The following is a 72,089-nucleotide window of genomic DNA, read 5'->3' as shown; positions in this document are numbered from 1 at the left end:
TTAGTAACGAACCGACCTGTCCTAGTACTAGAAATGCCTTTTAAAAACATGTTTGTATTTCTGATGGAAGTATCAGGCAAAAGTAAGGCTAACGAGATAACAGTGAGGGCTCACTGCTACAGATCTATGAAGAAAACAGATACACCACACCAGCTGAGAGTAGGACTGGTTAAAATGACACGAGTTCTGTTCAGTGTCACGTTCAAAGTTCTGCTGAACAAGTTCAAAAGTTAGTTCAACACAAGTTCAATCTTTTATCCTTGCTCTTACTTCACGTAAGCTGTGATAGCCATAGGCATTGGTTTTCAAAGCTTACAATGGTAGCCAAATGCAGAGTAGCTGAGTGGGAATCATTAGCAGTCTGTTTTGCCTATAGTAAACAAATGGGAGTTTATTTTACAGTTCGAGCTATTGTTATCTACTTCTATGACTCAAAAGCAGAATATAGTCCACCTCAGCTATTCTTCAAACTGCATTTTCTCAAATCTGTCAATCTGTGTTTCAAATCTTTTATCTTCTTTATTAACATATGGCTTCAACACTTATACCATATTAACATATTCTGATAACACTCTTCAAGAAGCAGTTGAAGTAAAACCTGCACTGTTCTGTTGTTGGTGGTGGAAACAACAAAATAATATAAATATAAGTAGGCCTGTTTCACTCCTATGTGTAAGCATTTCATCTGGAGTGAAAATGAAGTTTAAATCTAAAATATATTTTATAGTTTATAGTTGCTCAGTGAACTAGTAGATTGAACCATGCACAACACTGTAGAATAGAAAGACAGTATAGCCAAGTGTTTTAAGAGTGATGCAAAACAGTACAAACGTTACATGAGACAATAGACAAGTGACATTCACCACTAACAACATGATGGGACAGAAATTGCGCCTATTGACATTGCTGAAGTCTTCTTTTCAAGATATTACATTTTGCCTCTTGTGTATTTCAGATGACATTACGTGATTCAATGCCAGTTGTGCTCATTAACAGCAACTGCTCTTGTGTTGCTGGTTGCGGAATCTGCAACCACTTGGTTGCATTGCTTTTCCAGACTGCTCATTATTCTGAATCTGGCATGTCTGTCGTGCCTCCTGTCCTTTCATGCACACAGACAGAACAGAAGTGGCATAAACCACCAACAATGGTTTGTCTTATTTCATTATTTAATGTTAGTTAATGTATCACAGTCACTTTACTAACACCATCTTTTAAATTAATAGGGGGTGAAGCCTGGACCCGTGGATGCCATGGTTGTCCTAAAGCCAAAACCAGGTGCTACTACAGCCAGTGGAGTTAGGTATGTAGTACCAAATTTAATAGGCAGATTACAGTGTGTGGTAAAAAAATAAATGCTTTTGATCATCTGATAAGACCCTGTTCTCTTCAAAATTTAATTTAGCCTCGTTGTACTTCAGATGACATGTGATATGTGATTCACAATCAGTTGTGCTGGTGAACAGATTACAATGTGTAAAAATAAATGTTATTCACTCTTCTTTTAGTACACTTTTCAAGGGCTACAGCGGTGAGCTCCCACACCGGGCCACCCTCAATCCTGGACCAGTCTACGCTGGAATGAAAGCAGATTCTCTTCCACTCATCTGCACAATGAACATCTCTGCATTCTGCAGAAAGCCTGGCAGAAAGGATAATCCGAGGGACACGACAAACAGCACACATGAAGAGGGGACTTGAAATGGAAACGGGGGCCTTAAAGGACTATGCAGTTCTGAAAAACTTGAACTTGACCCACTTGAGCGTCCATCATTTGGGCTTGTTGAAATTAAGTGCCCAAATGCACAAAGCTATGTAGACTGCAAATTCCTCAAAGTGGCACAAGGCCTACACAGATTGAAGGAGAGCCATTGTTATTATTGGCAAATCCAGGGCCAGTTATTGATTACTGGTATGCAGTGGTGTGATTTAGTTATCTGTGCCCATGATGATATTTTTGTGCAGCGAGTTTACAGAGATAGCAGTGTATTAGAAGAGGTGAAAAGGAGGTGTCACATGTTTTTCTTTAACACTTACATGCCAAAATACCTCTCTATGCCCAAGCAATAGAAAATCATAATGAACTCATGAACAATTAAAACAATTTCAAATTATTCTGTCAATTGTATTACTATTGTATTCATTTCATTTTTACAAATACAGTAAAAGTTAAGAAATACATAATGTTGTATTGTGTTGTCAATTTTACATATAAAAGTGAAAGCATTTTATACTATTTATCATATTGCACTGTACCTTAACATTGCAGCCAATATTTACAGACTAGCATGACCTAAAGCAGGGGTCGGCAAGCTTTTTGACTCGGAGCCACAAAAGCAAAATAATTGGAAATTTATTTCAGTGACGATGACATGTCACTCAAGCGAACCGAAACTAAATACTGGACATTTGTGAAATTCCACCCGAACATTTTTTAAGTCTCAAAAATAATATACGTTAATTAAATACTCATTAATTCTATTCAAAAGCTTAGCTGCATGCGGCTCTGGAGCCGCGGCTTGCCGACCCCTGACCTTAAAGGGATAATTTTAAGGTTGGAGAAAATATAAAATAATAATAAATCACCATCATTCACATTACATCATCTGTCTAATTCTGGATTGAGATTAGCCATTGTTTGCCCAGGCTTTTACCAAGGGGCCATTTTGATAATTCACCAAAAGACAGGCAACAGTAAAAAATTTGGTTTATGCTCCCTGTGATTGAAAGGGGGATCACTGTGCTGAATATTTTATGTTCTTTGACTCTGCGAATCACACGCTCAACATGGACTCTCAGTCTTGCAATGGACTGTGACGTTCTGATCTCTGACCTAGACAGTTGAGCTCTCTTTGACAGAAACGTGGGTATGTGGACTTTGCATGGAACGCAGTCTTCAACAAGGAAACCCTTGTCCACCATGATGGCCATAGATGGGTCAAGGAGGGCCACAATGCCAGACTGCTTTAAGATCTCTTTATCACTGATAGCACCTTGATAAAGAGAAGACACAAAGGTCACTGCGCCATGAGGGGCTATCCCAATCAACCCTTTGAATGTACAGTGTGATTTATAAGTGGAAAACACTTCACTCTGGAGGAGAAGGGAATTTGGAGTTTGACATCTCAGTTCTGTGCAATCTAAAATTATTTGAGTGTCAGCATAGTCCTGAAACACATCTGGGAGGTGAGTTTTCACAGTGTCCACATCTAACCAAATAGAAACAGCTCCCAATACAGTATAAAGGAAGTTGGCCCAGGTGTTAATAATACGACTAACAGTTGACCGATGTATTCTAAATCTGTGGGCCAAATCCTTTTGCATCAGTCCCAATGACAGGTAGTTCATGAAGAGAAAAAACTCATCAATTGGTTGAAGAACCTGGGGAAAAAATACATTATCCTATTGTCATATTACATTATGACTATCAAAACTTCTTTTGATGTAAAGATTAATTTGAAAATGATGACATAACATGCTTTGTATGGACAAGACGAAAACATTTACCGTTGCACTGGCAGAGTGAGGGACCTGATCAGTCTTCTCAACAGTCTGTGCTCTTGTAACCCGTATGATGTGGGTGGCTGGCTCTATTTGCTTCCAAAAGCCCATGAGGTGGGCATGGCTTGCAAATCTGTGGAATATAAAAGTTATATATAAAGTTATATAATGGCTAATTCATTCACAATGTATTTCAGACACCAGAGAAGGCCCATCCGTGTACTGTGTCCTGCCATATTTTTTATTTACCTGGTAAAGAATCGTATGTCATCATCAGAGGCAGAAAACCGCTCCAAACAGAACTTGCTGCTGACAGTTAAGTCTTCGATTTGTTTTCGGAGCCTTGGTATCTCCTCGCGTAGCTCTTCATTTTCATTGAGGGAGAGATCAAGAGCAGCAGGCTCATTACTGACGCAGTAGTCATGTTCATGACACGGTAAGGGGTCATCATCATCATGGTCAGTCTGCATCTCTGTTAGATCAGTGTTGGGTGGACGCTCTGTTCTTTCCCATACTCCAGGTCGTGGAGTTGGAATAGTATAGTTATTCCATTGAAATAGCACAGGAAAAGCTCCAGGTCGCAGTCGTCGTCGTCCAGTAGGATTGGGAGGTTCGAGCAGCGATAAAATATCGCAAACACACACGGGAAGTACTCGTGATAATAAAATGATCTCTCCTGATCTTAACCACCCATTGTTTCTGCAGTTCTGAGTCCTTTGGAAAGGTGTGGAAGCTCAGGTAGGAATTACACCTTGTCGATGCTGTGCACAATGGTACACAGCAGTGGTGGTTGGACCTGCTGTCTGTACGTTGTTGAAACGATACTTTTTTTTGTTTAACTGTCATGTTTAGGACACGTAAACGGACAGGAGATGAAGGAAACTTCCAAGTAAATAACGGTAAATATGCTCGTTACAAGACTGGTGAGGTGAATAGCTAGCACAGTGTACGCTTTCAATGGCTACCGGATGTCAACAACCATCCTAAACTTTTAGCAGAAATTACGTCACTTAACAGCGTGCACATATGCCATTGTCCCCTGATTGTCCTCATGTATTATTGTTTGTGTGTATTTGTAACTTTCCATATTCCCCAGTAATTGTTCTAGGTAAAGACACTCTTGAACAGTAGAAGCAAGTGCCATATACTCTGCTTCGCATGTGAAAAGTGCAACAGTAGGTTGCTTCTTCGTCTTCCATGAAATAAGTGCGCTGTATCTCACTTAGGCTCACACAGTATCCTGTTGTACTGCGGCGATCACTGGTATCAGCCGCCCAGTCTGCATCGCTGTAGGCTTGTATACCAAGATTCTCAGTGTTGTTTCTCCTAAAGGTTAAACCTTTGTTTGATGTACCTTTAAGGTATCGCAGGACATGTTTCACAGTGACCCATTGCTCCTGTGTAGGCTCAGCTAGGTACTGTGACAGCCTGCTCACCACAAAACTCAGTCAGGCCTAGTGCAGGTTGTCAGGTATATCAGACTGCCCACGGCCTCTCTGTACATTCTGATGTCTGTCATTTTAACTGCATCATCACTGTATTCAAGCTTTTGCTCACAAGGAGTTTCTCTTACCCTACATTCTGACATGTTAAAACGCTGTAGAGTTTTGTTCATGTACTTTTCTTGTGACATCTTAATACACCCACCAGAAAAATCAAAATGTATACCAAGAAAATGCTTGAGTTGCCCCAAATCCTTCATCTTGAATTGCTGTGCAAGCATCCCTTTCACTCTTTTCAATTAATTTCCATCCCTTGCAGCGATGATTAGATCATAGAACCATACAATTATGATCACTTTCCCTTCTTTTGACTCTTGAGAATATACACAATGGTCAGCTTGGTTTTGTGTGAATCCATTTTCTGTTAAACAATTATGTAAAACCCTATTCCAATTTCGTCCAGACTGTTTGAGTCCATAAAGTGATTTCTCCAGCTTATATACTGTAAGAACGCCGTTTTCACATCCATCTGGTGGACCAGTAAATTTTCCTGTACTGCCTTTTGTAACACAACTCTTATTACTCATTAGGTCTGCTGTTGGTGAAAACGTTTCCCCATAGTCTACTCCCATTTTCTGGCTGTAGCCCTTAGCGGTAAATCGAGCCTTGTATTGGTCATTTCCATCTACACCAGACTTGATTGCGTAAACCCACCTACCCCCCACGGGTTTCTTGCCCACTGCTAGTGTTGTCGGGGTGAAGGTTTTGTTCTCATTTAGAGATTGGATTTCTTCATCCATTGCTTTTCTCCATTCTTTTGAATTGTCTGATTGCATTGCTTCATCATAAGTCTGTGGAATGCCACACACTGCTCTACAGCAGTAGTCTACTGTGATATGCATTCCATCACTATCCTCGTCTTCAGTTACGTAGTCACCTAGGTAATTTGGTGCCCTTCTATCTCTAGTTGGATTTTTTGTGCTCGAATGGCTGTTTCCTAATCTCCTTGCTGCTTATAGCCACTAACCGTTAGATGGCGCGATTTAAACAAAAACAGGAGCACAAATGTAGCAAGGCTGCCCCCTTGTGGCGCAAAAGAGAATTAAAATGTTCACCAACTGGGATTAAACAAACTAACAAATCCCGCTGCAAGTGTGCGGGACAGAACAAATACATTATTGCTTATGTCATGTTTATCAAAATGTGTTGTACGTATTGTCTGTTGAATTGTCTTACTCTCCAAAACATTTAGACCCAACGCCTGGGTCATTAGATGCAAAAGTGCTGAACATGTCGTCATAATCTCTAAGGCATCATTTTACTTCTTTTTTTTTTGTCGTTACATTTTGGTAATTTTTTCCTAACTTGATTAAATTATTCGCAGGTGAACATTCAGATACAGTAAAAAAGGGAATTTGTGAAGGTTTAGATCAACCAATGGTCTCAACTACAGGTCAGAGGTGCGTCTCATGAACCCTAACTGTAATTGGCAAACATTATTGCAGAGGCTAAACACTGCAGTATCACAAAGTCTCATAATGGAAACACAAGGCCATGTGCAGGGTGAACAGCCAAGAAGAGGAGTAAGACTGTGTGGTGTAAGGCTGAGGGGACAAAACAGTGAAATAAGGGCAACAATTGTGGACCATGTTGTACATGTAAGTCATGGTTTTACAATGGCTGAAGCTGGTCACTGGGTGCAGCTGAATATTGGAAGAACAACTGTGTCTGTGTTCAATTGTTCAAACATTTCATAGAGAAAATGTATGTAAATTCAGAAATGTGTATATTCTCTGGAGGCTGTATGTGCTCAGGTTGTTTTGAATGTGTAGAATAAGTTTCTTCTAATTTTGCAGTTTTTCCAGTCAGCTGTCTGTCTTTTCTGAATTTCAATCAGATTTGTTTTTGTCAACAAATTGCAGTGCAAACAATACAGTCAAACAATATTGCTGTACAAAATTGATTCCAGCCCAATTTCTTTCTATCAGTCTCCCACATGCAGTCATGTGTAACTTTGTGTTCTGTGTAACTTTGTATTTTGTGTGTAAAATGTATTGTTTCATTTGATATACCACAGCATGTGCAGCATTCTTGAAATCAAAAGCTTAGCTAGTTTCCATCAGAATGTACTTACAGTCTGCACTGACTGTGACTTGTGACTGTAACGGGCCGCCCAATGGATGGGTTCCCTTTTGAGTCTTGGTTCTCCCGAGGTTTCTTCCTATTCCCCACCATCATAGGGAGTTTTTCCTCACCACTGTCGCCTTTGGCTTGCTCATTAGGGATATGGACCCATAGTATTGTTAACCATGTAAATCCTGTAAAGCTGCTTTGTGACAACATGTGTTGTGAAAAGCGTTATATAAATAAATTTGACTTTGACTTATAGTTGCACTGACAACATGACTAATTATTTTGACTGCCTTGTTCATAGGCAGTGGCACACAGACTAGATACTCTGATGGCACTGACAAATTGACTGACCTAAATATTTGCTTTTGAAGCAAAAACAAAGAATTTTGAGTGAATTATGTGCTTTGCAACTGTTTTGAAAATCATGATGAAAGAAATGTACCAAATCGACTGAGAAAAACTGTAAATCAAATCTAGCTACCACCAACTCTCTATCTCCACAAATATGGACTTGTGCTAAAGGGCCGCCCAGTGGAGGATGGGTTCGTTCGTTCGTTCGTTCGTTCGTTCGTTCTATCTATCTATCTATCTATCTATCTATCTATCTATCTATCTATCTATCTATCTATCTATCTATCTATCTATCTATCTATCTATCTATCTATCTATCTATCTATCTATCTATCCCTCCATCCCTCCAGAGATGGGTAGAGGTTCACCAATCTGTCAATATTGCATCTAAATATTTTCTAAAAAGAAGTGCAAATATTTTAGCCAAGACTGTATACAGTTTTATATTATTAGTCAAAAACGTTCTAATCACTTACTTTAAGTCAATACAATGAATAAGATATTAACTGATTTTAAATAAGAACCCTGATTACAAAATGCAAAACAATGTACATTTGCTAGGACATATGAAGGTGCAGTTGGTGCAGTGAGATTGCTGTTTATCCATTTATATTCTTATTGTGCTTTATTTCAGACCAACATGCTGTCACTAAGTGGAGGCCACACAATAAAGAGAACGATATGGTGGATCTCCAGCAAGGTCTTCACCCCAAACCTGGCAAAAAGCCTTAACTGGTGTGGCAGGGGACACAAGCGAGGATTAAAACAGACAGCCTGTGGACAGCTTGTTATTGGTGAGTATATTGGAACGACTTACATGTTACATTTTTAGCTTTAACATGAAGCGCATAGCATTTACGGACTCTTATAGGTCATGTGGTTTTTAAAGTTTTACGGCAAAATGACCGGTAAATAACAACACCTTTGTATATTTTGGAAAATACTACTCCTCCTCCAATTACTTACTATGCTTGTAACCTAATACCTTAAGCCTAGCCTAATAACAGATACATTAGATGATTTATTTCTTACATGCAGTTTAATTAATGTATTCAGGGTAATATAGCTGATAAATGTGTAGCCCTTATGCCTCTTTAACAAGAATAGTAATAATATTTTGACACAGCTGCCGCAGTGAAGAACCCAGCGCTACCCGCTCCCATGAAAGCAGAGGCTGAAAAATGCCTAAAAGACTACCTCCACCTGGCACCAGCAAGACGCTCATCTTTAATTTGTTAATTACACGTTTGTTGCATATTGTTGATTTTCTGTTAAATAAACATGTTAAATGAAAATCCCTTTCACTTAATTTTGTTTTGTGGTAATAATAATAATATTAATTAATTACATAAAATAATATAGCATAATTTTCCAGTGTATATTTCTGTTTGAGTCTTTAGGCTTCTTAGTGGCTAATACGATCTCGCTGCTTGTGTATTTCATAGCTTTAACTTAGGGAGGAAGAAGAATATAAAATCTAGCTTTAAATGTAATTCAATCTGGTTTGATTTTAAATGCCACATTCAGGTACGTTCAGATGCTGCATTTTAGCTATACTGTACATATAAGTCTGGAATGCAGCGTATGAACGTCATTTTGGCATCCAAGCCTGCCGTTTAAAAGACGTACTACAGATGAATAAACGCCGTATTAAATAGTCTAGGAGAGATCTCATAAGCGTCTCCGAGACGCAGGCGCGATCATGACGCAGCCAGGTAGGTCTGTAATGCAGCTGCTGGAGGTCTTTCACGATCCACCACAGACTATCAGAGACGTGTTGGCGATGAGCACGCGCTCTATTAAATACGTATTCCAGACGAACTGTGTTACATCCAGCAGAGTCTCTGAGATGTACATGTGCTATCAGTTTATCCTTCTATACAACCCCCTTCACCAAGCGTTCGGCTGAAGAATTAAAAGCATAAAGGAGTTTGTAGTGGACAGACCCAATTTTAGGGTTCGTACGACTGCTTGAAATACTTGGAAATACTTTCATTTTAATGTTGCTTTTTCAGATTTAAAAAAAAGTGTTGGATATTGGCTAAAGCATTTGAAGATGCTTGAAATGAACTGTGTTTCGTTTCGCAACAAATAGCTATTTGACTGAATGGTTCGCTTATATAACGTTACAAATACATAAGAAATGTATCAACCTCTTGTAATTCCAGCGGTAAACTCGAGAGTGCATTAAGACGTTAAGATTGTGTGCTTTGAAAATAAACTACCATTAAATAAAATATTGCTAGTTTGTTAGGTAAGGTAGAGCTACTGGATTAAATCCTACCCAAACGAGCATATATCTTAACTACATATTAATACGCCAACGTGATCGTTTGGGGGGGGGGGGGGGGGGTGGATAGGTAATAGCTAGCGAGCGAATTAGAGAAAAAGCAAAACTGTAGCTGGCTACCCAAACACGCACATTTAAAACAGTGCTGTTGTTTTGTGTATTGTTTTGAAATTAATCGACCTTATATTTGATCTTATATGCTAATAAAGCAGCGCTGCGTAGCGCGTTGTGGTGCCTGTTACCACGTCACAATCGTAGAATTCGAATTGAGCTTCCATGGAAACCTCTAGTTTACATTACGCGTTGTCATAGTGATGTGCAAACAGAACATTTACGGTCGACTACGAATGAATTCCGTGTCGTTTTCTTCTGCTTTTTATTCAAAAAGTTTGTTCTGAGGTTAGTTAACCCAGATAACTAAATAAGATATTCAGATTGGTTAAATCTCTACCACCTGGTCCATGGCGTACTTTGACTCCATGGCTACAAGCAGCAGTTTCCTCAGCATGGACGACTACCGTCTAGTGCAGCACGAGGTCCTCTGCTCTGCCTCCAACAGATACGAGGTGCTGGAGTTCCTTGGCCGCGGGACTTTTGGCCAGGTGGCCAAGTGCTGGAAGCGTGGCACCAGTCAATCTGTCGCCATCAAGATCCTGAAAAATCACCCTGCCTATGCCCGCCAGGGCCTGATCGAGGTGGGGAAATTATGGTAGATTTAAAAGAGGTTTTGAGAATCAATGTGTCAGGGCTGGCTCGGCTGCCACTCCCTCTACCACCAGGAGTTGCGGGACGTAATCAGCAATGATCCGTTTCAGCTGTCTGAAGTTTTGTTTATTGTTTTACCATGCTCTCACGGCTTATATTGTTTCTCTTTTCACACGTCAAGTACCTCCCTGTACTCCCGCGTTACACAATTGTAGCCCTGATTGTGATGTTGCTTTGTTCCTGCTCTAATAAGATGTAATAGGCTGATATTGGCTAACACTGCAATTTGTAATTAGGGGCAGTGGCGGCTGGTCAATATGGGGCGCTGGGGCGCCGCCCCCTTAATATTGTTCCGATATTAAAATGAGTTCATTATAAACTGCGATAGTGAGGAAATTATTTAGTGACACTGTGTGTCTAATTGCCATGTTTGAATTTATTAAAAGTGTAAACACATAATTGTATTTAATTGGTTACATTGTGCACACTTCCTGTGTGCGGGGCACCGGTCTAATGAGAGTGCATGGAGAGGCATAAACTTTTGCCAAGCACTGATCTGAGGCTGCAGTTTAATTGGTCGGTTTCAGACACACCCACTCTTGTTGGACACACCCACTCTTGTTGGTAGTGTCAGTCAGCTGCGGTTCGTTAAAGCTGGTTTATACTTTCGCGAGTGATCGTAGGGCGAGACTCCGCCCACCTCGCGCGAACCTCCAACGTAAATCGGTTCATGTTGAATATCAGCAGGCTGGAGCAGCAGCTCATACAAAATGAGAGAAAATTCAGTTTTATCTTTACAAAATAATCTTCTCACAAAGCATTCACTTGAAGAACGTTAGGGCAAAATTCATGTTCAAATAAATAAAGGGCAATAAGACTGCTTTATTTGTTTTTAATTTGTTTACACCCCCCTCAATTATTTGTGCACCAGCCGCCACTGATCAGGGGTCATTTCCCTCTGGAAAAGAGCATCTGCCAAATATAGCAAAAGTAAATGTCTGAAGGGAGCCATGCAGTAACTGGGCTGATGCTATTGAAGTTACGTAGCATATTAGCCCTTGAATGCTGTGCCCACATAACTTAACGCCTGTCCCATCTTCCCCCATCTGCTCAGATGAGCATCCTGAGCCGTCTCAACAAGGAGAACGTAGACGAGTTCAACATTGTTCGCTCGTACGAGTGCTTCCAGCACAGGAACCACTTATGCCTGGTGTTTGAGATGCTGGGGCAGAGCCTGCAGGACTTCGTCAAGCACAGCCCGCTGCCGCTGAAGTGCATCCGGCCCATAGTGCAGCAGTTGGCCATGGCGCTCCTGAAGATGAAGAGTCTGGGCCTGATCCACACCGACCTCAAGCCTGACAACATCATGCTGGTGGACCCCGTCAGGCAGCCGTACCGGGTCAAGGTCATCGACTTCGGCTCCGCCACCCACGTCTCCAAGGCCGTGTGCTCCTCCTACCTGCAGACCAGATACTACCGGTGAGTGGCGCGGCCTAAGGCATATTGGAAACAGATGCATGGTTGTGGGAATCGCTTCCGCTCGAGTGTGCTTGAGAGGTGAACTGCCCGTTGTGGATGGCTATGGTGACACGGCTGCACATTAAGATTGTGATAAGCATTACGATGAACTGCAACGCGTTTGATTGCCATTTGATTTATAAATGATGTATTTTTAACTGGATCATGTAAGTGTTGTCATTTATCCAAACACCAAAGAATATCTTAATATCTTCAGTGCCTGAGAAGTTAAGATGCTCTCAGCACACATAAAAATATTTTTTTGGTTGGTTTTATGCTTCAGGCTTTGGTAATATCAGTACAGGGTACCCGCACTGCTCCATTGTAGTTACACCATGGCAGTGTTGTTCTGTATTTACGTAGTGGAGAACAGCACATCAGTATGTAGTGTCAGTGTGTCAGTGTAGTGTCAGTGTCAGGTTACACTACAGTAGTAGATGGGTAATGCACAGGCCAGTATTGTGCTACCAATTTACCAAAAGAATATTTCAGGTAGTAAAAAAAATACTTCTTAAAGCTTTTACATTTTCACACATTAATTCATCACTCTGTGTTAAAGTGAGTACCTTTGAATCACCACAAACCACAGTATCATGCTAAACGTGATGATGGACGTTTTTGTCTTTTTGGTCCAGATCGCCCGAGATCATCCTGGGTCTCCCGTTCTGCGAGGCCATCGATATGTGGTCCCTGGGCTGTGTCATCGCCGAGCTCTTCCTGGGCTGTCCCCTGTATCCTGGAGCATCTGAATACGATCAGGTCAGCCCACGGGCCTCGGACCCGAACCTCGCCTTTCTCACGCTTCTGTCTTTATTCACGAAGCATCGAAGAACAGTGCTGATTTAGAGTCTGCTTTCCCACCTCCTTTCCAGAACTTCCTCGCTGTGTAATAAAGATGTAAATCTTGTTTGGGAGAAGAGTGGAGTTGCTAACAGTGATGGCCACCTTTATTCTAACTATGCAGCTTGCTAGCTGTTCTGTAATGACTGGCAAAGAAGAGACTATGAATGATTTTTGGGGAACCAACAAAACAATTAACTCAAATGTGTTGAGAGTGTGATCTGTGGGCCCTTTAGGCCTGAGATGTGTTTGCTGGCTATAATTGGTAATCTAATAAGAGCTCTTTACAGTAGTGCTAGGAATACTGTCTTGCAGTGGGAAAAAATCTCAGGTTTGCATGACAGTGGAATTCTAAGATGGGTCCAGGTGAAGCTCCCAGTACAACAGGGTTGACTGGTGCAAGGTGTTTTAGGAAAGCGAAGCCCTTACTGTGTTAGAGGTGCAGACCCATGGTGGCTTTGTGGCTGTAGGGACATGTAGGGTTTGGATAGAGTAGTTGTCTTTGCTAGCTCGTCTTCAGGATCAATATATGAACATAAAATAAAGTCATCCCATCATACCATAAAATCATCCCTCCTGTACGCTGTCGCCGCAGATCCGGTACATCTCCCAGACGCAGGGCCTTCCAGCAGAGAACCTCCTGAGTGCGGGAACCAAGACCAGATGCTTCTTCCACAGGGGCTCTGGCTCCAGCTACCATCTGTGGAGACTCAAGGTCCCCCATCCTTCTTGTGCCATGTGTTCGGTTCATAAGAGATCTGTAATGGCACCTGACAGTACACCTGAACGTTTTTTCTCCTTCTATGTTCCCCAGACGCCTTTAGAGCATGAGGTGGAGATTGGCGTCAAGTCCCAAGAGACCAGGAGATACATTTTCGACCGTCTCGATGACATGAAGCAGGTTATTTGTGCTCTTGTACACCTTATTGCACGCTTAGCATCACTGCTGTGACATGCAAATGAAGAACAAAGCGCACCAGCTGCTGGTGGAGCATGTAGAGCAAGGTCTTGGTTTTGAGTTCAAGGGTTCGAGGGTTCGTGCTGTCATAATAAGAAGTGTATGTAAGTCACAACAGCGCCTGTGAAATGCAGAGGAAGACACGGCAATGTTGCTGCTGAAACAGCGTCTTAGGCACATCGCCGCCCTCTGCTGGCACATAATATGACCTACCCGTTCGTCTCCCATGCAGGTCAACATGCCCATTCTGGAAGGCACAGACGTTCAGGTGGAGAAGGCTGACCGGTGGGAGTTCATCAACCTGCTTAAAAAGATGCTGACGCTGGACGCAGGGAAACGGATCACGCCATTGGAGACTCTCAAACACCCATTCGTCACCATGGCTCACCTCTCTCACTACCCTCACAGTGCACAGTGAGTGTGTACAGGGCCGTGCCTCCGTCTCACACAGTCCAGCCTGTGTTCCAGCTCCGACGCGGGCAGGATGGTTTGCGTGTCGATCATTATGCAGGGCTGGGCGCTCCATAATTTGCTTCTTTCGTGTAAAATGTATTCAGACAAGGAGCTAAGAATTCCAACTGGAAGCACACTAAAGTTGCATGCAAATGGAAGAAAACCCCAAAGAGCTCTTTTTAAGGAACGCCATCTTATTGTAACTTGCTGTAGCACAGTGCTGTGACTCACCTCTTTCTGTCTCACTGACTCTGTGTGTCACTCTCGTTGTCTGTCTCACTCTCTGTCTCTCTCACTTTGCAGTGTAAAGTCTTGCTTCCAGAACATGGAGATCTGTAAGCGGAGGTGCACGGGCTTCGACGGCAGCAGAGGCCTGTTCGGCAGTGGGGGCGTGGCTGGGGGCGGGGCTGGGGGCGGGGGCCAGCACCAACTCCAACCTTCCAGTCACCTTCAGCAGCCAGCCCGACCAACACAGCTAGGTGGGCCTGCCAGCACAAGCTTGTCGTGTGTTGCACCAGTATCCCCAAACCTACAGCTCACATTAAACACTGCAGGTGTTCAGATAAGAAATTACTCACCGGAAATGTGCTTTTCAGCTATGTTTGAAGGGTCTTGCCATTAAGTACATGTGACCTGTTTGTTGGTTGTGTGTGTGTCCTCTGCCACGCACCCATCTCAGCCCATCGTCATCTCGGACACACTCCACCCCGCTGTCAGAATAATCACCATCTCCAGCGACACCGAGGGCAAGGACAATGCCAAGATCCTGCCCACCAGGTGCCCTCCCCACGAACTCCTTTGCTCCGCCTCCTGTGCCTCTGAGCTCTGTGTTTGCTCTGTGTTGAAACGGTCACCCTTCTGTTTGCTCACTTTGTGGATTTAAACACTCCTCCCTAGCTGCGGCGTGAACAAGCGGGTGGACGTCAACAGCTGTGTGACCGTGGGGGACTCGGACACCTGCAGCCCGCTCAGCCCCAGGCGCCTGCCCACCTTTGTGGAAAACGCCGCCACCCTGCCCAAGTCGCTGGCCATGGTCATCCCACCGGGTGAGTCCCACGCGCTCTGCCTCTCCCTCCCCTCCGGCTCTGTCGACAGGTCGCAGTCGTTGATCACTGTCTCGCATCTCCTTATAGAATCGAGCGCCGCGGCCTCCGGGATGGTCCAAAAAGACCTCGGTTGTGCCTTCTGCCAGAGCAGCCCTGCCCGGCGCCGAGAGACACAGAGCCGCGTCCTCCAAGTTTCAGCCTCTCTGAGCCAGGTAGAGCGTCTGTAGAGCAGTTTGCCTTCTCACGCTGCAGCTGCCGTCACACTTCACACTGCCCCATAGAAAATCTTATCTTCGCCCTGTTGTCTTATCCACATGCTGCAACCAGGTGTAGTCCAGAGAGTAGTTCAGCTGGGAGTATTGATATCTCACTGCCATTTTGTGTCTTGGCTCCTCCTACAGGTCCAGGATCTGTTGTGATCTCATGACAGTTCAGGAGGCAGATCCCCCTGGCACCAGTCCACCAGTCAGGAGGATCAACTCACTCCCTGCTCTTTCTTCAATTTGCACTCCTGTTACATTTGCACATTATATTTCTAATTCATTGCATACGTTCACTTTAATCGTAATTACACCAGATTCCTCATACATTCACTTTGCACATACAGTATGTTTACTTACTGCTGCATACGCCACTTACTTGAATGTAAATTTCAGAGACCTCTATTTATTTTATTATATATATAAACAACTCAGCTATATTTTTTATCTTTACTATTGTACTTACCGTTACTATTGTACTATTCCTTTTTTTACTGTTTTAGTTAATGTTAATTTTAAGTAAATGTTTACCGCTGCACTATGGAGTCTGAGAGTAACGTAATTTCAATCCTGTGTATGTCCCGCACGTATCACAGATTTGACAATAAAGTAGACTTTGACTTTGAACTACCCCTCAGCAGGCTCTTCTTACCTGAAAAAAATGACTTTATTACAGAATTTCAATACTGCAGTGTCTGGGCTTTTTTGCTTGTTTGTTAGTCCATTTTTGTTTGTTTTAGCCTATTTTAGTATTTTGTTTTTAAATTATGTTTATTTCAGATGCATCATCTGTTTTATATATTTATTTTTATTTAACATTTATTCAACCAGGAGGAATCTCACTGAGTTACAATAACTCTTCTCCCAGGGAGTCCTGGCCAATATTTGCAGAACAAAACAATTATACACAATGACATACAATACTTCTATACACAACACAATTTCAGAGAGGGTAAGAAGCCTAGGTTTAAGACAGCTTGACGCTCATTCCAAACATAAGGCGCATACAATGAAAAAGCCATTTTCCCCAACTCAATCAATCAATCAATCAAATTTTATTTATATAGCACTTTTTACAACAGTTGTTGTCACAAAGCAGCTTTACAAGTGCCGAGTCCTAGCCCCCAGTGAGCAAGCCAAAGGCGACAGTGGCAAGGAAAAACTCCCTAGTTTTTTGCATGAGGAAGAAACCTTGAGAGGAACCAAGACTCAGGGGGGGAACCCATCCTCCTCTGGCCGACACCGCTCACCATGACCAACTCTGTTCTTTCTAATGGGCTATCTAAGAGCAACTTATTTTGTGATTTTGTATTATATAAATAAGATAAATTAGATTGAAATGGAAGTAGATTAGAAATATATAAAGGTATTTTCTCCATTAGGGCCTTTGCAATAAAAAATCAATACATGATACTTCCTACTAATAATTCTATCCACTGAATTTCTGTGACATTACATGTACACCGTATACGTCCTGTGTGTGGGGCGCCGAACTAATTCGTGTCTATTAAACTTTTGGCAAACACGTGACTTGGAGAAGCAGTGAGTGATTTAACAGTGTGTGATAATGCAGACACGAAATAAAAACGACTATTGTATTCTTCATCACAGCTGTGGCGTTATGGTGAAATATCTGATCGGTTAGAGCAGTTCTTAACCAATTAGATTGTGTGGCAGGAACTAACTCTTTTATAGATGTGTTAGCAATGTATTAATTTGGAGAGATTGCTGATAATGCTAGCTTGCTGCTAACGTTAGCAAGCATTTTATTGCTCAAAAATAACTTTATTATAGAATCTCTGTTCATGTCACGTTATAGCCTATGTCTTGTCATTCACTTGATCTTTTGTATGAAGCACACTGTTTTGCTTTTGACTGAAAGCAGTAATGGTTTAAAATGTTATTTGATGCCAAATGATAATAAACAAGTTCATATCTATGAAACCAGTTTTGTCAGTGAAGTTCATTTACAATAATTATAACAATTAAGTATTAATAATAAAAAATCTCACAAGTAAAAGTATTAAAAACTTGATGTATTAACTGTAAGCAGTTCTTTCTTAATAGTTTAAGTTATTTGTAATTGTGTAGTTAAATTAACAAGTAAAAGCAACTGAGTAATTTTAAATTGAGTAATTTCAACTTTTAATTAGTTCACTCTATTTAAATCATATAAGTATGAATTGTATCCATACAACTCAATACCTCTGTTTTTTAATGTAGATTGGACTTATTAGGGTTAACAGTGTGTGATAATGCAGACACGAAATAAAGACGACTATTGTATTCTTCATCACAGCTGTGGCGTTATGGTGAAATATCTGATCGGTTAGAGCAGTTCTTAACCAATTAGATTGTGTGGCAGGAACGAACTGTTTTATACATGTGTTAGCAATGTATTAATTTGGATAGATTGCTGATAATGCTAGCTTGCTGCTAACGTTAGCATTCAGTAAATGTGTTGCTGTGTTTAGAGTTTTAAAAATGTATCTCAAGTATTGGGAAACGCATGTTAGCAGTCGTAAAAAAACTAAAGGATTTCTTAGAATTTAGCAGAAATTTTAGTTAGAAATACACTCACTACCAGCAGGATGTAAAGTTGGTGTTTATTTTAGCTTGTTTGAAGTAAATAAATGAAAATGCTTCCTCTCTCTCTCTCTCTCTCTCTCTAATTTTATGTTGCGCAAGGCAAGCATTTTATTGCTCAAAAATAACTTTATTGCTTAAAAGCACTGATTTGAGGAATCTCTGTTCATGTCACGTTATAGCCTATGTCTTGTCATTCACTTGATCTTTTGTATGAAGCACACTGTTTTGCTTTTGACTGAAAGCAGTAATGGTTTAAAATGTTATTTGATGCCAAATGATAATAAACAAGTTCATATCTATGAAACCAGTGTTGTCAGTGAAGTTCATTTACAATAATTATAACAATTAAGTATTAATAATAAAAAATCTCATAAGTATCTCTTAAGTTATTTGTAACTGTGTAGTGATTAATACTGTAGCAGGAACCACATACCAAAATTATAGCAATAGCAAAAATGCCTTTATTAAAACTCACATTCTAACATCAGAGAGACCCAACAAGTGTTTGTACATGCCGTCTTTATATACGATTTCTCCACGCCCCAAACTCACAGATCTGCTTCTATGCCTTACATGGTATTGTTGTTCGAACAAACAAGTCTTCTCTCTTTGTCTCCAAACCTAACATCTCTTATACATATGGTTCCTGTCTCTGGACTGTCTGCTTGACCCGAGGTCACCATACATCAGGATGTCATACATTCATGTTTCACCCATGTCAGCATTATTAGTTCACCACTTCTGCTTGAGCAATCACCTTCTCGTTTAAACTCCTTACGCATCATGATTTCCTAAGGCCCCTCTCTCGGGTTCACAGCTCGGACACATTTAAAACAATAGTTACATTTAATTCCTATATTATGTTTAAAGGGTAAGCAAAATATATTGTTGCTAATGCTAGTGCTAAGCAAAAGGATCCAAATCCAAAATCACAACAAAAGTTAAATTAACAAGTAAAAGCAACTGAGTAATTTTAAATTGAGTAAATTTAGTAATTTCAACTTTTGATTAGTTCACTCTATTTAAATCATATAAGTATGAATTGTATCCATACAACTCAATTATATTAGTTTTGACAGAAGCCATTACTTAATTTTTTTGAGGCAACGAGTTACCTCTGTTTTTTAAGTAGATTGAACTTATTAGGGTTAATTGGTTGCCTTGAAGTTTGCGGTGGGGAGCAAAGACACGCGGGACACGCCTACTTTTTTGGTAGCCTATCAGTATAGTTAATTATATTTCCTCTTATGTGACTGGATTATCCTGGATGATTTGCGTTAGCGTTTGGATAGCTCGTTAGCTGACCAGGGGGCTATTCCACGAAGCGAGCTTATGAAAGCGGCGCTTATTAGAGTGAGCCTCGCTTGAGTTAGCCAAACAGTTCACTTCCGTCTAGTTCCGTTCCACTAACGAAATCCAGATGCAACCTATTTCCACTAATTCAAGCCAGGCTTTTGTAATCGGCGAACATGCGCGTGCACACAGTATTTACACAGCCTCACTAATCGATATTCGAAAAGACAAGAAAATGTCGAAAGAGCTGAAGAAACGAGCAGCTTTTTTTTCCTTCTGCTGAACAGGAGCTACTCATACGTCTTTATGAGGAATATAAACACGTTATTATGAAGAAAGGCAACACATCCTGTATTAATAAAGCCAGAGAAGCTGCTTGGCATAATATTGCAGACAGATTAAATGGGTGAGCATATACACTACCGTTCAAAAGTTTGGGGTCACCTAGACAATTTTGTGTTTTCCCTGAAATCTCATACTTTTATTTATTAAATGAGTTGCAAAATGAATAGAAATATAGTCCAGACATTGACAAGGTAGAAATAATTTTTTTTTTTTTTAATTTGAAATAATTTTCTACTTTAAACTTTGCTTTCGTCAAAGAATGCTCCCTTAGCAGCAATTACAGCATTGCAGACCTTTGGCATTTTAGCTGTTAATTTGCTGAGGTAATCTGGAGAAATTTCACCCCATGCTTCCAGAAGCCGCTCCCACAAGTTTGATTGGGTTAATGGGCACTTTTTTCGTACCATACGGTCAAGCTGCTCCCACAACAGCTCAATGGGGTTGAGATCTGGTGACTGCGCTGGCCACTCCATTACCGATAAAACACCAGCTGCCTGCTTCTTCTCTAAATAGTTTGTGCATAATTTGGAGGTGTGCTTTGGGTCATTGTCCTGTTGCAGGATGAAATTGGCTCCAATCAAGTGCTGTCCACAGGGTATGGCATGGTGTTGCAAAATGGAGTGATAGCCTTCCTTATTCAAAATCCCTTTTACCTTGTTCAAATCTGCCACTTTACCAGCACCAAAGCAACCCCAGACCATCACATTACCTCCACCATGTTTGACAGATGGTGTCAGGCACTCTTCCAGCATCTTTTCAGTTGTTCTGCGTCTCACAAATGTTCGTCTGTGTGATCCAAACACCTCAAACTTTGATTCATCTGTCCATAACACTTTTTTCCAATCTTCCTCTGTCCAATGTCTGTGTTCTTTTGCCCATATTAATCTTTTTCTTTTATTAGCCAGATATGGCTTTTTCTTTGCCACTCTGCCCTGAAGGCCAGCATCCCGGAGTCGCCTCTTCACTGTAGACATTGACACTGGCGTTTTGCGGGTACTATTTAATGAAGCTGCCAGTTGAGGACCTGTGAGGTGTCGATTTCTCAAACTGGAGACTCTAATGTACTTGTCTTCTTGCTCAATTGTGCAGTGGGGCCTTCCACTTCTCCTTCTACTCTGGTTAGAGCCTGTCTGTGCTCTCCTCTGAAGGGAGTAGTACACACCATTGTAGGAAATCTTCAGTTTCTTGGCCATTTTGTGATTTTAATCGAACCAACAATTGTAATGCTCCAGATTCTCAACTAGCTCAAAAGAAGGTCAGTTTTATAGCTTCTCTAATCAGCAAAACTGTTTTCAGCTGTGCTAACCTACTTGCACAAGGGTTTTCAAGGGTTTTCTAAATATCCAATAGCCTCCTTACAGAGTTAGCAAACACAATGTACCATTAGAACACTGGAGTGATGGTTGTTGGAAATGGGTCTCCATACATCTATGTAGATATTGCATTAAAAACCAGATGTTTACAGCTAGAATAGTCATTTACCACATTAATAATGTATAGTGTATTTTTGATGCATTTAATGTTAGCTAAATTGAAAAAAAAAAAACTGCTTTTCTTTCAAAAATAAGAACATTTCTAAGTGACCCCAAACTTTTGAACGGTAGTGTAATTTAATCTATTCATTGGCATTTTAAAAGTGTTATAGTAAATTAATAATGTTAATAATTTCCTGATTTAAAAGTAACATGAGCAGGGTTAAGAGAACGTGGCAGCAGGTCAAGGTGAAATATAAAAATATACTCCAGAATGGTAAGTACAGTTGATTAGTCCAATGTGCAGGAAAAGGTAAAACACCATATTAAATAACTATATAAAATATTTTAGCAACCAGAAAGAAAACTGCTACTGCTGCTGCTGGTGGTGGGCCTCCTGTAGCAGCCCTCACTCCTGCAGAAGACCTTGCTTTAGAGCAAAACAGCGGACACCCCATCATTGTGGGAATTGAAGGAGGAACATCATCTGATCCTGTCTGTCCTCATGATACACAGCCTTATGTTAAAGGTAGGTTCAGTTGTTTCTCAGATTTTACATGTTTGTTCTTACAGGCTACATCATAGTATTATTGTATTCTTGATGACTACAGTGGTGGGGGGTGTGCGGACTCTTTTAGACCCTCCTGTATTTGACAATGATGTGAGTACCATAAACCAGCCTATTTCTTATGACTGAACCCTGAGGATCGTTAACATTTATGTGTCTTAATTTGTTGTTTGCAGGGGGAGATTGCCGGACCATCCAGGATGGTACAGGAGAATGAGGACACAGTGTCTGCCTGTTCTGTAAGGCGTGTGTGTCTATGTATCTGTCTGTTAATGTGCTGTGTGATCTCATGATTTGTGTTGTATTTAAAGGAAATGGAAGAACAGAGAGAAGACCCTCAGGCCTCCATGTCCAGAGCTCACACCTCTGCAAGAGAACACGTGAGTAGTAGTTATGCAGTTCAACATGAATAAATACTTCTCAATCTTGACTATACTTCAGTCTTAAAGGAATCTGAGATTAGTGAGATCTACAAAAGGTTCTTGCTCCAAGATATAGAATGTAAAAAAGCAGATCTGCAATACAAAAAACTAAAAATATGGAAGTTGGAGCTTGAAATAAAGAAAATGGAGAAAAATGTGAGTATTTGCAAAAAGGTCTCACTTTAATATGCTTGTTTTTGCAAGATAAGTAAATCAAAGTTTCTTCTGTCCACAGGCTCAGCAAGACTATTAATAAATTTCTCTTTCCAAAAAAAAAGCCGTCTTGTTTTATGTCAATAGTGTTAATGAACAAATGCAAACAAAATATTCCCTTAACCAAAGTAAGTGTTTGCATACATGTCCCTCATAGCTCTACCATCCATGTGGTCTGCAATTAAAATGTCATCTTCCCATTGCTCCAACTGCACTCTTGGCATTTCTTCTTTTTGCAGTATTGCCACATTGTGCAAAACTGCACAGGGTGCTACGATATCACAGGCTCTCTCAGGGGTGACTCTGAGATGGCGCAAGCAGTTAAATCTGCTCTTTAACTGTCCAAATGCCATCTCACTGCATGCCCTTGTCTTAGAATGTGCACGATTGAACCTCCTCTCTGCATCTGTTGTAGGGTCTGCATATGGGGTAAGGAGAAAAGGTTGGCAGGGGTAACCCCTATCCCTAAGCAATAAGCCAGGAAAAGCACCTACAATTATAAGGAGAAGAGTTAAACACTGAGGCCAAATCTGCACTATTTTGTGTGGTTGGAGTGTTCTTACCTTGGGCAAAACTCTGTGCCAATGAGGAGGCACGAAATATTGTGCACCGAGCCGGGCCATTTTACCTCAATGTTGGAGAATAGAAATTGGCTGGTGCAAACCATTTAGAACAATGGAAAAAGTGACAAAGGGTGAAAGTTGTTCAAACCCATGAACTGACATGCTTTACATTTTCTGTTGGGTAGGCAAAACTTGCATGTACCTGTACATTGATGCTGTGAAATAATTTTTTGGTTCACATAGTCTGCCTCCATGGGTACAGATGGAGCCTTTATCCAGATGTGAGTACAGTCTATAGCACCAATGACATTTGAAAATCCTAGAGAATTCAATGCGTTTTGAATTGAATGAATTTTAGCATGAAATAGTTGATTAAGATGAATACAAAGCACTTTGGTAAGTGCTCTGGATAAGAGCATCTGTTAAATTCATATACATTTAACTCCAGTGCCAGCCCCCTACTGCCTGACCGGATAAACCTACACCATGATGGACATTACTACATCTTTTCCTTTTCTTTATTTTCTTTCTGTCTAAATTGTTGTTGTTGTCATGGTGACCGGTGTCGGCCAGAGGAGGATGGGTTCCCCCCCTGAGTCTTGGTTCCTCTCAAGGTTTCTTCCTCATGCAAAAAAACTAGGGAGTTTTTCCTTGCCACTGTCGCCCTTGGCTTGCTCTCTGGGGGCTAGGACTCGGCACTTGTAAAGCTGCTTTGTGACAACAACTGTTGTAAAAAGCGCTATATAAATAAAATTTGATTGATTGATTGATTGACTCCAAGTTACTGATCAAACCAACACTACTTCTCATGAATACATGCCAGCTGTTCTGAAAAGGATGGGAAGGATGCCTCTGTGACCAGGGAATTTGATGAATATATTAAGGAAACGCTTAAGCGCAAGGTAAACCTTTCGAATTTCGCGGCAGACCGTTGCCTTACTAAGATGTTATGCATCCCCAACACTGTACAGAAATGCATGACTGGCAAAGAAGCGCAAAGTGATACAGACCGTTTGGGGTTTGGTAAGAGCTTTACAACGTCTAGTGGTCTTCTCAATATATGGCCCCAGTAATTTACAAAGATATATAATACTGTGTCTTCTGAACAAATAAGTAGTCATCTGGAAAACCCAGTGGATCTGTCCTGTCCTGGAATGACCTTGGTGCTGGTAGCATGAATGCTCTGCACACTATACACGCTCCCTCATCTACTGGATTCTCTACAAATGGGCATGCCATGGTCAATCAGCCTTCAGCCTTCACTGTTAGCTGCTCTTTTATAGCCTACATTTTGGATTATTTGTATCACCTGTATGAAAATCTTGGTAAGGTAGTTGTCTGTGTCCATTTCCTTTTTGCACCATTAAGTTAACCACACATTTACATTATTTATACTGAACATATATAAATTGCAGAGTGATATGATTTGCTTGTAATTTGAACACAAAAGAGGAAGTATGGGGATAAATATATACCTAAAAGTATCCACCTAAATTACTCAGTATTAATAATTATTAATACTCAGGTACAAAGAATTGTATTTTTTGTGATATAGAGTTTATACTAATGTATGTTTCTGCACCATAACTGCGATTAGACACTGTATTCCATTTTACACTGACCTGAATTTGTGAAGATTAAACCAATACATTAAAATGTACAGAAACCTCACTGATTAACAATGAATATGTACTCTTAAGATCGAAATATATATTGCATTTGGAAATATAATTATTAAATTTTGATAATAACCTGCAATCATTCCAAAGTAATAATTACAGTACTCAATTAAATGTATAAAGATATGATATTATATGCTACATCCACAGCAATTTAATGGATAGAACTGCAGTGGAACCTTGTTCCTCAATTCAGTTTCCCGGATGGCGAGACTGACATCACACTGCTCAGCCAATAGAAGCGGTCCCGCTAAGCTAAGCCTCAACTCTAGCCTGGTACAGAGCAGGTTAGTTCAAACGTATATGTTGCTGTAGTAACTGAGCGAGGCTCAAGTCTAGCCTCTTTCGTGGAACCGAATTTGAGCAAAATGAGCCAGGCTTGTCTTAAAAAGCCCGGCTTACTGAGTTAGCTCGCTTTGTGGAATACCCCCCAGACCCTTGTTTCTTGTGTATGTGATAAATTACATTCTGCACAGTTACCTCAGGATATGTCAACAGAAAATAACAATCATAGAACAATATATATCTATAGTCACCATGACAACAGTTATCAAAAGTGCAAAAAGAGCAGAGCTCCTAGGTGTGTTAAACCTGATGTGATTCACTAAAATCTGTGCTCCTTATTTAAAAGGACTTTTGAGTTTAAGGATTTAGCTTTCTGCTAATTCAAAATGTTAAAAACGTTTGACTTTCTTCCTCTCTCTTTCATTTAGAGTGCAGGCACAGTAAGAAATGCACAAACATCTCCATCCTCAAGTAGAATCCATGTTGGGCTTTATTTTGGTCTGGAGGTCTGGCTGGCAGCTCTCATGTGGTCGGGAGGTTCTTCACAATCTCTCTTAGGCTCTTGCGGATATTGGAAGGTTGGTAACCAGCGCAGTCCAGCAGCGCGGGGCCCATGTGAGCATGAAGGGCTTGGCATAGGTGGACAGTGGCCCCTCTCACGCTTCCACCCCTCCCGTGGACCGTACCACTGTTGCTGGAGGTCCCCAGGAGCTACCAGAGCAGAGGGAGCACCTTCTGCTCAACCAGTTGTGGCTTGCAGGGGTAAAGTTCCCTAACCAGCTCTATAAAAAGGACATTTAAAAGGAACAATGATAAATAAATCAACCCTGGACAGCACTGGGTTATTACAGAAGCATTTTCTTAACCTAGAAAGATTTCATTCAAATAAAGTGACAGTATTTGGTAACTATGGTAACTCTCTGGAATGATTATTATCAATATTATAAATATTATTAATTAATATAGGAATTATAGTATTTCTGGTAAATCTTTTATCTTTTTTATCTCTGGCATCTCTTAGCATATCAGTGGAATGACTTTCTGAAAGAATAGTTTTTTGATAAATGTATTTGAAATTCAAGCCGGTTCATTTTGAACCATGCTCTGTCCTTTAACTACTGGGTCTGGAACTACACTGTGCATGCCCTACTGTAAATACAATGTGTGGTGCCACACACTGCCCTGTACTCGAGTATTTGTTTACAATATATGTCTACACATACATTTGTTTAATGAGTTAACATGGGGCATAGTGGATGGGATAAAAAATCCTCATCATGTATCCAAACATGAATCTCTACCTTGGATTTCAGAGTGTGGACAGTGTCCCTGATGGTTGCCAGGTCTTTAGCAGGGATGCACTTTTCCACCATCTTATCAAAGTCGTGGTGGGAGGACAGGAACAGCAGCATACGCCGGCCCAAGCGCCTGAGACGAGGAACAGACCCCAAAACAGGAGAGAACCGTGAGGGACCCGTAACTCACAGCACACCAACCATTTATCTTACCAGCACAATTTTACAAGGCTGTCTGTGTCTAGAAAACACGATAGTGCTTCTATTACTCTACAATTTAGCAGCATTTGCTGACTTCAGAGTATCAGACTAGGAGACTAAAAGAATCAGCAAAATATTACTATCTGGGAAACTGAATAAGCTTTGTAGAATTCTCGTTCTGATCCCAGTACTAACTTGGTTTCTTGTGAAGAGTCCTGTGCCAACTTGGGGACTGCAGGAATAATTCGCGGTGTGATGTCTTTCGCCCCAGACAATAAGCGGCCAGCACCAATCTTCTCTACCAAAGTAGCCAAGTGCCGAGCAGTACACTTTCTTACTGCAGCATTCAGATGACTTTTGAGGAAAACAGAAGGAAAAAAATAACTATTATAATAATAGTAATAACTATTAATCCATCCAATGTATACAGTACAACTTTTAACTTCTATAAAGAAACTTAAAACCCTTATGTATGATCTAAGTGCACAATCAAATGATCATATTCTATTCGATTGCTTAGCTTGCACCAGTTAGTGTACATGTGTATTTTTAAACAGAAAATGTTTGTATGTCCTCTGTGAGCTAGCTAACTAGCCTATTTTTTAAGCATTGTGAAGGGCAGTTTGGATCAGCAGAGCGGAGATGGAACGCAATAAAAATAACATATAAGAGGATAAATAACTAAAAATATTGATATAGGCCAGGGCAATATTTTGAAAGAACATTGGAGAGGTAAAAACAGCAGCAAAAAACAACAGCCAAAATTAGTGCTGTGTTAGCTTCTTGTGACTGTTGTTGCTATCTGAAAGCCACAGTTTAAAGCTCACTGCATGCTAACTGACCAGAGTCCTCCAGCGAGAAGGGCGTTCATGCTCCGAATGGGGGTGCAGTTCTGCACCATGCTGTCCAGAGCTGTGTCCATGTCCTGCCTGATGAAGCCATTGGACTCCGCTGCTTTGTGGAGGAGGACCTTAGCTGTAGCCTCCATTTCCTGGTCCATCCCTTTCTGCAGGCTGGAGTACAACTCCCTCAAGGACACCACCGCCGTGCGGGACACGCCAGAGCGCAGGTTCAGCACCTGCAGGAAAGACGACGTTCCAGCTCGTTTTAGCCACATCCAACACTGCCACCGCCATCTTAATAAGTATAATCCACCACTGCAATGTGTTATGTAGGCGGAAATACCTTAATCACTAATTACAGTTAGATATGCCATCTGAATTTCAATTAGATGAGAAATGTTTTTATCAAAAAAGAATTTCAAAGTACTATGCAAAATCTGCCTTGACTGTCAGCAACATCACCTGTAATGTGTACATGCTGATGGCATGTTTGTATTCTGTCTATCCACTGATGTTTGCACTGGACATACACGGACATCAGTGGGTTGTGCCTCTTCGGTAATGGTAGACCTTGATCTGATTGTTCTCGTCCAGGCCGAGCTGGACCAGCCCATTGGTGGGTGGGGCAGCTGGGTAGCGTGTGAAGAGAGGCCTGGGCAGAGGTTCAGGAGAGTACAAGGGTGCAAGAGAGTGTGTGTGAAAATATGATGCATTCTGTTCCCGTACTGGTTTGTGTGTGATACGTACATGTGTATAAGCTGAGGGGGAGAGAGAGATTGTGAAAGGATACACATTTGGGTCTTTGCGTTGTGATTCCAGCCACCTTTTGTTGTCTTCAATCAGTCTCTGCAGCCTCTGGCTATCTAGCTCAGAGGAGAGACTACACACACACACACACACACACACACACACACACACACACACACACACACACATAATGGAAAAGCACTGTATGAGTTCATCAATTTTCCTTTCAAAATCAACAGCAGCACTGACCCTGTGAGTGAGAGTGAGAGATTGTGAGCGAGCCTGCACAGGTGTGCAAGTGTGTGTAGTCACCTTGCTGGAGTGTATCCACTATATGCTCTGGTAGCCCTCATGGGATAGCGGGCACTGGTATCCATGGAAACTCCTAAAATCAGAGCAGTCTTAATACAGGTAGTGCGGTTTAGATTTAAGCTAATCTGAAGCAGGTCTCTACACTGCACCACACTTGCACTGGAAAAGATCGGCATTATCCAAGCACAGAAAATCAATGGAGGTCATCAACTATGCAAAAAAGGCTATAAATCCAGCAGTGACTGGTTTGTGCTTGAGGGAGAGGCAGAAGTTTTCTATTTGTATTTTAAAGGTTTTACGAGTGATGAAGAAATGAAGCATTAGTGAAAGTTACTGCAGCCCACTGAGGTGACCACTGCTCATCACTGCTAATGTTTGGGGTGTGTCTGTCTCTACGTACCAGGGAAGAGTTTGCTCCAGTGGGAGTTCAAATGAAGGTCAGACCCGTGTGTTTTTGGGACAGAACAGTGTAAGAAACTGTTCTGATTGGCCAATGAAGAGGAGGCGGGGCTTGGTGTCCATGCCCAGGACGGGGCAGGAGGGAAGGAGGAGGACGGAGGTGGCTGAGGGAGGGGCTGGACGGTCCTCCCAGTGAGAGATCCCAGTGCACCCAGCACTGTGTTCAGCTGGCCAGAGATCTGCTGCAGGTACTCTGCTAACTGCTGCACTTTCACTGGCACTGCATGTGCTGAAACAGAGAGGAAGACCAGGGTTTGGGTGTATTACTGCTAGAGAGATAAAAACATCAGACAACTATGAACCATCAAGACCAGAGTGGACTCTAGAGCTGCTTACAGTTGTGGGCAAATTTTTAGTTTTCACAGTTTGCTTCCTCAGTTTATTTTTTTAAGAACCTTTTGTCAAATGTTTATGTGATATAATGAAGTACAATTATTAACAGTCCATAATTGTTTGTTGCTAAACTGCTCCTGAATCGTTGGGAGAAGTTGTTCTGGAAGGATGTTTTGATATCTTCTCTTATTCATGGCTGTGCTTTGCTTAGGCAACATTGGGAGTTTGATGGTGTGAGGAGGCTCATAGCTGCCTCCTCTGTAGGAGACACTCCTGTAGGAGACGCTCCCTGAAGCCTCCTTCATGCAACTTGAAGCACTCTCCCCAAAGTCCTTAGTGACTGGATAAATGGTTGATTGGGGTGCATCGTACAAGCCGCACTGTCCTTGCCTGTGAAACCCTTTTGATGCAATGATGACTGAACGTGTTTCCTTGGAGGTGACCATGGTTAACAGGAGAAAACGTAAACGCACCACTACCCTTTTAAAGCAACCAGTCTTCTCTTCTAATCAGCATGACGGATTGATGTCAGCTGTCTTATCCTCATCAACTTTTTATCTCCTGAGCTAACGAGATCATCACTGAAATGATCTCCATTAACTGAAATGGAGGAGCCATAATGCAATAATTTTGTATTGTAATTTTGTATTGTAAAATGTCATTTTCATCACAGGGAATGACTTTGCAATTAATTGCAATTCATCTAATCACTCTTCACAATCTAGAATCAATACAAATTGCCACCATAAAAAAAACTATGGCAGTAAACTTTGTGAAAACCAAAATTAGTGCCTTCTCAAAATGTCTGCCCGTGTGTGCGTGTTGTGCATTCAGAGTTTGTCTCTCACTCGTCTCCTCTTGGCCATACTCGTCTCTGCTCGTCTCTGAGTCTCTGACATCAAATGAGACTCTCCGATCTCCCACCAGCCGCTCGCCTTCATCACATGACAGCTGAGAAAAACATTGTAAAGCCCAGGTAGGTATTAATGTGGGTTTGTACGTAAGTGTGTGGGTGCAGGCATACGCGTGCGTGTGTGTGTGTGTGTGTGTGTGTTACCTCCTCTGCCAGTGACGTCTCCAGCTGGCTGAGTCTCTCCTCTTTCTTTCTCAGGAGCGTGTGGTCCTTCTGGACCGTCTCCCTCAGCTTCTCCTGCTCACTCACCTCCTACAGCACAGGGGAGCAGAACATCTAAGAGGAACTACACTCATGCTTCCTACTGTCTCCTATCTGACCTGGCTACATGGCTGTAGGCCCTGCAAGACCTAACGTGCTTAGACCCACCACGGCACTGAAACCGTCTAAAGTAGTCTTAAAATCTCTTAATATTCTCAGATAAAGGTCAATCACTCTCCTGGTTCAAATCCTACCTGAACGATTGTTACCAATTTGTACTTGAAAATAATGAATACTCATAAGGATCTGTATTGGGTCCCATGTTATTCTCATTATATAGGCTAGCAAGCATTTGTAGGCATGGTATTAGCTTCCATTGCTATGCAGATGATACTCAGTTATATATATCTTCTCATTTGGATGATGTCAATACTACTACCAAAACTGACAACTGCATCCAAGAAATAAAGAACTGGATGGCGTCTAATTTTCTTCTTCTAAATTCTGATAAGACTGAGGTGTTACTTCTTGGATCCAAGACTGCAAGAAGCAATTGGTCGAATCTTCTTATTACACTAGATGGCTTTTCAGTAACACCTGAATCTCCTGCTAAAAGTTTAGGTGTCTGTTGTGATTTGGATCTTTCATTTTTCACACACATATGCAATGTCACTAATGCTGCCTTTGCAACTTCATGTAATATTGCCAAGCTGAGACATGTATGTTCGGTATCAGATGCAGAGAAACTGGTCCACAATCTCATCAAGATTGGACTACTGTAACTGTCTTTTAACTGGATGCTCTAAACAGTCCCTGAAGAAAGTCCAACTTGCTGCATTTGAATCCAAGAGCCAGAGTCCTAACTAGGCCTTGAGAAGTCCATCACATTAGTCCTACTCTCTCAGCGTTGCACTGGCTCCTGGTTAAATATCAAACTGATTTTTAAATTCTTCTGTTGGCCTATAAAGCATTAAATAGTCCTCCACAATATCCGAGTGAACTCACTGCATACCATAATCCATCTCACCTGCTGCTCTCTCAAAGCGCAGAAATGCGCTCAGCTCCGAAAACTACAAGATTACAGCCGAAGGCAGAGTAATGTCTCAGTACCCTCATGCCTGTGGTCACCTCCAGGCCCCTCCCTTTAGTTATGCTGCTAGGGATAAGCCTGCTGGAGCCACATGCTAAATCACTGGCACGTGTACTATATATATATGGAAGTTTAATTTGATTTTACATATTTAACCTGCATTCTGTATCTTGACTACATGTTTCTACAAAGACAATTCCATAAAGCAGCTAGAAGATGCTCTGGGTTGCCAGTGGATGTGCTGATGCTGTGGATGCATGTGCCAATACGGCCAGCATCCTACCTGAGGCCCAGCATCCATATTGGAGAGACTGTGACTGCTCAGATAGACACAGGACTATAAATATGAACTTAAAGTTGCTGGGCCAATGGAGCATGGCTTCCCTTTTGGGTCTTGGTCCTCCCAAGGTTTCTTCCTAATCCGCCTAGGGAGTTTGTCTCTGCCACACTCACCCCCGTCTTGCTCATTAGGGATCTGGACCCATGCGCTCGTGAAGCTGCTTTGTGACACCATGTTTTGTAAAAAGCGCTTTATAAATAAAACTGACTAGACTTGACGGACCTGACAGAGAAGCTGAGCAGAACCTCCTGCAGCGGACCTCTGCGGGCTGGGGTGGGCCGTCCTTAGTGCCGCTTGTCTCGCTCTCAGACAGCTGGTCTCTTTCTCTAAGAACTGTCTTGCTCTCTGCAGAGAAACACCTTCACACGAGATATACTCCTGCAAGCTAGAGAGAGAGAGAGAGAGAGAGAGAGAGAGAGAGAGAGAGAGAGAGAGAGAGAGAGAGAGAGAGAGAGAGAGAGAGAGAGAGAGAGGAGATTACAAACGAGTATATAAACATATGATAAATACATACAATCGGACAGCCTCCCTCCCCACACACACCCCCCCACATACTCGTCTATGCTGCTGTGGTTGTTGTGGGAGGTGGGCACAGGGGAGAGAGGAGGTTCCATTTCCTCCACTCCGAGGGAGCCCTCCTTCTCTCTGCTCTTCTCCTTGCCCTCCTCCTGTTTCTTTCTCTCCAGGTTATCGTCTCCATGCTCTCTCTGCTCCACCTCGCTGACAGACACAAACCACACCAACACAGATCTGTACATGTACACACTCTGTGTACCGTGTATTTGTGTCACCAGAGACCAGTACTGACTCGGTCAAAGCTAGTGTGTCTGTGTGTGTGTGAAAATGTGTGTGTGTGTGTGTCTGTGTGTGCCCACACATGCGTATGCGTGTGTATATTATCTAAACCTCCAGCGCATCGACAGAAGTTGGTATACGTATACATTACCCAAGTCTTCAGGATGTGTATTATAGCATGTTTGTGTGTATGTGTGTGTGTGTGTGTGTGTGTGTGTGTGTGTGTGTTACCTGAGCCTTCTGTGGAGTTCATCACATCTATCCTGTAGAAGCACTGTATTGCTCAGTAGCTTCTCTCTCTCCTCCATAATCCTTCTGCTCTCCTCCCTCTCCCTCCTCCTTCCCTCTCTCTCTTTTTCCAGCTCCTCCCTTTCTCTCTTCCTCTCATCTCTTAGTCTGTCCAGCTCCGCACGCAGACTGTCCCGTTCTCTGAGGACACGTGAGAGAGCCTGGGACACACACACACACACACACACACACACACACACACACACACACAACCTAGCATAATAGTTCACAATGACACACACACACACACACACACACCTGGGGGACACACAACCTAGCATAACAGTTCTTATTGACAAACACACACACACACACACACCTGGTCATACACACTCAGATACACACACACAAACACCTGGCCACACACTCTCAGATACACACGCACACACACACACACACACACACACACACACACACACACACACACACACACACACACACACACACACACACACACACACACGCACCTCTATCCCCTTCTCAACATCATCTTCTTCCTCACTCAGCTGTTGTCTCCTCTTCTTCAAATCTGTAGCCTACAGACCAACAGTACGAACACACAGATCATTTTATCAGGCAGCTGAGTGACTGGACTGAAGATACACACACATGCATGCACGCACACGCACACATACACACACTCCAAACTTGACCTATTCATTTTTTTTCTTCAAAACAGGTCAATGACTCAGTTAACTTCTCAGCACAAAGAACTGACTGACGAATGATTAGTAACTTATAAGTACAGCTATAAGGGCACCTAATAAAATGGAGGCTCAGTGTACCAGTTGCACATACACACTCAAAGTAGCTAAAGTACCTGAGTTTGGAGTAGCACACACACACCTACACACACTCAAATAAAGCAGGTAAAGTACCTGAGCATGGAGTAGCACACACACGCCCACACACACACACTCACACTCAAATAAAGCAGGTAAAGTACCTGAGTTTGGAGTAGCACACCCACATACACACACACACACACACACACACCCACACACTCAAATAACGCAGGTAAAGTACCTGAGTTTGGAGTAGCACACCCACACACACACATACACACACACACACACACACACACACACACACCCACACACTCAAATAACGCAGGTAAAGTACCTGAGTTTGGAGTAGCACACCCACACACACACACACACACACACACACACACACACACACACACACTCAAATAACGCAGGTAAAGTACCTGAGTTTGGAGTAGCAGTTCCTGACTTTTGAGCTCTTTGGATTTCATGTCCAGTTGCTCCATCATCTTCTGCACTTCTAACTCCTAAACACACACACAAGAAAAACAAACAAATACAAACAACTCTCACCGTCTTTATACACATAAACACCCGACTGGGTACGGCAGAAGAGGCGTTTTTGCGCGTGCGTATCGTGTGGGTGTGGGATCTTACTTTCTGCATGTGTGTTTTGTGGGTGTGTTGGAGCTGAGAGTCGAGCTGTAGTCTGAGCTGATCCAGCTGGGATGTGTGTGAATCCTGCATCCTCTCTCTCTCCTCCAGATGAGCCCTCAACAAGCGCTCCCTCTCCACGCTCTCCTGCACACACACCGTGTGATGAACACACATTGGCTCGGCCTCTCAGGTGATCACTGAGCTGTGAGTAAATGAATTCTCCCTACTGCACCTCCTCCAGGTGCTCGTGTCTGAGGGTGAGGAGCTGCTCCTGGTGCTCCTGCGACAGCTGCTCCAGCTTCCTGCTGTGCTCCCTCTGCACCTCCTCCCTCACCTCCTGCAACAGACCAGACAGCTGACCACACTCACACACACACACACACTCCTCCTCTCTCTTTGTCTTTTCTTCCTCCACGTCCAGCTCAGTCTCCTCTGCCACGCTGCTCCTGCTTGCTGTCCCGCGAACCGTCTCCGGCCTCAGCCAGCAGAGGGCGCTATTGTTCTTCAGTGGCTCTTGCAGTCCACCAGAGGGTTTGGAGAGTGAGGAAGAGGATGGAGGCGAGGAAGGCTCCAACATCATCCTGTAACACCCAACAGTGTAATGTTACCAATCATGACACACACACTACTCACAAAGTTATAGACATGTTTGGCTTTCAGGTGAAATTTATGGAAAACGTTCACACCTCAGTGATATTATACAGTATCTTGAAAGTAGAAACATGCAATTGTGATTTCCTCACTTAAAACAATTTATTGAAACAAAGTCAAATTCTCCGAGTCAATTTGCTGAACTTGTGAGCATTTGTGCATTCTGACTTGGAAGTCACACAATCTGACTGCACAACAGAAGTAGATTTAAGATTAAATATGAAAATGTTCATGGACGATGTCCAAATTTTGAACTGAATTGAAGTTGAATTATCAAAAGCTGTGTGTGTCTATGCATGTGTGTGCGTGTGTTGACCACATTCTGGTATCAACAGCATTAGTGAGACCAACCTCTCTGCCACTTGTGGTCTCATCTTCTCATCTTCCTCTCTCTCTCCATCTTTCTCATCCTGAGACTAACAGACGAATGGATAAATGGATGGATGGATGGACGGAAAGGAAGAAGACAAAAAGAAACACTGAAAGAAAGAAACACTCTGGCGCATGACCTCAAATAAAACCCTAACCTCAAATAAACTTTGAGGTCCCCTCACTTATACCACTGCTATAGTGTTTGTAGAGAAAGACAGACAGACAGACAGAGAGAGGGAGGGAGGGAGGGAGGGAGAGACATATAGGAAGAGAGGCAGTGTGAGTGTTAATGAGTACCTGCAAGGGTGGGTCAGGGCTGTGGTCTCTTAACGGAGTGAGATCTTGGCGTTCTGGTTCGGATCTCTCCTCCACAGGAGCACTGCCACTGACTTCACTGTCCTGCTCATACACAGACAAACACACCAACACATGCAAACACATATGCATGAACATGCATGTACAGACATTCACAAGATCATTGTGTGTGTGTGTGTGTTTGCGAAAGGTAGAGCAAGGTGCTACAGTAACACCAAGATCACGTGAGCACACACAGTGATGTTAGTGGCGCTGTATAAATGTGTGTGAAAAGCTGGGAACATAATGTGTGTGTGAGGGAGAGTGAAGAACATCGTGGCCACCTCATACTGCAGTCCCCCTTTCAGGATGTCCAGGTCCAAGTGTATGTTCTGCAACAGGTCTGATGACCCTAGCAGACTCTACGTACACACAAACACACACCGCAACACGGATACAGAAAATCATTCCTCATACTTTACTGCACTGTAAAGACTACAAAGGTGACAGTGAGCTAAAAATCAGAGCATTATATTCTAGCAGGTGTTTTCACCTCATGGACAGACGCCGCCTTCTGCTCTTCATCCTCCTCTTCATCCACCTCCAGATCTGAATTAAATATGGGCGGAGCCAGACTCTCCAGCTGTCGTCCTCTTAGCGAATGCAAATTTGCTCCGGATACATCCTAAGATACACACCATCATACGCTCTGCACCTCTGCCATGAACTCAGACCTCCATCACTTCAAAGTCAATTTGGTAAAAGCTAAACTTTGCAGAGGAGTGACGTGTTCCTTTACCTCCAGTGACGTATGTAGGGTTTGTTCTTACACCACCTTATAAAAGTATACAATGAGGTTTCATTCCCCTACTAGAGGATATAGACTGTACATGTTCACCCCTACTAGAGGATATAGACAGTACATGTTCACCCCTACTAGAGGATATAGACTGTACATGTTCACCCCTACTAGAGGATATAGACCGTACATGTTCACCCCTACTAGAGGATATAGACTGTACATGTTCACCCCTACTAGAGGATATAGACCGTACATTTACCCCTAGTGAGGACTTTAAAGGATGAAGGTCTGTGGAGTTGCCCAGGGAACCTCGCAGTCCTGGAACTGAAAGGTCACACATCCCTCTCAGTGGAGCCAGAGGAGCCAGCAGCTGAGAGACAGTGATAGAGTGAGTGAGTGTGTGAGTGTGTGTGTGTGTGTGTGTGAGAGAGAGAGAGAGAGAGAGAGAGAGAGAAAGAGAGAGAGAGAGAGAGAGATCTTTAGCAGAATGGCACACACTATTTAGCTTTCTTTCTCCTTTCTGCTCAACTTTAGGCGACTGCTATCCTAAATCTTTTGATATACTTCGATGAGCAAATAATTGTTCAATTCATTTCAGTGTTCTTAGAAACACAGCAGTCAAGAATGTGTAGAATGGAAGAGAAAGTGTGACAAATATAACTGCTGTGTAACAAAATACATTTTAGGGTACACAGATCCAAACTCACTCTTGGGGCCTTCAGTCCCTCTGGTTCCTTCTTTTTTTTCTCCTTCTTCTTCTTCTTCTTCTTCTTCTCCTTGTTCTTTGTGGTTCCTGTGGAGGCGGAGCCTGAGATGGCAGAGGCAGTCCGGCCGTGGTGAGCACGCTCCCGCTCCTGGGCCACTAGTTGGCGGTAGTGCTCATCACAGGGGTGGTCCCAGGTGGACTGGCCCGTGGAGAAGTTGAAGTAATAAACTTCTCCAGTCACATCCTGACTGGAGAGTAGGAAAGGGAGACAAGCTCATCACATAGATAAACACACACATAAAAACACATGACATGTAGACAAGCCTAGGTTCTCCAGCACAGGACTGTCCACAAAGGTGTCAACAGGACAACATCTGAAACACTGAGTGGTGCTCTGGGTCTCATTGCTCAGATTAATAGTGCCAGAAGGCCAAGTCTACAAGCAAATCTGCTGCACAGAGTGATGAAATATTAATTTTATACTTTGCAATTGTTAGTTTCGGGGACAACTAACATTAAATATCTCCTGGATGCAAACCATTTGAATACAGAATCCAAAAATGATTTCATATGTTAAAATGTGTCTGATCTTTCATGTCACATCAAACTCCCCAACTTCAAAAAAATCATCTTCTGCCTGTTATATTTTCTCTTGCCCAATCTTATTTCCCAGTCAAATTATTCAGTCTTCTCCAGACTTGCAGTTCCATGGTCTTTAAAAAAAGTTGGGCTGTCTAATTTGCTCATCTAATCACCTAGGTCATAAGTGATTTAATGCCCACTTCTTGCAAGCTTCCAGAGAGTTCGTGTGACATTATGACACTCACAATAAAGTCCTGATGCATCCTACTTATATAAATGGTATTTAAAATTATAACTGAGTTATAGGGGACAAAGGGCCTTGGTACGTCAGGTAATCGAGAACCTGAATGAACGAGCCAGCATGAATGAGACGTAGAGTTCTTGGAATGGAAGCCATTCCTCAATTAAGGGCACATTAGAGTATGCTTGGATTTTTCTAAAAGGAACCAACGCTCACACCAACGCTCACGGCTCTGTGTGTAAGGATAAGAAAACTGTTTCATTATGGGTGACTGTATGAGAATGAGCTTGTCCTACCAGGGTTTCCATTCAGGAGGTAGTGGGGCTACAGCCACCTCTCTGGCCAGCCATAGGAGCTCTGGCTCCCTCTCAGAGTCAATGCCAATTTGTCTGGCAAAATCATGGACCTCTGAGGAGCAATACAGATAAGAAGAATATACCCACAATAAGTATGATATTTTCAAATCAAGACAAAATCCCACAAATTCAAATATTTAAGTCCATAATGCATGGAGATTGATTCTATGTTATAAAGTGTAGCTATAGCTTGGACGAACATACACGAGTCCCAACTGGAACTGTGTTGTTAATATTATTATTATAATATTATTATATATTATTAAGTTATTATGTCAATGTTATAATTTAGTTTTTAAATGGTGGAACTGTTGTAGCTTGTAGACTTTATCAATGGTGGATATTAAATACCATTTCAGTAACATATATTAAAGTTCAGGGCCGGAGTTCAGGGCCACTTTTTCAGCCCGGGAGTTTCATGCCCAAATCCGGCCCAAAATTATTTTTCCATCCCAATCGGCCCAAACTAGAGATTGACATGAGCCGGCCCATCGAGAATCCTCCCGAATCTCCCGATTAGCCACTCCGGCTCTGTTAAAGTTTTATCCAGGGTCCTAAACTGTAACAGGTAGTATGCGACAGCTAATGTACCTTGTTCAGATGGGATATAATTCTCATCATAATCCTCTTCCAGGATCAACTGGTCTCCAAATGGTCTCTGAAGGGCATCTGCTGTCATGTTGATTGAACATTAAGAAAAAGATTATGAATAACAGTGCAGTAGACAGATCACCTCGCCATATTGTCTCTAAACTCTCCGTGGTACTGTTCGCTAGGCTAACCTAACTAACTAGCCAATAATAGAATTCCATAGCAATAATAGCGTCCACAGCAACCGTAGCATTCCACACAAAGCAACGTTATAACCAAAATACCCAAATACCCACCAGCAGGCTGGAGGTTGACTGGATCCATCTGTTTCAGGACCTCGCCTTGAACATGGGGCTGAGCAAGGTGTCTCTGCCTCTCCATGTCAGGGCCTAAATGCAAAACACCAACCCAGGGCACAGAGGAATGTGTACTGTTAAGATCATCAGGTCTATAAGAAGGGCTACAGTGCCATTTGAATTCATTACAATGTTGAATATGTCATGTCATATTTTCTGATAAAACTGATGTTTTACTGGTCAGGTCATGTGCAGAAAGCTGATGGTTCTGCACCTCTGCCAGTCCTTACAAACAAATGTAATAAATGTTTTTTTCTACTTCATCATGCATGGTTACATTTGGTTTGTTGAATACGCATGTAATCTTCAGTGTTACACAGTACCAGTGTGGAGTGGTCCTTCTACAGGGGTGTTAACATGGCCGACATCTGAGGGTCCCGCCGTCCTTCTGTGAGGGAAGGGTGCTGGTCCACAGGGATCCGTGTGGATCACTGTCGCTTGGGGGTTGTAGGGCACACCTGAAAATCCCACAGCAGGTAAAGTGAAACCCAGCACGCCTCCCAGTGAGGCTCAAAAACCTTGTAAGTGTTTCCCAATGAACAAGTGATTATAAGAAGGGCTATGGTGCCATGTGATGTCATTAGAATGCTTAAGAATTTGTGATGTCATGTTAGAAATCTGTTTCTTTTTAAAAATGTTTATTTTTATTTGCTTTTTCCATGGTCAAAGAAATCAAAGAAATAACCCATGGTCTATTAATTATATTATCCTGTACCATGTGTAAATGTAAAATAAAGATCTTGACAGTTGACAGTAGAATAAATATACATGTTATTTTTCTGAACCTTAGAAACCTACTACATAAATGTGTATATTTAATTTTTAATTATTATGAATAAGCCTATGGAAATCCATACTCATAAGAACTAAATATACTGTCTTACATAGAAGTATAAAATTATGTATAGTATATGAAAATGTATTTTTCTCACCATGAGTGGTAAAACCTGGTGTGTCTATTAAGTTCTTCTGTTCCTGTCCAGGCCTTGGCTGGTCGGTTCTCCTGTGGAAAAAACTCATTCTCAAGATAAAAAATTAGAAAGAATAGAAAGATAGAAAGATATACAACAAATAGAAAGATCTGCGATTGTAAATTAGATATTATTTGTAAGATTTGTAATGTTTGTAAGTATTGTAAATCACAGCAAAATGTCATGCGACTACTTCTCAGCTTTTCAGCATCGAAATTGAAATCCAAACATTCCACCTTCCCAACCAAACATTCTAATCCAAACATTCCAAAGTTGAGTAGCACGTCATATCACAATTTCCTATTTTTTTTAACCAAAACACCAAATCAGCCAGGCTGCTACAATAACCTGATGCAGCCTGGCTTGTACCCAAAGGGTTCATACCAGAGACCGTATATATATCGGTAGCGAACCGTGACCATTAAAAGTGGGCCCCCCTTTCCTAATTAACTGCAATAAAAAAAAAAAAACTGAGACGAAAGTACAGCTTTAGAAACGCAATAAACAATAATATCTGTACTAGATAACTTTTTAAGCAAAATAAGGTTCCAACAATATGGTCCACAGCTCCGTGATCCTCTTTGTAAACAACGCGCACGTCAGCTAGCGTCGCCACAGCGGGCGGAAATTATCATACAGTTAAGCCCGCCCACTAAGAGGGAAGATATGATTGGTCAATTTTACTGTCATTTGAAACTAAGTGCACGCGCGACTTCGTCGTTTGGTGTAAGGATGTAACCATATTTCCGGTTGGTATGCGGAAGTGCAGATGTTTATGGCCGAGTCTATGAAATTCACAAGGTGCCTGTTGGAGTTACCGAAATTTACCGTCAACGATGTGCGTCGTATTGTCAGAGCATCAAGTACAACGCCACAGAGTACACTTGAAAAAGGTTTCAAGTTCTACGTTTCATCCTACCTCTGCAATTTTGAAGGTAAGTGGCTGACGCTAGTTAGCTAGCTAGCCTGAGGTGGCAGTCTAATGAAGTGATGTTGTTTTTAGTAACGAACCGACCTGTCCTAGTACTAGAAATGCCTTTTAAAAACATGTTTGTATTTCTGATGGAAGTATCAGGCAAAAGTAAGGCTAACGAGATAACAGTGAGGGCTCACTGCTACAGATCTATGAAGAAAACAGATACACCACACCAGCTGAGAGTTGGACTGGTTAAAATGACACGAGTTCTGTTCAGTGTCACGTTCAAAGTTCTGTTGAACAAGTTCAAAAGTTAGTTCAACACAAGTTCAATCTTTTATCCTTGCTCTTACTTCACGTAAGCTGTGATAGCCATAGGCATTGGTTTTCAAAGCTTACAATGGTAGCCAAATGCAGAGTAGCTGAGTGGGAATCATTAGCAGTCTGTTTTGCCTATAGTAAACAAATGGGAGTTTATTTTACAGTTCGAGCTATTGTTATCTACCTCTATGACTCAAAAGCAGAATATAGTCCACCTCAGCTATTCTTCAAACTGCATTTTCTAAAATCTGTCAATCTGTCTTCCATATCTTTTATCTTCTTTATTAACATATGGCTTCAACACTTACACCTATTAACATATTCTGATAACACTCTTCAAGAAGCAGTTGAAGTAAAACCTGCACTGTTCTGTTGTTGGTGGTGGAAACAACAAAATAATATAAATATAAGTAGGCCTGTTTCACTCCTATGTGTAAGCATTTCATCTGGAGTGAAAATGAAGTTTAAATCTAAAATATATTTTATAGTTTATAGTTGCTCAGTGAACTAGTAGATTGAACCATGCACAACACTGTAGAATAGAACGACAGTATAGCCAAGTGTTTTAAGAGTGATGCAAAACAGCACAAACGTTACATGAGACAATAGACAAGTGACATTCACCACTAACAACATGATGGGACAGAAATTGCGCCTATTGACATTGCTGAAGTCTTCTTTTCAAGATATTACATTTTGCCTCTTGTGTATTTCAGATGACATTACGTGATTCAATGCCAGTTGTGCTCATTAACAGCAACTGCTCTTGTGTTGCTGGTTGCGGAATCTGCAACCACTTGGTTGCATTGCTTTTCCAGACTGCTCATTATTCTGAATCTGGCATGTCTGTCGTGCCTCCTGTCCTTTCATGCACACAGACAGAACAGAAGTGGCATAAACCACCAACAATGGTTTGTCTTATTTCATTATTTAATGTTAGTTAATGTATCACAGTCACTTTACTAACACCATCTTTTAAATTAATAGGGGGTGAAGCCTGGACCCGTGGATGCCATGGTTGTCCTAAAGCCAAAACCAGGTGCTACTACAGCCAGTGGAGTTAGGTATGTAGTACCAAATTTAATAGGCAGATTACAGTGTGTGGTAAAAAAATAAATGCTTTTGATCATCTGATAAGACCCTGTTCTCTTCAAAATTTAATTTAGCCTCGTTGTACTTCAGATGACATGTGATATGTGATTCACAATCAGTTGTGCTGGTGAACAGATTACAATGTGTAAAAATAAATGTTATTCACTCTTCTTTTAGTACACTTTTCAAGGGCTACAGCGGTGAGCTCCCACACCGGGCCACCCTCAATCCTGGACCAGTCTACGCTGGAATGAAAGCAGATTCTCTTCCACTCATCTGCACAATGAACATCTCTGCATTCTGCAGAAAGCCTGGCAGAAAGGATAATCCGAGGGACACGACAAACAGCACACATGAAGAGGGGACTTGAAATGGAAACGGGGGCCTTAAAGGACTATGCAGTTCTGAAAAACTTGAACTTGACCCACTTGAGCGTCCATCATTTGGGCTTGTTGAAATTAAGTGCCCAAATGCACAAAGCTATGTAGACTGCAAATTCCTCAAAGTGGCACAAGGCCTACACAGATTGAAGGAGAGCCATTGTTATTATTGGCAAATCCAGGGCCAGTTATTGATTACTGGTATGCAGTGGTGTGATTTAGTTATCTGTGCCCATGATGATATTTTTGTGCAGCGAGTTTACAGAGATAGCAGTGTATTAGAAGAGGTGAAAAGGAGGTGTGACATGTTTTTCTTTAACACTTACATGCCAAAATACCTCTCTATGCCCAAGCAATAGAAAATCATAATGAACTCATGAACAATTAAAACAATTTCAAACTATTCTGTCAATTGTATTACTATTGTATTCATTTCATTTTTACAAATACAGTAAAAGTTAAGAAATACATAATGTTGTATTGTGTTGTCAATTTTACATATAAAAGTGAAAGCATTTTATACTATTTATCATATTGCACTGTACCTTAACATTGCAGCCAATATTTACAGACTAGCATGACCTAAAGCAGGGGTCGGCAAGCTTTTTGACTCGGAGCCACAAAAGCAAAATAATTGGAAATTTATTTCAGTGACGATGACATGTCACTCAAGCGAACCGAAACTAAATACTGGACATTTGTGAAATTCCACCCGAACATTTTTTAAGTCTCAAAAATAATATACGTTAATTAAATACTCATTAATTCTATTCAAAAGCTTAGCTGCATGCGGCTCTGGAGCCGCGGCTTGCCGACCCCTGACCTTAAAGGGATCATTTTAAGGTTGGAGAAAATATAAAATAATAATAAATCACCATCATTCACATTACATCATCTGTCTAATTCTGGATTGAGATTAGCCATTGTTTGCCCAGGCTTTTACCAAGGGGCCATTTTGATAATTCACCAAAAGACAGGCAACAGTAAAAAATTTGGTTTATGCTCCCTGTGATTGAAAGGGGGATCACTGTGCTGAATATTTTATGTTCTTTGACTCTGCGAATCACACGCTCAACATGGACTCTCAGTCTTGCAATGGACTGTGACGTTCTGATCTCTGACCTAGACAGTTGAGCTCTCTTTGACAGAAACGTGGGTATGTGGACTTTGCATGGAACGCAGTCTTCAACAAGGAAACCCTTGTCCACCATGATGGCCATAGATGGGTCAAGGAGGGCCACAATGCCAGACTGCTTTAAGATCTCTTTATCACTGATAGCACCTTGATAAAGAGAAGACACAAAGGTCACTGCGCCATGAGGGGCTATCCCAATCAACCCTTTGAATGTACAGTGTGATTTATAAGTGGAAAACACTTCACTCTGGAGGAGAAGGGAATTTGGAGTTTGACATCTCAGTTCTGTGCAATCTAAAATTATTTGAGTGTCAGCATAGTCCTGAAACACATCTGGGAGGTGAGTTTTCACAGTGTCCACATCTAACCAAATAGAAACAGCTCCCAATACAGTATAAAGGAAGTTGGCCCAGGTGTTAATAATACGACTAACAGTTGACCGATGTATTCTAAATCTGTGGGCCAAATCCTTTTGCATCAGTCCCAATGACAGGTAGTTCATGAAGAGAAAAAACTCATCAATTGGTTGAAGAACCTGGGGAAAAAATACATTATCCTATTGTCATATTACATTATGACTATCAAAACTTCTTTTGATGTAAAGATTAATTTGAAAATGATGACATAACATGCTTTGTATGGACAAGACGAAAACATTTACCGTTGCACTGGCAGAGTGAGGGACCTGATCAGTCTTCTCAACAGTCTGTGCTCTTGTAACCCGTATGATGTGGGTGGCTGGCTCTATTTGCTTCCAAAAGCCCATGAGGTGGGCATGGCTTGCAAATCTGTGGAATATAAAAGTTATATATAAAGTTATATAATGGCTAATTCATTCACAATGTATTTCAGACACCAGAGAAGGCCCATCCGTGTACTGTGTCCTGCCATATTTTTTATTTACCTGGTAAAGAATCGTATGTCATCATCAGAGGCAGAAAACCGCTCCAAACAGAACTTGCTGCTGACAGTTAAGTCTTTGATTTGTTTTCGGAGCCTTGGTATCTCCTCGCGTAGCTCTTCATTTTCATTGAGGGAGAGATCAAGAGCAGCAGGCTCATTACTGACGCAGTAGTCATGTTCATGACACGGTAAGGGGTCATCATCATCATGGTCAGTCTGCATCTCTGTTAGATCAGTGTTGGGTGGACGCTCTGTTCTTTCCCATACTCCAGGTCGTGGAGTTGGAATAGTATAGTTATTCCATTGAAATAGCACAGGAAAAGCTCCAGGTCGCAGTCGTCGTCGTCCAGTAGGATTGGGAGGTTCGAGCAGCGATAAAATATCGCAAACACACACGGGAAGTACTCGTGATAAAATGATCTCTCCTGATCTTAACCACCCATTGTTTCTGCAGTTCTGAGTCCTTTGGAAAGGTGTGGAAGCTCAGGTAGGAATTACACCTTGTCGATGCTGTGCACAATGGTACACAGCAGTGGTGGTTGGACCTGCTGTCTGTACGTTGTTGAAACGATACTTTTTTTTGTTTAACTGTCATGTTTAGGACACGTAAACGGACAGGCGATGAAGGAAACTTCCAAGTAAATAACGGTAAATATGCTCGTTACAAGACTGGTGAAGTGAATAGCTAGCACAGAGTACGCTTTCAATGGCTACTGGATGTCAACAACCATCCTAACCTTTTAGCGGAAATTACGTCACTTAACAGCGTGCACATAGGCCATTGTCCCCTGATTGTCCTCATGTATTATTGTTTGTGTGTATTTGTAACTTTCCATATTCCCCAGTAATTGTTCTAGGTAAAGACACTCTTGAACAGTAGAAGCAAGTGCCATATACTCTGCTTCGCATGTGGAAAGTGCCACAGTAGGTTGCTTCTTCGTCTTCCATGAAATAAGTGCGCTGTTCTCACTTAGGCTCACACAGTATCCTGTTGTACTGCGGCGATCACTGGTATCAGCCACCCAGTCTGCATCGCTGTAGGCTTGTATACCAAGATTCTCAGTGTTGTTTCTCCTAAAGGTTAAACCTTTGTTTGATGTACCTTTAAGGTATCGCAGGACATGTTTCACAGTGACCCATTGCTCCTGTGTAGGCTCAGCTAGGTACTGTGACAGCCTGCTCACCACAAAACTCAGATCAGGCCTAGTGCAGGTTGTCAGGTATATCAGACTGCCCACGGCCTCTCTGTACATTCTGATGTCTGTCATTTTAACTGCATCATCACTGTATTCAAGCTTTTGCTCGCAAGGAGTTTATCTTACCCTACATTCTGACATGTTAAAACGCTGTAGAGTTTTGTTCGTGTACTTTTCTTGTGACATCTTAATACACCCACCAGAAAAATCAAAATGTATACCAAGAAAATGCTTGAGTTGCCCCAAATCCTTCATCTTGAATTGCTGTGCAAGCATCCCTTTCACTCTTTTCAATTAATTTCCATCCCTTGCAGCGATGATTAGATCATAGAACCATACAATTATGATCACTTTCCCTTCTTTTGACTCTTGAGAATATACACAATGGTCAGCTTGGTTTTGTGTGAATCCATTTTCTGTTAAACAATTATGTAAAACCCTATTCCAATTTCGTCCAGACTGTTTGAGTCCATAAAGTGATTTCTCCAGCTTATATACTGTAAGAACGCCGTTTTCACATCCATCTGGTGGACCAGTAAATTTTCCTGTACTGCCTTTTGTAACACAACTCTTATTACTCGTTAGGTCTGCTGTTGGTGAAAACGTTTCCCCATAGTCTACTCCCATTTTCTGGCTGTAGCCCTTAGCGGTAAATCGGGCCTTGTATTGGTCATTCCCATCTACACCAGACTTGATTGCGTAAACCCACCTACCCCCCACGGGTTTCTTGCCCACTGCTAGTGTTGTCGGGGTGAAGGTTTTGTTCTCATTTAGAGATTGGATTTCTTCATCCATTGCTTTTCTCCATTCTTTTGAATTGTCTGATTGCATTGCTTCATCATAAGTCTGTGGAATGCCACACACTGCTCTACAGCAGTAGTCTACTGTGATATGCATTCCATCACTATCCTCGTCTTCAGTTACGTAGTCACCTAAGTAATTTGGTGCCCTTCTATCTCTAGTTGGATACCGCCTACTCTCAGGATATAAAGTTACACAGGTCTAATAATTAGGAACAAACTAAAATACAAATTATTTATAATAAATACATTTTATATATTATATTTTTTTATAATAAATTATTTTTGTTATCATTAAAAGTCAGTTTCCAGTAATTCAATTTCCCATGATGTAATTTATTGACATGAGACAGTACTCATGCATTTACTCACTACTTGAGTAGCTTTTTATCAAAGTGCTTTTTTACTTTTACTCAAGTAAATTTTTGGATGCATACTTTTACTTTTACTTGAGTAACATTTGGTTCAAGTAACAGTATTTTAACTTGAGTAAAATTGTTGAATACTCTACCCACCTCTGTCAGTGTGTGATGTTCATACATGCAGCCCTAATCCTGTAAATTAGGCTTGTTGACGCAGCTCTAGTTAGTGATGCGCGGATCGATACTGAAATATCCATTCCATCGATACCAGGTCTTTATGTTGTAAAATCGATTTTCAAATCAAAATATCCATACTTTTGATACTTCAGTCATTTGAGGTAATGCAAAGCACTAACAGGAACACTGTGGAAGTAACAAAAATATTGAGATCTTGTCTAAATGATATGCGGTTGGTGGGAACTACTTTTTCTTCCGCCTGGGTCAGTGCATAATGCGTACGTACTGCGGCACGCTCACACACACACACACACACACACACACACACAGACGCTCACTCAGTGTACTAGGGCGCTGTACGTACGCTATGGCGGAACGCAAGAGAAGTCATGTGTGGAGCTATTTCAGCCCCACAAAGAGCCAAGATGCTGTTTGTGATTTGTGTAAAAAAAAAAACTATAAGGAGTTGTGGCAACACAAGAAATCTTGTTAAACACCTTAGGGTAAACCCAAAGGTCCAATATGAGGCTTTCATGCTTAGGCGGACAAAATAGGAGAGCACTGTGTCAGGTGGTGCTAAAGGTTGTAAAAAAAAATCGGTTGCAGGTCGCTAGGAGCCCTTCATCCCTTCAATCGCATGCCATTACCATACGATTCCTTTCCAAGGGAGCGCAACATCTAGTGCTTCCTAACAACACATTTAATGTTGGCCATTTGTACAATATATATAGCACTACACATTCGTATATGTCTCGATGACGGTATGCCAAAAAATATATTACCCTAAATATATATTTAGGAAACAGAATAGTTCTATATTACATATATTTTAGTTCTACAAAAACTGTTCAAACGTTATTTTATTTTTTCCCTGTGCAAAATAAGATTTCGCTACCAGAATGCGTTACTATTTTGCATATTGAGGCTACTAAACCAATCAGCTTGAAGTCGCCATATTACGCCCTCTGACGTTCTAGAAAGTAAACAGGAAACTAACGAGCTAACTGTGATGCCCGCTGTTCGTTTACAGAGGGCCACGCAGTTATAATTCAGCTCAATACCAGTTTCAAATGACAGCTAAATTGACTAATCATATCTTCCGTCTTAATGGGCGAGCTTAACTGTAGCCCGCTGTGGCGACGCTAGCTGTCGTTAGCGTACCACCGTTAGATAGTTTCCACTCGCGTTGTTTACATATTCCGCTCCCGAGGAACACGGAGCTGTGAACCTTATTTTGTTGGTACCTTATTTTTGCTTATCTAGTACATATGTTATTGGTTTATTGCGTTTTTAAAGCTGTAATGTCGTCTCAATTTTTATTATTTATTATTTTTTAATGGCTTAGGTGCACGCACCACTTCGTCGTTTGGTGTAAGGATGGTACCATATTTCCGGTTGGTATGCGGAAGTGCAGATGTTTATGGCCGAGTCTATGAAATTCACAAGGTGCCTGTTGGAGTTACCGAAGTTTACCGTCAACGATGTGCGTCGTATTGTCAGAGCATCAAGTACAACGCCACAGAGTACACTTGAAAAAGGTTTCAAGTTCTACGTTTCATCCTACCTCTGCAATTTTGAAGGTAAGTGGCTGACGCTAGTTAGCTAGCTAGCCTGAGGTGGCAGTCTAATGAAGTGATGTTGTTTTTAGTAACGAACCGACCTGTCCTAGTACTAGAAATGCCTTTTAAAAACATGTTTGTATTTCTGATGGAAGTATCAGGCAAAAGTAAGGCTAACGAGATAACAGTGAGGGCTCACTGCTACAGATCTATGAAGAAAACAGATACACCACACCAGCTGAGAGTTGGACTGGTTAAAATGACACGAGTTCTGTTCAGTGTCACGTTCAAAGTTCTGTTGAACAAGTTCAAAAGTTAGTTTAACACAAGTTCAATCTTTTATCCTTGCTCTTACTTCACGTAAGCTGTGATAGCCATAGGCATTGGTTTTCAAAGCTTACAATGGTAGCCAAATGCAGAGTAGCTGAGTGGGAATCATTAGCAGTCTGTTTTGCCTATAGTAAACAAATGGGAGTTTATTTTACAGTTCGAGCTATTGTTATCTACCTCTATGACTCAAAAGCAGAATATAGTCCACCTCAGCTATTCTTCAAACTGCATTTTCTAAAATCTGTCAATCTGTCTTCCATATCTTTTATCTTCTTTATTAACATATGGCTTCAACACTTACACCTATTAACATATTCTGATAACACTCTTCAAGAAGCAGTTGAAGTAAAACCTGCACTGTTCTGTTGTTGGTGGTGGAAACAACAAAATAATATAAATATAAGTAGGCCTGTTTCACTCCTATGTGTAAGCATTTCATCTGGAGTGAAAATGAAGTTTAAATCTAAAATATATTTTATAGTTTATAGTTGCTCAGTGAACTAGTAGATTGAACCATGCACAACACTGTAGAATAGAACGACAGTATAGCCAAGTGTTTTAAGAGTGATGCAAAACAGCACAAACGTTACATGAGACAATAGACAAGTGACATTCACCACTAACAACATGATGGGACAGAAATTGCGCCTATTGACATTGCTGAAGTCTTCTTTTCAAGATATTACATTTTGCCTCTTGTGTATTTCAGATGACATTACGTGATTCAATGCCAGTTGTGCTCATTAACAGCAACTGCTCTTGTGTTGCTGGTTGCGGAATCTGCAACCACTTGGTTGCATTGCTTTTCCAGACTGCTCATTATTCTGAATCTGGCATGTCTGTCGTGCCTCCTGTCCTTTCATGCACACAGACAGAACAGAAGTGGCATAAACCACCAACAATGGTTTGTCTTATTTCATTATTTAATGTTAGTTAATGTATCACAGTCACTTTACTAACACCATCTTTTAAATTAATAGGGGGTGAAGCCTGGACCCGTGGATGCCATGGTTGTCCTAAAGCCAAAACCAGGTGCTACTACAGCCAGTGGAGTTAGGTATGTAGTACCAAATTTAATAGGCAGATTACAGTGTGTGGTAAAAAAATAAATGCTTTTGATCATCTGATAAGACCCTGTTCTCTTCAAAATTTAATTTAGCCTCGTTGTACTTCAGATGACATGTGATATGTGATTCACAATCAGTTGTGCTGGTGAACAGATTACAATGTGTAAAAATAAACGTTATTCACTCTTCTTTTAGTACACTTTTCAAGGGCTACAGCGGTGAGCTCCCACACCGGGCCACCCTCAATCCTGGACCAGTCTACGCTGGAATGAAAGCAGATTCTCTTCCACTCATCTGCACAATGAACATCTCTGCATTCTGCAGAAAGCCTGGCAGAAAGGATAATCCGAGGGACACGACAAACAGCACACATGAAGAGGGGACTTGAAATGGAAACGGGGGCCTTAAAGGACTATGCAGTTCTGAAAAACTTGAACTTGAACCACTTGAGCGTCCATCATTTGGGCTTGTTGAAATTAAGTGCCCAAATGCACAAAGCTATGTAGACTGCAAATTCCTCAAAGTGGCACAAGGCCTACACAGATTGAAGGAGAGCCATTGTTATTATTGGCAAATCCAGGGCCAGTTATTGATTACTGGTATGCAGTGGTGTGATTTAGTTATCTGTGCCCATGATGATATTTTTGTGCAGCGAGTTTACAGAGATAGCAGTGTATTAGAAGAGGTGAAAAGGAGGTGTGACATGTTTTTCTTTAACACTTACATGCCAAAATACCTCTCTATGCCCAAGCAATAGAAAATCATAATGAACTCATGAACAATTAAAACAATTTCAAATTATTCTGTCAATTGTATTACTATTGTATTCATTTCATTTTTACAAATACAGTAAAAGTTAAGAAATACATAATGTTGTATTGTGTTGTCAATTTTACATATAAAAGTGAAAGCATTTTATACTATTTATCATATTGCACTGTACCTTAACATTGCAGCCAATATTTACAGACTAGCATGACCTAAAGCAGGGGTCGGCAAGCTTTTTGACTCGGAGCCACAAAAGCAAAATAATTGGAAATTTATTTCAGTGACGATGACATGTCATTCAAGCGAACCGAAACTAAATACTGGACATTTGTGAAATTCCACCCGAACATTTTTTAAGTCTCAAAAATAATATACGTTAATTAAATACTCATTAATTCTATTCAAAAGCTGAGCTGCATGCGGCTCTGGAGCCGCGGCTTGCCGACCCCTGACCTTAAAGGGATCATTTTAAGGTTGGAGAAAATATAAAATAATAATAAACCACCATCATTCACATTACATCATCTGTCTAATTCTGGATTGAGATTAGCCATTGTTTGCCCAGGCTTTTACCAAGGGGCCATTTTGATAATTCACCAAAAGACAGGCAACAGTAAAAAATTTGGTTTATGCTCCCTGTGATTGAAAGGGGGCTCACTGTGCTGAATATTTTATGTTCTTTGACTCTGCGAATCACACGCTCAACATGGACTCTCAGTCTTGCAATGGACTGTGACGTTCTGATCTCTGACCTAGACAGTTGAGCTCTCTTTGACAGAAACGTGGGTATGTGGACTTTGCATGGAACGCAGTCTTCAACAAGGAAACCCTTGTCCACCATGATGGCCATAGATGGGTCAAGGAGGGCCACAATGCCAGACTGCTTTAAGATCTCTTTATCACTGATAGCACCTTGATAAAGAGAAGACACAAAGGTCACTGCGCCATGAGGGGCTATCCCAATCAACCCTTTGAATGTACAGTGTGATTTATAAGTGGAAAACACTTCACTCTGGAGGAGAAGGGAATTTGGAGTTTGACATCTCAGTTCTGTGCAATCTAAAATTATTTGAGTGTCAGCGTAGTCCTGAAACACATCTGGGAGGTGAGTTTTCACAGTGTCCACATCTAACCAAATAGAAACAGCTCCCAATACAGTATAAAGGAAGTTGGCCCAGGTGTTAATAATACGACTAACAGTTGACCGATGTATTCTAAATCTGTGGGCCAAATCCTTTTGCATCAGTCCCAATGACAGGTAGTTCATGAAGAGAAAAAACTCATCAATTGGTTGAAGAACCTGGGGAAAAAATACATTATCCTATTGTCATATTACATTATGACTATCAAAACTTCTTTTGATGTAAAGATTAATTTGAAAATGATGACATAACATGCTTTGTATGGACAAGACGAAAACATTTACCGTTGCACTGGCAGAGTGAGGGACCTGATCAGTCTTCTCAACAGTCTGTGCTCTTGTAACCCGTATGATGTGGGTGGCTGGCTCTATTTGCTTCCAAAAGCCCATGAGGTGGGCATGGCTTGCAAATCTGTGGAATATAAAAGTTATATATAAAGTTATATAATGGCTAATTCATTCACAATGTATTTCAGACACCAGAGAAGGCCCATCCGTGTACTGTGTCCTGCCATATTTTTTATTTACCTGGTAAAGAATCGTATGTCATCATCAGAGGCAGAAAACCGCTCCAAACAGAACTTGCTGCTGACAGTTAAGTCTTTGATTTGTTTTCGGAGCCTTGGTATCTCCTCGCGTAGCTCTTCATTTTCATTGAGGGAGAGATCAAGAGCAGCAGGCTCATTACTGACGCAGTAGTCATGTTCATGACACGGTAAGGGGTCATCATCATCATGGTCAGTCTGCATCTCTGTTAGATCAGTGTTGGGTGGACGCTCTGTTCTTTCCCATACTTCAGGTCGTGGAGTTGGAATAGTATAGTTATTCCATTGAAATAGCACAGGAAAAGCTCCAGGTCGCAGTCGTCGTCGTCCAGTAGGATTGGGAGGTTCGAGCAGCGATAAAATATCGCAAACACACACGGGAAGTACTCGTGATAATAAAATGATCTCTCCTGATCTTAACCACCCATTGTTTCTGCAGTTCTGAGTCCTTTGGAAAGGTGTGGAAGCTCAGGTAGGAATTACACCTTGTCGATGCTGTGCACAATGGTACACAGCAGTGGTGGTTGGACCTGCTGTCTGTACGTTGTTGAAACGATACTTTTTTTTGTTTAACTGTCATGTTTAGGACACGTAAACGGACAGGAGATGAAGGAAACTTCCAAGTAAATAACGGTAAATATGCTCGTTACAAGACTGGTGAGGTGAATAGCTAGCACAGTGTACGCTTTCAATGGCTACCGGATGTCAACAACCATCCTAAACTTTTAGCAGAAATTACGTCACTTAACAGCGTGCACATATGCCATTGTCCCCTGATTGTCCTCAGGTATTATTGTTTGTGTGTATTTGTAACTTTCCATATTCCCCAGTAATTGTTCTAGGTAAAGACACTCTTGAACAGTAGAAGCAAGTGCCATATACTCTGCTTCGCATGTGGAAAGTGCAACAGTAGGTTGCTTCTTCGTCTTCCATGAAATAAGTGCGCTGTTCTCACTTAGGCTCACACAGTATCCTGTTGTACTGCGGCGATCACTGGTATCAGCCGCCCAGTCTGCATCGCTGTAGGCTTGTATACCAAGATTCTCAGTGTTGTTTCTCCTAAAGGTTAAACCTTTGTTTGATGTACCTTTAAGGTATCGCAGGACATGTTTCACAGTGACCCATTGCTCCTGTGTAGGCTCAGCTAGGTACTGTGACAGCCTGCTCACCAAAAAACTCAGATCAGGCCTAGTGCAGGTTGTCAGGTATATCAGACTGCCCACGGCCTCTCTGTACATTCTGATGTCTGTCATTTTAACTGCATCATCACTGTATTCAAGCTTTTGCTCACAAGGAGTTTCTCTTACCCTACATTCTGACATGTTAAAACGCTGTAGAGTTTTGTTCGTGTACTTTTCTTGTGATATCTTAATACACCCACCAGAAAAATCAAAATGTATACCAAGAAAATGCTTGAGTTGCCCCAAATCCTTCATCTTGAATTGCTGTGCAAGCATCCCTTTCACTCTTTTCAATTAATTTCCATCCCTTGCAGCGATGATTAGATCATAGAACCATACAATTATGATCACTTTCCCTTCTTTTGACTCTTGAGAATATACACAATGGTCAGCTTGGTTTTGTGTGAATCCATTTTCTGTTAAACAATTATGTAAAACCCTATTCCAATTTCGTCCAGACTGTTTGAGTCCATAAAGTGATTTCTCCATCTTATATACTGTAAGAACGCCGTTTTCACATCCATCTGGTGGACCAGTAAATTTTCCTGTACTGCCTTTTGTAACACAACTCTTATACTCGTTAGGTCTGCTGTTGGTGAAAACGTTTCCCCATAGTCTACTCCCATTTTCTGGCTGTAGCCCTTAGCGGTAAATCGAGCCTTGTATTGGTCATTCCCATCTACACCAGACTTGATTGCGTAAACCCACCTACCCCCCACGGGTTTCTTGCCCACTGCTAGTGTTGTCGGGGTGAAGGTTTTGTTCTCATTTAGAGATTGGATTTCTTCATCCATTGCTTTTCTCCATTCTTTTGAATTGTCTGATTGCATTGCTTCATCATAAGTCTGTGGAATGCCACACACTGCTCTACAGCAGTAGTCTACTGTGATATGCATTCCATCACTATCCTCGTCTTCAGTTACGTAGTCACCTAGGTAATTTGGTGCCCTTCTATCTCTAGTTGGATTTTTTGTGCTCGAATGGCTGTTTCCTAATCTCCTTGCTGCTTATAGCCACTAACCGTTAGATGGCGCGATTTAAACAAAAACAGGAGCACAAATGTAGCAAGGCTGCCCCCTTGTGGCGCAAAAGAGAATTAAAATGTTCACCAACTGGGATTAAACAAACTAACAAATCCCGCTGCAAGTGTGTGGGACAGAACAAATACATTATTGCTTATGTCATGTTTATCAAAATGTGTTGTACGTATTGTCTGTTGAATTGTCTTACTCTCCAAAACATTTAGACCCAACGCCTGGGTCATTAGATGCAAAAGTGCTGAACATGTCGTCATAATCTCTAAGGCATCATTTTACTTCTTTTTTTTTGTCATTACATTTTGGTAATTTTTTCCTAACTTGATTAAATTATTCGCAGGTGAACATTCAGATACAGTAAAAAAGGGAATTTGTGAAGGTTTAGATCAACCAATGGTCTCAACTACAGGTCAGAGGTGCGTCTCATGAACCTTTACTGTAATTGGCAAACATTTATAGAGGCTAAACACTGCAGTATCACAAAGTCTCATAATGGAAACACAAGGCCATGTGCAGGGTGAACAGCCAAGAAGAGGAGTAAGACTGTGTGGTGTAAGGCTGAGGGGACAAAACAGTGAAATAAGGGCAACAATTGTGGACCATGTTGTACATGTAAGTCATGGTTTTACAATGGCTGAAGCTGGTCACTGGGTGCAGCTGAATATTGGAAGAACAACTGTGTCTGTGTTCAATTGTTCAAACATTTCATAGAGAAAATGTATGTAAATTCAGAAATGTGTATATTCTCTGGAGGCTGTATGTGCTCAGGTTGTTTTGAATGTGTAGAATAAGTTTCTTCTAATTTTGCAGTTTTTCCAGTCAGCTGTCTGTCTTTTCTGAATTTCAATCAGATTTGTTTTTGTCAACAAATTGCAGTGCAAACAATACAGTCAAACAATATTGCTGTACAAAATTGATTCCAGCCCAATTTCTTTCTATCAGTCTCCCACATGCAGTCATGTGTAACTTTGTGTTCTGTGTAACTTTGTATTTTGTGTGTAAAATGTATTGTTTCATTTGATATACCACAGCATGTGCAGCATTCTTGAAATCAAAAGCTTAGCTAGTTTCCATCAGAATGTACTTACAGTCTGCACTGACTGTGACTTGTGACTGTAACGGGCCGCCCAATGGATGGGTTCCCTTTTGAGTCTTGGTCCTCCCGAGGTTTCTTCCTATTCCCCACCATCATAGGGAGTTTTTCCTCACCACTGTCGCCTTTGGCTTGCTCATTAGGGATATGGACCCATAGTATTGTTAACCATGTAAATCCTGTAAAGCTGCTTTGTGACAACATGTGTTGTGAAAAGCGTTATATAAATAAATTTGACTTTGACTTATAGTTGCACTGACAACATGACTAATTATTTTGACTGCCTTGTTCATAGGCAGTGGCACACAGACTAGATACTCTGATGGCACTGACAAATTGACTGACCTAAATATTTGCTTTTGAAGCAAAAACAAAGAATTTTGAGTGAATTATGTGCTTTGCAACTGTTTTGAAAATCATGATGAAAGAAATGTACCAAATCGACTGAGAAAAACTGTAAATCAAATCTAGCTACCACCAACTCTCTATCTCCACAAATATGGACTTGTGCTAAAGGGCCGCCCAGTGGAGGATGGGTTCTCTTTAGAGTCTTGGTCCTCCCGAGGTTTCTTCCTAATCTCCACCATCATGTTTTTCCTCGCCACTGTTGCCTTTGGCTTGCTCATTAGGGATCTGGACCCATATGATTGTAAAGCTGCTTTGTGACAACATGTTTTGTAAAATGCGTTATATAAATAAGTTTGACTTGACTATCTCCATCCATCCATCCATCCATCCATCCATCCATCCATCCATCCCTCCAGAGATGGGTAGAGGTTCACCAATCTGTCAATATTGCATCTAAATATTTTCTAAAAAGAAGTGCAAATATTTTAGCCAAGACTGTATACAGTTTTATATTATTAGTCAAAAACGTTCTAATCACTTACTTTAAGTCAATACAATGAATAAGATATTAACTGATTTTAAATAAGAACCCTGATTACAAAATGCAAAACAGAATGTACATTTCCTAGGACATATGTTATGAAGGTGCAGTTGGTGCAGTGAGATTGCTGTTTATCCATTTATATTCTTATTGTGCTTTATTTCAGACCAACATGCTGTCACTAAGTGGAGGCCACACAATAAAGAGAACGATATGGTGGATCTCCAGCAAGGTCTTCACCCCAAACCTGGCAAAAAGCCTTAACTGGTGTGGCAGGGGACAGACAGACAGCCTGTGGACAGCTTATTATTGGTGAGTATATTGAAGCGACTTACATGTTACATTTTTAGCTTTAACATGAAGCGCATAGCATTTACTTTTACATTTGACTCTTATAGGTCATGTGGTTTTTAAAGTTTTACGGCAAAATGACCGGTAAATAACAACACCTTTGTACATTTTGGAAAATACTACTCCTCCTCCAATTACTTACTATGCTTGTAACCTAATACCTTAAGCCTAGCCTAATAACAGATACATTAGATGATTTATTTCTTACATGCAGTTTACTTAATGTATTCAGGGTAATATAACTGATAAATGTGTAGCCCTTATGCCTCTTTAACAAGAATAGTAATAATATTCTACATTTTGACACACAGCTGCCGCAGTGAAGAACCCAGCGCTACCCGCTCCCATGAAAGCAGAGGCTGAAAAATGCCTAAAAGACTACCTCCACCTGGCACCAGCAAGACGCTCATCTTTAATTTGTTAATTACACGTTTGTTGCATATTGTTGATTTTCTGTTAAATAAACATGTTAAATGAAAATCCCTTTCACTTAATTTTGTTTTGTGGTAATAATATTAATAATATTAATTAATTACATAAAATAATATAGCATAATTTTCCAGTGTATTTCTGTTTGAGTCTTTAGGCTTCTTAGTGGCTCATACGATCTCGCTGCTTGTGTATTTCATAGCTTTAACTTAGGGAGGAAGAAGAATATAAAATCTAGCTTTAAATGTAATTCAATCTGGTTTGATTTTAAATGCCACATTCAGGTACGTTCAGATGCTGCATTTTAGCTATAGCCTACTGTACATATAAGTCTGGAATGCAGCGTATGAAAGTCATTTTGGCATCCAAGCCTGCCGTTTAAAAGACGTACTGCAGATGAATAAACGCCGTATTAAATAGTCTAGGAGAGATCTCATAAGCGTCTCCGAGACGCAGGCGCGATCATGACGCAGCCAGGTAGGTCTGTAATGCAGCTGCTGGAGGTCTTTCACGATCCACCACAGACTATCAGAGACGTGTTGGCGATGAGCACGCGCTCTATTAAATACGTATTCCAGACGAACTGTGTTACATCCAGCAGAGTCTCTGAGATGTACATGTGCTATCAGTTTATCCTTCTATACAACCCCCTTCACCAAGCGTTCGGCTGAAGAATTAAAAGCATAAAGGAGTTTGTAGTGGACAGACCCAATTTTAGGGTTCGTACGGCTGCTTGAAATACTTGGAAATACTTTCATTTTAATGTTGCATTTTCCAGATAAAAAAAAAGTGTTGGATATTGGCTAAAGCATTTGAAGATGCTTGAAATGAACTGTGTTTCGTTTCGCAACAAATAGCTATTTGACTGAATGGTTCGCTTATATAACGTTACAAATATATAAGTTACAAATACATAAGAAATGTACCAATCTCTTGTAATTCCAGCGGTAAACGTGAGAGTGCATTAAGACTTTAGGATTGTGTGCTTTGAAAATAAACTACCCTTAAATAAAATATTGCTAGTTTGTTAGGTAGAGCTACTGGATTAAATCCTACCCAAACGAGCATATATCTTAACTACATATTTATACGCCAACGTGATCGTTTGGGGGGGGGGGGTTAGGTAATTGCTAGCGAGCGAATTAGAGAAAAAGCAAAACTGTAGCTGGCTACCCAAACACGCACATTTAAAACAGTGCTGTTGTTTTGTGTATTGTTTTGAAATCGACCTTATATTTGATCTTATATGCTAAGAAAGCAGCGCTGCGTAGCGCGTTGTGGTGCCTGTTACCACGTCACAATCGTAGAATTCGAATTGAGCTTCCATGGAAACCGCTAGTTTACATTACGCGTTGTCATAGTGATGTGCAAACAGAACAACATTTACGGTCGACTACGAATGAATTCCGTGTCGTTTTCTTCTGCTTTTTATTCAAAAAGTTTGTTCTGAGGTTAGTTAACCCAGATAACTAAATAAGATATTCAGATTGGTTAAATCTCTACCACCTGGTCCATGGCGTACTTTGACTCCATGGCTACAAGCAGCAGTTTCCTCAGCATGGACGACTACCGTCTAGTGCAGCACGAGGTCCTCTGCTCTGCCTCCAACAGATACGAGGTGCTGGAGTTCCTTGGCCGCGGGACTTTTGGCCAGGTGGCCAAGTGCTGGAAGCGCGGCACCAGTCAATCTGTCGCCATCAAGATCCTGAAAAATCACCCTGCCTATGCCCGCCAGGGCCTGATCGAGGTGGGGAAATTATGGTAGATTTAAAAGAGGTTTTGAGAGTCAATGTGTCAGGGCTGGCTCGGCTGCCACTCCCTCTACCACCAGGAGTTGCAGTAATCAGCAATGATCCGTTTCAGCTGTCTGAAGTTTTGTTTATTGTTTTACCGTGCTCTCACGGCTTATATTGTTTCTCTTTTCACACGTCAAGTACCTCCCTATACTCCCGCGTTACACAATTGTAGCCCTGATTGTGATGTTGCTTTGTTCCTGCTCTAATAAGATGTAATAGGCTGATATTGGCTAACACTGCAATTTGTAATCAGGGGCAGTGGCGGCTGGTCAATATGGGGCGCTGGGGCGCCGCCCCCTTAATATTGTTCCGATATTAAAATGAGTTCATTATAAACTGCGATAGTGAGGAAATTATTTAGTGACACTGTGTGTCTAATTGCCATGCTTGAATTTATTAAAAGTGTAAACAAATAATTGTATTTAATTGCTTACATTGTGCACACTTCCTGTGTGCGGGGCACCGGTCTAATGAGAGTGCATGGAGAGGCATAAACTTTTGCCAAGCACTGATCTGAGGCTGCAGTTTAATTGGTCGGTTTCAGACACACCCACTCTTGTTGGACACACCCACTCTTGTTGGTAGTGTCAGTCAGCTGCGGTTCGTTAAAGCTGGTTTATACTTTCGCGAGTGATCGTAGGGCGAGACTCCGCCCACCTCGCGCGAACCTCCAACGTAAATCGGTTCATGTTGAATATCAGCAGGCTGGAGCAGCAGCTCATACAAAATGAGAGAAAATTCAGTTTTATCTTTACAAAATAATCTTCTCACAAAGCATTCACTTGAAGAACGTTAGGGCAAAATTCATGTTCAAATAAATAAAGGGCAATAAGACTGCTTTATTTGTTTTTAATTTGTTTACACCCCCCTCAATTATTTGTGCACCAGCCGCCACTGATCAGGGGTCATTTCCCTCTGGAAAAGAGCATCTGCCAAATATAGCAAAAGTAAATGTCTGAAGGGAGCCATGCAGTAACTGGGCTGATGCTATTGAAGTTACGTAGCATATTAGCCCTTGAATGCTGTGCCCACATAACTTAACGCCTGTCCCATCTTCCCCCATCTGCTCAGATGAGCATCCTGAGCCGTCTCAACAAGGAGAACGTAGACGAGTTCAACATTGTTCGCTCGTACGAGTGCTTCCAGCACAGGAACCACTTATGCCTGGTGTTTGAGATGCTGGGGCAGAGCCTGCAGGACTTCGTCAAGCACAGCCCGCTGCCGCTGAAGTGCATCCGGTCCATAGTGCAGCAGTTGGCCATGGCGCTCCTGAAGATGAAGAGTCTGGGCCTGATCCACACCGACCTCAAGCCTGACAACATCATGCTGGTGGACCCCGTCAGGCAGCCGTACCGGGTCAAGGTCATCGACTTCGGCTCCGCCACCCACGTCTCCAAGGCCGTGTGCTCCTCCTACCTGCAGACCAGATACTACCGGTGAGTGGCGCGGCCTAAGGCATATTGGAAACAGATGCATGGTTGTGGGAATCGCTTCCGCTCTAGTGTGCTTGAGAGGTGAACTGCCCGTTGTGGATGGCTATGGTGACACGGCTGCACATTAAGATTGTGATAAGCATTACGATGAACTGCAACGCATTTGATTGCCATTTGATTTATAAATGATGTATTTTTAACTGGATCATGTAAGTGTTGTCATTTATCCAAACACCAAAGAATATCTTAATATCTTCAGTGCCTGAGAAGTTAAGATGCTCTCAGCACACATAAAAATATTTATGCTTCAGGCTTTGGTAATATCAGTACAGGGTACCCGCACTGCTCCATTGTAGTTACACCATGGCAGTGTTGTTCTGTATTTACGTAGTGGAGAACAGCACATCAGTATGTAGTGTCAGTGTGTCAGTGTAGTGTCAGTGTCAGGTTACACTACAGTAGTAGATGGGTAATGCACAGGCCAGTATTGTGCTACCAATTTACCAAAAGAATATTTCAGGTAGTAAAAAAAATACTTCTTAAAGCTTTTACATTTTCACACATTAATTCATCACTCTGTGTTAAAGTGAGTACCTTTGAATCACCACAAACCACAGTATCATGCTAAACGTGATGATGGACGTTTTTGTCTTTTTGGTCCAGATCGCCCGAGATCATCCTGGGTCTCCCGTTCTGCGAGGCCATCGATATGTGGTCCCTGGGCTGTGTCATCGCCGAGCTCTTCCTGGGCTGTCCCCTGTATCCTGGAGCATCTGAATACGATCAGGTCAGCCCACGGGCCTCGGACCCGAACCTCGCCTTTCTCACGCTTCTGTCTTTATTCACGAAGCATCGAAGAACAGTGCTGATTTAGAGTCTGCTTTCCCACCTCCTTTCCAGAACTTCCTCGCTGTGTAATAAAGATGTAAATCTTGTTTGGGAGAAGAGTGGAGTTGCTAACAGTGATGGCCACCTTTATTCTAACTATGCAGCTTGCTAGCTGTTCTGTAATGACTGGCAAGGAAGAGACTATGAATGATTTTTGGGGAACCAACAAAACAATTAACTCAAATGTGTTGAGAGTGTGATCTGTGGGCCCTTTAGGCCTGAAATGTGTTTGCTGGCTATAATTGGTAATCTAATAAGAGCTCTTTACAGTAGTGCTAGGAATACTGTCTTGCAGTGGGAAAAAATCTCAGGTTTGCAGTGGAATTCTAAGATGGGTCCAGTCAAGGTCCCAGTACAACAGGGTTGACTGGTGCAAGGTGTTTTAGGAAAGCGAGGCCCTTACTGTGTTAGAGGTGCAGACCCATGGTGGCTTTGTGGCTGTAGGGACATGTAGGGTTTGGATAGAGTAGTTGTCTTTGCTAGCTCGTCTTCAGGATCAATATATGAACATAAAATAAAGTCATCCCATCATACCATAAAATCATCCCTCCTGTACGCTGTCGCCGCAGATCCGGTACATCTCCCAGACGCAGGGCCTTCCAGCAGAGAACCTCCTGAGTGCGGGAACCAAGACCAGATGCTTCTTCCACAGGGGCTCTGGCTCCAGCTACCATCTGTGGAGACTCAAGGTCCCCCATCCTTCTTGTGCCATGTGTTCGGTTCATAAGAGATCTGTAATGGCACCTGACAGTACACCTGAACGTTTTTTCTCCTTCTATGTTCCCCAGACGCCTTTAGAGCATGAGGTGGAGCTTGGCGTCAAGTCCCAAGAGACCAGGAGATACATTTTCGACCGTCTCGATGACATGAAGCAGGTTATTTGTGCTCTTGTACACCTTATTGCACGCTTAGCATCACTGCTGTGACATGCAAATGAAGAACAAAGCGCACCAGCTGCTGGTGGAGCATGTAGAGCAAGGACTTGGTTTTGAGTTCAAGGGTTCGAGGGTTCGTGCTGTCATAATAAGAAGTGTATGTAAGTCACAACAGCGCCTGTGAAATGCAGAGGAACACACGGCAATGTTGCTGCTGAAACAGCGTCTTAGGCACATCGCCGCCCTCTGCTGGCACATAATATGACCTACCCGTTCGTCTCCCATGCAGGTCAACATGCCCATTCTGGAAGGCACAGACGTTCAGGTGGAGAAGGCTGACCGGTGGGAGTTCATCAACCTGCTTAAAAAGATGCTGACGCTGGACGCAGGGAAACGGATCACGCCATTGGAGACTCTCAAACACCCATTCGTCACCATGGCTCACCTCTCTCACTACCCTCACAGTGCACAGTGAGTGTGTACAGGGCCGTCCCTCCGTCTCACACAGTCCAGCCTGTGTTCCAGCTCCGACGCGGGCAGGATGGTTTGCGTGTCGATCATTATGCAGGGCTGGGCACTCCATAATTTGCTTCTTTCGTGTAAAATGTATTCAGACAAGGAGCTAAGAATTCCAACTGGAAGCACACTAAAGTTGCATGCAAATGGAAGAAAACCCCAAAGAGCTCTTTTTAAGGAACGCCATCTTATTGTAACTTGCTGTAGCACAGTGCTGTAACTCACCTCTTTCTGTCTCACTGACTCTGTGTGTCACTCTCGTTGTCTGTCTCACTCTCTGTCTCTCTCACTTTGCAGTGTAAAGTCTTGCTTCCAGAACATGGAGATCTGTAAGCGGAGGTGCACGGGCTTCGACGGCAGCAGAGGCCTGTTCGGCAGTGGGGGTGTGGCTGGGGGCGGGGCTGGGGGCGGGGGCCAGCACCAACTCCAACCTCCCAGTCACCTTCAGCAGCCAGCCCGACCAACACAGCCAGGTGGGCCTGCCAGCACAAGCTTGTCGTGTGTTGCACCAGTATCCCCAAACCTACAGCTCACATTAAACACTGCAGGTGTTCAGATAAGAAATTACTCACCGGAAATGTGCTTTTCAGCTATGTTTGAAGGGTCTTGCCATTAAGTACATGTGCCCTGTTTGTTGGTTGTGTGTGTGTCCTCTGCCACGCACCCATCTCAGCCCATCGTCATCTCGGACACACTCCACCCCGCTGTCAGAATAATCACCATCTCCAGCGACACCGAGGGCAAGGACAATGCCAAGATCCTGCCCACCAGGTGCCCTCCCCACGAACTCCTTTGCTCCGCCTCCTGTGCCTCTGAGCTCTGTGTTTGCTCTGTGTTGAAACGGTCACCCTTCTGTTTGCTCACTTTGTGGATTTAAACACTCCTCCCTAGCTGCGGCGTGAACAAGCGGGTGGACGTCAACAGCTGTGTGACCGTGCGGGACTCGGACATCTGCAGCCCGCTCAGCCCCAGGCGCCTGCCCACCTTTGTGGAAAACGCCGCCACCCTGCCCAAGTCGCTGGCCATGGTCATCCCACCGGGTGAGTCCCACGCGCTCTGCCTCTCCCTCCCCTCCGGCTCTGTCGACAGGCCGCAGTCGTTGATCACTGTCTCGCATCTCCTTATAGAATAGAGCGCCGCGGCCTCCGGGATGGTCCAAAAAGACCTCGGTTGTGCCTTCTGCCAGAGCAGCCCTGCCCGGCGCCGAGAGACACAGAGCCGCGTCCTCCAAGTTTCAGCCTCTCTGAGCCAGGTAGAGCGTCTGTAGAGCAGTTTGCCTTCTCACGCTGCAGCTGCCGTCACACTTCACACTGCCCCATAGAAAATCTTATCTTCGCCCTGTTGTCTTATCCACATGCTGCAACCAGGTGTAGTCCAGAGAGTAGTTCAGCTGGGAGTATTGATATCTCACTGCCATTTTGTGTCTTGGCTCCTCCTACAGGTCCAGGATCTGTTGTGATCTCATGACAGTTCAGGAGGCAGATCCCCCTGGCACCAGTCCACCAGTCAGGAGGATCAACTCACTCCCTGCTCTTTTTTCAATTTGCACTCCTGTTACATTTGCACATTATATTTCTAATTCATTGCATACGTTCACTTTAATCGTAATTACACCAGATTCCTCATACATTCACTTTGCACATACAGTATGTTTACTTACTGCTGCATACACCACTTACTTGAATGTAAATTTCAGAGACCTCTATTTATTTTATTATATATATAAACAACTCAGCTATATTTTTTATCTTTACTATTGTACTTACCGTTACTATTGTACTATTCCTTTTTTTACTGTTTTAGTTAATGTTAATTTTAAGTAAATGTTTACCGCTGCACTATGGAGTCTGAGAGTAACGTAATTTCAATCCTGTGTATGTCCCGCACGTATCACAGATTTGACAATAAAGTAGACTTTGACTTTGAACTACCCCTCAGCAGGCTCTTCTTATCTGAAAAAAATGACTTTATTACAGAATTTCAATACTGCAGTGTCTGGGCTTTTTTGCTTGTTTGTTAGTCCATTTTTGTTTGTTTTAGCCTATTTTAGTATTTTGTTTTTAAATTATGTTTATTTCAGATGCATCATCTGTTTTATATATTTATTTTTATTTAACATTTATTCAACCAGGAGGAATCTCACTGAGTTACAATACCTCTTCTCCCAGGGAGTCCTGGCCAATATTTGCAGAACAAAACAATTATACACAATGACATACAATACTTCTATACACAACACAATTTCAGAGAGGGTAAGAAGCCTAGGTTTAAGACAGCTTGACGTTCATTCCAAACATAAGGCGCATACAATGAAAAAGCCATTGTCCCCAACTCAATCAATCAATCAATCAAATTTTATTTATATAGCACTTTTTACAACAGTTGTTGTCACAAAGCAGCTTTACAAGTGCCGAGTCCTAGCCCCCAGTGAGCAAGCCAAAGGCGACAGTGGCAAGGAAAAACTCCCTAGTTTTTTGCATGAGGAAGAAACCTTGAGAGGAACCAAGACTCAGGGGGGGAACCCATCCTCCTCTGGCCGACACCGCTCACCATGACCAACTCTGTTCTTTCTAATGGGCTATCTAAGAGCAACTTATTTTGTGATTTTGTATTATATAAATAAGATAAATTAGATTGAAATGGAAGTAGATTAGAAATATATAAAGGTATTTTCTCCATTAGGGCCTTTGCAATAAAAAATCAATACATGATACTTCCTACTAATAATTCTATCCACTGAATTTCTGTGACATTACATGTACACCGTATACGTCCTGTGTGTGGGGCGCCGAACTAATTCGTGTCTATTAAACTTTTGGCAAACACGTGACTTGGAGAAGCTTTTTAACAGTGTGTGATAATGCAGACACGAAATAAAGACGACTATTGTATTCTTCATCACAGCTGTGGCGTTATGGTGAAATATCTGATCGGTTAGAGCAGTTCTTAACCAATTAGATTGTGTGGCAGGAACTAACTCTTTTATAGATGTGTTAGCAATGTATTAATTTGGAGAGATTGCTGATAATGCTAGCTTGCTGCTAACGTTAGCAAGCATTTTATTGCTCAAAAATAACTTTATTATAGAATCTCTGTTCATGTCACGTTATAGCCTATGTCTTGTCATTCACTTGATCTTTTGTATGAAGCACACTGTTTTGCTTTTGACTGAAAGCAGTAATGGTTTAAAATGTTATTTGATGCCAAATGATAATAAACAAGTTCATATCTATGAAACTAGTGTTGTCAGTGAAGTTCATTTACAATAATTATAACAATTAAGTATTAATAATAAAAAAATCTCATAAGTATCTCTTAAGTTATTTGTAGCTGTGTAGTGATTAATACTGTAGCAGGAACCACATACCAAAATTATAGCAATAGCAAAAATGCCTTTATTAAAACAGAGATATCTCTGGGGATCTCACATTCTAACATCAGAGAGACCCAACAAGTGTTTGTACATGCCGTCTTTATATACGATTTCTCCACGCCCCAAACTCACAGATCTGCTTCTATGCCTTACATGGTATTGTTGTTCGAACAAACAAGTCTTCTCTCTTTGTCTCCAAACCTAACATCTCTTATACATATGGTTCCTGTCTCTGGACTGTCTGCTTGACCCGAGGTCACCATACATCAGGATGTCATACATTCATGTTTCACCCATGTCAGCATTATTAGTTCACCACTTCTGCTTGAGCAATCACCTTCTCGTTTAAACTCCTTACGCATCATGATTTCCTAAGGCCCTCTCTCGGGTTCACAGCTCGGACACATTTAAAACAATAGTTACATTTAATTCCTATATTATGTTTAAAGGGTAAGCAAAATATATTGTTGCTAATGCTAGTGCTAAGCAAAAGGATCCAAATCCAAAATCACAACAAAAGTTAAATTAACAAGTAAAAGCAACTGAGTAATTTTAAATTGAGTAAATTTAGTAATTTCAACTTTTGATTAGTTCACTCTATTTAAATCATATAAGTATGAATTGTATCCATACAACTCAATTATATTAGTTTTGACAGAAGCCATTACTTAATTTTTTTGAGGCAACGAGTTACCTCTGTTTTTTAAGTAGATTGAACTTATTAGGGTTAATTGGTTGCCTTGAAGTTTGCGGTGGGGAGCAAAGACACGCGGGACATGCCTACTTTTTTGGTAGCCTATCAGTATAGTTAATTATATTTCCTCTTATGTGACTGGATTATCCTGGATGATTTGCGTTAGCGTTTGGATAGCTCGTTAGCTGACCAGGGGGCTATTCCATGAAGCGAGCTTATGAAAGCGGCGCTTATTAGAGTGAGCCTCGCTTGAGTTAGCCAAACAGTTCACTTCCGTCTAGTTCCGTTCCACTAACGAAATCCAGATGCAACCTATTTCCACTAATTCAAGCCAGGCTTTTGTAATCGGCGAACATGCGCGTGCACACAGTATTTGCACAGCCTTACTAATCGATATTCGAAAAGGCAAGAAAATGTCGAAAGAGCTGAAGAAACGAGCAGCTTTTTTTTCCTTCTGCTGAACAGGAGCTACTCATACGTCTTTATGAGGAATATAAACACGTTATTATGAAGGAAGGCAACACATCCTGTATTAATAAAGCCAGAGAAGCTGCTTGGCATAATATTGCAGACAGATTAAATGGGTGAGCATATACACTACCGTTCAAAAGTTTGGGGTCACCTAGACAATTTTGTGTTTTCCCTGAAATCTCATACTTTTATTTATTAAATGAGTTGCAAAATGAATAGAAATATAGTCCAGACATTGACAAGGTAGAAATAATGTTTTTTTTTTTTATTTGAAATAATTTTCTACTTTAAACTTTGCTTTCGTCAAAGAATGCTCCCTTAGCAGCAATTACAGCATTGCAGACCTTTGGCATTTTAGCTGTTAATTTGCTGAGGTAATCTGGAGAAATTTCACCCCATGCTTCCAGAAGCCGCTCCCACAAGTTTGATTGGGTTAATGGGCACTTTTTTCGTACCATACGGTCAAGCTGCTCCCACAACAGCTCAATGGGGTTGAGATCTGGTGACTGCGCTGGCCACTCCATTACCGATAAAACACCAGCTGCCTGCTTCTTCTCTAAATAGTTTGTGCATAATTTGGAGGTGTGCTTTGGGTCATTGTCCTGTTGCAGGATGAAATTGGCTCCAATCAAGCGCTGTCCACAGGGTATGGCATGGTGTTGCAAAATGGAGTGATAGCCTTCCTTATTCAAAATCCCTTTTACCTTGTTCAAATCTGCCACTTTACCAGCACCAAAGCAACCCCAGACCATCACATTACCTCCACCATGTTTGACAGATGGTGTCAGGCACTCTTCCAGCATCTTTTCAGTTGTTCTGCGTCTCACAAATGTTCGTCTGTGTGATCCAAACACCTCAAACTTTGATTCATCTGTCCATAACACTTTTTTCCAATCTTCCTCTGTCCAATGTCTGTGTTCTTTTGCCCATATTAATCTTTTTATTTTATTAGCCAGATATGGCTTTTTCTTTGCCACTCTGCCCTGAAGGCCAGCATCCCGGAGTCGCCTCTTCACTGTAGACATTGACACTGGCGTTTTGCGGGTACTATTTAATGAAGCTGCCAGTTGAGGACCTGTGAGGCGTCGATTTCTCAAACTGGAGACTCTAATGTACTTGTCTTCTTGCTCAATTGTGCAGTGGGGCCTTCCACTTTTCCTTCTACTCTGGTTAGAGCCTGTCTGTGCTCTCCTCTGAAGGGAGTAGTACACACCATTGTAGGAAATCTTCAGTTTCTTGGCCATTTTGTGATTTTAATCGAACCAACAATTGTAATGCTCCAAATTCTCAACTAGCTCAAAGGAAGGTCAGTTTTATAGCTTCTCTAATCAGCAAAACTGTTTTCAGCTGTGCTAACCTACTTGCACAAGGGTTTTCAAGGGTTTTCTAAATATCCAATAGCCTCCTTACAGAGTTAGCAAACACAATGTACCATTAGAACACTGGAGTGATGGTTGTTGGAAATGGGTCTCCATACATCTATGTAGATATTGCATTAAAAACCAGATGTTTACAGCTAGAATAGTCATTTACCACATTAATAATGTATAGTGTATTTTTGATGCATTTAATGTTAGCTAAATTGAAAAAAAAAAAACTGCTTTTCTTTCAAAAATAAGAACATTTCTAAGTGACCCCAAACTTTTGAACGGTAGTGTAATTTAATCTATTCATTGGCATTTTAAAAGTGTTATAGTAAATTAATAATGTTAATAATTTCCTGATTTAAAAGTAACATGAGCAGGGTTAAGAGAACGTGGCAGCAGGTCAAGGTGAAATATAAAAATATACTCCAGAATGGTAAGTACAGTTGATTAGTCCAATGTGCAGGAAAAGGTAAAACACCATATTAAATAACTATATAAAATATTTTAGCAACCAGAAAGAAAACTGCTACTGCTGCTGCTGGTGGTGGGCCTCCTGTAGCAGCCCTCACTCCTGCAGAAGACCTTGCTTTAGAGCAAAACAGCGGACACCCCATCATTGTGGGAATTGAAGGAGGAACATCATCTGATCCTGTCTGTCCTCATGATACACAGCCTTATGTTAAAGGTAGGTTCAGTTGTTTCTCAGATTTTACATGTTTGTTCTTACAGGCTACATCATAGTATTATTGTATTCTTGATGACTACAGTGGTGGGGGGTGTGCGGACTCTTTTAGACCCTCCTGTATTTGACAATGATGTGAGTACCATAAACCAGCCTATTTCTTATGACTGAACCCTGAGGATCGTTAACATTTATGTGTCTTAATTTGTTGTTTGCAGGGGGAGATTGCCGGACCATCCAGGATGGTACAGGAGAATGAGGACACAGTGTCTGCCTGTTCTGTAAGGCGTGTGTGTCTATGTATCTGTCTGTTAATGTGCTGTGTGATCTCATGATTTGTGTTGTGTTTAAAGGAAATGGAAGAACAGAGAGAAGACCCTCAGGCCTCCATGTCCAGAGCTCACACCTCTGCAAGAGAACACGTGAGTAGTAGTTATGCAGTTCAACATGAATAAATACTTCTCAATCTTGACTATACTTCAGTCTTAAAGGAATATGAGATTAGTGAGATCTACAAAAGGTTCTTGCTCCAAGATATAGAATGTAAAAAAGCAGATCTGCAATACAAAAAACTAAAAATATGGAAGTTGGAGCTTGAAATAAAGAAAATGGAGAAAAATGTGAGTATTTGCAAAAAGGTCTCACTTTAATATGCTTGTTTTTGCAAGATAAGTAAATCAAAGTTTCTTCTGTCCACAGGCTCAGCAAGACAATTAATAAATTTCTCTTTCCAAAAAAAAAGCCGTCTTGTTTTATGTCAATAGTGTTAATGAACAAATGCAAACAAAATATTCCCTTAACCAAAGTAAGTGTTTGCATACATGTCCCTCACAGCTCTACCATCCATGTGGTCTGCAATTAAAATGCCATCTTCCCATTGCTCCAACTGCACTCTTGGCATTTCTTCTTTTTGCAGTATTGCCACATTGTGCAAAACTGCACAGGGTGCTACGATATCACAGGCTCTCTCAGGGGTGACTCTGAGATGGCGCAAGCAGTTAAATCTGCTCTTTAACTGTCCAAATGCCATCTCACTGCATGCCCTTGTCTTAGAATGTGCACGATTGAACCTCCTCTCTGCATCTGTTGTAGGGTCTGCATATGGGGTAAGGAGAAAAGGTTGGCAGGGGTAACCCCTATCCCTAAGCAATAAGCCAGGAAAAGCACCTACAATTATAAGGAGAAGAGTTAAACACTGAGGCCAAATCTGCACTATTTTGTGTGGTTGGAGTGTTTTTACCTTGGGCAAACCTCTGTGCCAGTGAGGAGGCACGAAATATTGTGCACCGAGCCGGGCCATTTTACCTCAATGTTGGAGAATAGAAATTGGCTGGTGCAAACCATTTAGAACAATGGCAAAAGTGACAAAGGGTGAAAGTTGTTCAAACCCATGAACTGACATGCTTTACATTTTCTGTTGGGTAGGCAAAACTTGCATGTACCTGTACATTGATGCTGTGAAATAATTTTTTGGTTCACATAGTCTGCCTCCATGGGTACAGATGGAGCCTTTATCCAGATGTGAGTACAGTCTATAGAACCAATGACATTTGAAAATCCTAGAGAATTCAATGCGTTTTGAATTGAATGAATTTTAGCATGAAATAGTTGATTAAGATGAATACAAAGCACTTTGGTAAGTGCTCTGGATAAGAGCATCTGTTAAAGTCATATACATTTAACTCCAGTGCCAGCCCCCTACTGCCTGACCGGATAAGCCTACACCATGATGGACATTACTACATCTTTTCCTTTTCTTTATTTTCTTTCTGTCTAAATTGTTGTTGTTGTCATGGTGAGCGGTGTCGGCCAGAGGAGGATGGGTTCCCCCCCTGAGTCTTGGTTCCTCTCAAGGTTTATTCCTCATGCAAAAAAACTATGGAGTTTTTCCTTGCCACTGTCGCCCTTGGCTTGCTCTCTGGGGGCTAGGACTCGGCACTTGTAAAGCTGCTTTGTGACAACAACTGTTGTAAAAAGCGCTATATAAATAAAATTTGATTGATTGATTGATTGACTCCAAGTTACTGATCAAACCAACACTACTTCTCATGAATACATGACAGCTGTTCTGAAAAGGATGGGAAGGATGCCTCTGTGACCAGGGAATTTGATGAATATATTAAGGAAACGCTTAAGCGCAAGGTAAACCTTTCGAATTTCGCGGCAGACCGTTGCCTTACTAAGATGTTATGCATCCCCAACACTGTACAGAAATGCATGACTGGCAAAGAAGC

At 41.6% G+C, this 72,089-nt stretch overlaps 3 protein-coding genes and 1 long non-coding RNA gene across 5 annotated transcripts; 1 reads left to right on the top strand and 3 right to left on the bottom strand.

Annotated features, from left to right (window-relative positions):
• Positions 1-24,304: 24,304 nt before the first annotated feature.
• Positions 24,305-27,910, bottom strand: LOC143485411 (TOG array regulator of axonemal microtubules protein 1-like). Its single transcript, XM_076984837.1, has 5 exons — positions 27,727-27,910; positions 27,265-27,500; positions 26,618-26,776; positions 26,228-26,354; positions 24,305-25,708 (listed from the first exon to the last, which is right to left on the bottom strand). Exons 1-5 carry the CDS (start codon positions 27,739-27,741, stop codon positions 25,583-25,585), a joined length of 663 nt encoding a protein of 220 aa, XP_076840952.1. The 5' UTR covers positions 27,742-27,910; the 3' UTR covers positions 24,305-25,582.
• Positions 27,911-29,620: 1,710 nt separating this feature from the next.
• Positions 29,621-32,897, bottom strand: LOC143485480 (uncharacterized). The gene is made up of 6 exons (XM_076984926.1): positions 32,686-32,897; positions 32,215-32,379; positions 31,882-32,044; positions 30,173-30,280; positions 29,964-30,066; positions 29,621-29,715 (listed from the first exon to the last, which is right to left on the bottom strand). Exons 1-6 carry the CDS (start codon positions 32,760-32,762, stop codon positions 29,621-29,623), a joined length of 711 nt encoding a protein of 236 aa, XP_076841041.1. The 5' UTR covers positions 32,763-32,897.
• Positions 32,898-38,792: 5,895 nt separating this feature from the next.
• LOC143485383 (uncharacterized) lies at positions 38,793-39,599 on the bottom strand. 2 transcript variants are annotated; one of them, XR_013122861.1, is made up of 3 exons: positions 39,441-39,599; positions 39,058-39,150; positions 38,793-38,842 (listed from the first exon to the last, which is right to left on the bottom strand). It is a non-coding gene; the product is annotated as an uncharacterized LOC143485383 (long non-coding RNA). The 2 variants fall into 2 exon arrangements; XR_013122862.1 differs by having other exon boundaries at positions 38,802-38,839.
• A 19,674-nt stretch (positions 39,600-59,273) lies between these two features.
• Positions 59,274-64,735, top strand: LOC143485479 (homeodomain-interacting protein kinase 1-like). Its single transcript, XM_076984925.1, has 11 exons — positions 59,274-59,507; positions 60,628-60,992; positions 61,653-61,776; positions 62,447-62,566; positions 62,666-62,752; positions 63,042-63,223; positions 63,566-63,779; positions 63,942-64,039; positions 64,160-64,308; positions 64,401-64,520; positions 64,710-64,735. Exons 1-11 carry the CDS (start codon positions 59,274-59,276, stop codon positions 64,733-64,735), a joined length of 1,719 nt encoding a protein of 572 aa, XP_076841040.1.
• Positions 64,736-72,089: the final 7,354 nt, after the last annotated feature.

Source organism: Brachyhypopomus gauderio, unplaced genomic scaffold (assembly GCF_052324685.1).
Source record: "Brachyhypopomus gauderio isolate BG-103 unplaced genomic scaffold, BGAUD_0.2 sc34, whole genome shotgun sequence".
NCBI classification, from domain to species: Eukaryota; Metazoa; Chordata; class Actinopteri; order Gymnotiformes; family Hypopomidae; genus Brachyhypopomus; species Brachyhypopomus gauderio.
This window is presented reverse-complemented; position numbering and strand designations above follow the sequence as displayed.

What these genes read in the sequence shown, in the direction of transcription:
- LOC143485411 (XM_076984837.1), bottom strand. An exon ending in CTTCTCGCTGGAGGACTCTG is followed by an intron (nt 26,777 to 27,264) that starts GTCAGTTAGCAT and finishes TTTCCTCAAAAG; the next exon opens with TCATCTGAATGCTGCAGTAA. An exon ending in GACTCTTCACAAGAAACCAA is followed by an intron (nt 26,355 to 26,617) that starts GTTAGTACTGGG and finishes TCCTCGTCTCAG; the next exon opens with GCGCTTGGGCCGGCGTATGC.
- LOC143485480 (XM_076984926.1), bottom strand. Translation starts at nt 32,762, where the DNA reads ATGGAGGAGAGAGAGAAGCTACTGAGCAATACAGTGCTTCTACAGGAT. An exon ending in CTGCTCAGCTTCTCTGTCAG is followed by an intron (nt 30,281 to 31,881) that starts GTCCGTCAAGTC and finishes CCTGTGCTGTAG; the next exon opens with GAGGTGAGTGAGCAGGAGAA. An exon ending in GTATGGCCAAGAGGAGACGA is followed by an intron (nt 29,716 to 29,963) that starts GTGAGAGACAAA and finishes CCTCCATTTCAG; the next exon opens with TTAATGGAGATCATTTCAGT.
- LOC143485479 (XM_076984925.1), top strand. Translation starts at nt 59,274, where the DNA reads ATGGCGTACTTTGACTCCATGGCTACAAGCAGCAGTTTCCTCAGCATG. An exon ending in ACCATCTGTGGAGACTCAAG is followed by an intron (nt 62,567 to 62,665) that starts GTCCCCCATCCT and finishes TATGTTCCCCAG; the next exon opens with ACGCCTTTAGAGCATGAGGT. An exon ending in GTCTCGATGACATGAAGCAG is followed by an intron (nt 62,753 to 63,041) that starts GTTATTTGTGCT and finishes TCTCCCATGCAG; the next exon opens with GTCAACATGCCCATTCTGGA.